The sequence below is a fragment of the Anomaloglossus baeobatrachus genome, chromosome 6 (genome assembly GCF_048569485.1).
Source record: "Anomaloglossus baeobatrachus isolate aAnoBae1 chromosome 6, aAnoBae1.hap1, whole genome shotgun sequence".
Lineage (NCBI taxonomy): Eukaryota > Metazoa > Chordata > Amphibia > Anura > Aromobatidae > Anomaloglossus > Anomaloglossus baeobatrachus.
The window spans coordinates 103,640,565-103,712,653 of record NC_134358.1 but is presented as its reverse complement, the minus strand read 5'-3'; positions in this window follow the sequence as shown (position 1 = coordinate 103,712,653).

Here is a 72,089-nt window from a genome sequence, read left to right as displayed (position 1 = left end):
TCGCCGACAGGTTGAAAGAACCTGTATAGGGACGCTAGGGAACTCAGGAGTCTGCCTGAGGTGAGTTCAGGAGGTGCCGCCTCACCCCTCTCCCCTCCATTGTATTGTGTTCCCAGTGTTCCCCCGTTTGTGGTGTTGTTTTGGTCTTTTTTATTGTGCGTCAGACTCCTTTTTGGTCTGAACGCTCTTGCCACGCTCACAGTGTGACAGTTATAAACATAATTTTGGCATCAATAAATATAAAGATGGAGTTAATTGTCATGGAGCTTCAGCTTGATTTCCTATGTCAATTCAACATTTCCCAGACATAGAGATTAGCAGACCTGGCAAAGTTTGAATTTCCCAAATTCCACAGATGTCCCATAATATCTAATTTATTCACTGGTTCTCTCCAGACCCTAACATATAAACAACAAAAATAAACTTATACTCACCTCATCACTCACTGCTCTGATGCATCTAATACTCATTGCCCTCCATGTGTTGCTCAGAGTCCCCTCTTCTTTTTCTTATTGCAAGGCACATTGGCAGATCTCCTGGCCTGTTCATTCTAGACTGGACTTTCAACTATGACCAGGCCTCAAAAGTCACTGCACATTGAATGTTCATGATGTGTGACCCCTGAGTCCTAGTCGCTGTCAGAAGTGCTGGTCTAGATTAAACAAACCAGGAGATGTGCCCTCTGACATGGGAAAGAAGAGGCAACGTTCAGGACCAGACTGCAGGCAGTGAGCAGTGGAGGAGCCATAAACGAGAGCTGTGAGGTGAGTATAAGTTTTGATTTTTTTAAACTTTTGTCAGCCATCTAAGGTTCAGCAAAATGGCTCCAGGTTGGCCATCATTTTACCAAACCCAACTGAAGCACCTTTACTAACATCTGTATTTTTATAAATGCAGATTTGTTTTGTGTGTTCGGATAAACTTCAATTCAACTGTAAGAAATCTGCTCATCTCTACCAACCAGAAGGATTGACATATTTCTCAAACTTTTGGCAAAGTTTATACACTTGTTTTCTTCATTATTTTAACCAATAGGGTCTACATTGGGCTTTGTTAGCATATGGTACAGATTGACCCATCACTCCAAATGTCTTCAGCTCTGCGTGAAGTTTTTTGGATAATGTATGCAATTTCCTTGTCACATTTCAAACCAAGAAGGGATCTTTCATCAAATTTCCATTTTCTAACACATCCAGGTACATTGACTGTTCAGTAAATAGCAAACTTCTTGATATCATATCAAACTGGTGAAGTCAAGTTGCCAAGATCTTTGCCAATATTTTTATATGCTATAGACTACTTGTGTTTAGTGATAAAAGCATTTCTATTCTTCTCAGACAGCTGGATTTTTGTTGCCTTTGCAAACAAGGAACTGGATAAATAATTAGCCTGTAAAGCATTAGAGCCAACAGTAATAGGTCAATTAAAGTCATATAAACACCGACAAGCTCATGATAAGTTGGTCTAATTTTTTATCAAACAAGGGTTAGTCTGATTTTGACTTTTGTTTTGAACTGAACAGCGGGTGCCATTAATGGTGTCCTGTAGAGATAAGCAGATCCATTCTAGAAGGATGAAGTTCAAGTTGAATGTCCTGAAATTCATGGTTGAATGCGAATTTGAACACTTTAAGATTCGATTATTTAGGGCAAAATAAAAGTTGCCCAGCCCCATTTCCCACACTGGTGAAGCATCAGTGCACAAGCTAATATTGGTTTGCTTGGTCTAGCAGGCTTCCAAAAAAATGAAAAGCAGCTATGATGATAAAACATCCCAGTTTATAAATTATATTTTCATACTTTGCACAGTAATGGTAAGTACAGCATTCGGTCATCAGAGTTGAATGGCTCTCGGTGGAGTACAGTCATGTGCAGCACTGGAATTTTGTACAATAGAGATATATCCCATCTCCAGATTCACTGGATAAGTAAAGTCGACAGATCAGGTTGAAATGTCTCCCTCTATCCTCTTTTGAATCTCCAACCTCTCTTATCTCCCCACTTCCTGTTCAGGACGTAAATCCAGAGAATTTATTCGCTGCCGAAAAAATTTTGGGGGAAAAGTCAGTTGGAGAATTCGATATTAAGAGTTGCTAATCTTTGGTATCTTGCTTTGCTTTTAATTTTGGATCCTTCTATTTTGCTATTTTTGTGTCTTGTGTAGTGATGAGCCACCCGCCTAGTGTTCGAGTTCGGTTCGGTTTGTCAAACGGCGGGTCTGTTCGGCGAACGTTCGATGAACGTTCAACAACACTTTCGAATCCCATTGAAAACAATGGTAGGCAAACAAAAACACATACAAATACATTATACATATATACATACAGTTAATAAACATTGCCATTATACTTACAGGTACACGTGATGCGTCCTGCAGACTCTGTCTCCCACCGGTTCTCCTTCCGATCATCGCTGCATCCTCTCGGTAACCAGCACTGATGATAGGACCTTCCATGACGTCATAGGATGTGACCAGTCACGTGTGTATTATCTCATTGGCTACAGACTGGTCACATGGCTAGACGTCATGCTAGGTCAAGTCAGTGTATCTCTCCGGTACGCAGTGCTCGTTTGAGCATCTCCGTGTACCGGTGAGATGCTTGGGAACATGCTTGGCTCCCCGTTCCTGCATGTCGGCGCTCTTTACAGAGTCAGCCCACATGCAGGTGTGTCGCCCTGGGCAAGCCAGGGGACACAGATAACAACACACATGCACCCCACATTCCCTGTAGGTACACCAGCTAACCCACAAATCCTTGTTGCCTTCCTCCAGAGGCTGATGATTCACACCAGGGGGTGGAGCCAGGCGGTTGGTGTCCGCCCACCAAGGAGGTCACAGCTCTGGAGGCAGGAAGTTACAGGCAGATTAGCCCAGGCAGGGCAAGAGTGAACAACAGAGTCTAGTTAGGGGAGTGAAGGAGGAAACAACAAAAGAAAGCTCAGGAGGGAGCTAGAGTGAAACAGCAGTGGAAGTGACAGAAAGCCTGAAGTTGGTCTGTGGCTGTGTGCCCAGACGGAGTCAGCAAGGTCAGCAGACAGTGGTGAAGGTCTGCAGTGGGACTGTCTGGTGGTTGCTGGAAGGGCCACGGAGGCTGTGTGTATCCGGGGGTCTGGAGCAATATACAAAGGGCAGTCAGCACCAGAGCAGGGGCTTTTCGGATCCCAGCAAGGCTTGGAGTCGCTATACATTGCTAAATCCGTTAGTGAAGGGGACACAGATCTCCCAACAAGCAAGTCCTGATAGACCACAACGGGGAAACACCGCCACCGCCAAGGCACCAGTTTCCCAAGGCCGGCGCCTGCGGGCAAAGTGTGGAGCTCCTCCGGCACAGATTGCAGTCGGGGAGCGGGTAACCGGTGGGAATCCACCGCTACCAAACAGACTTTTCAAAGGTGCAGGGAAGAGACCGTCACCGCTAACTGCAGGGAACCGCAGCACCGTGAACCGTCCGAGGGACCCGTCCAACCAGCCGTTTGTTTACCGAGAACTGTGTCGTGTTTACTGGCTGAGTGAGTACCTCAGTGCCGTAAGGCACAGCGCTGCCCCTGCGCCCCTGCACCCCACTGGGCCCCGGGATCACCAACCCCTACCCACGGAGGGGCAACACAACAACTGGCTGCTCCGCATCACCATCCCCGGGATCCCCATATAGAGCAGCGGTGGTGAAATCACCACAACCGTGGGTGGCGTCACGAACTATAACAATCCCCACACCCAACCACAAAACCCCCCTTTCACTCACGGGCGAGGAGTGTCGCTCGAGAAACCCCGGGATCCGGCCCACAGCTCGAGCCACCACTGAGCAGCTGCCAGACCCGAGCAGAAGGGGTGAGCGTAGTGTGCTGACACCCTCCTCCCCGCCCGCGACAACTTGGCGTCACGAACAGGATCCTACCGCTCTGCCGTCAGGTAGAGGTGTGCCTTGTTACCGCCGGAGGCATCCGGCAGAAAAGGTTCAGAAGCCACCATCTTTGGCGCGAAAAGTTCCCGCTCGAGCGTCTTCTCGAGCAGTAGAGGCGCGAAGGCCAAAACTCCGCCCCGAGAGAGGAGGGGCCGGAAAGAGCTAAGGGGGACGGAAACAAGATGTCTGCGCCCGACGGAGCCGCTGGAGGAGCGGTGGTCGCAGCCGCAGCGGCACCCGCGGATGGGAATGGGCCTGCCCAGGTCCCGGCCGTACCGGCGGGAGGTGCCGCGGCCCCCGCGCTTGCTCAGGTCATGCCGTTTTCCTTGCCCTATGCGCCCGGAGCTGCCTGGCTACCGCAGTATGACGGGAAACCGGATGCCCTACAGGCCTTCCGGAAAAAGCTTAACCCGTTGCTAGAGCTGTACCCCCTGACTGATAAGCAACGTGCAGCGATAGTGCTAGGCCAGCTAACCGGTGCGGCGGAGCAGGAAGCGGAGACCTGGGCCGAGGGGGACCGGCTCTCTGTAGCCACCATCTTCGAGAAGCTACAGACTGCCTTCGAGACCCGGACTGAAGCTGAGCTGAGGATGCAGTTTTACCAGTGCCGGCAACGGGCTGTGGATAGCATTCGGGACTATGCTCTACGTCTGCAGACCGCCCTCCGCACGCTGAAGCGGGTGAACTCTATTAATGAGGCGGATAGCAACAAGATGTTAGTGGAGCAATTTGCGCAGGGGATGAGGTCCCCTGAGGATCGTAATCAACTCCGGCTGTGGGCCCTGGAACACCCTGATGTGGACTTTGCTGTGTTAAAGGAGCGGGCTATCAAAGCACTACAGCCCCCAGTTGCTGAAGTTCTGGAACCCGTCCCGTGGCCCGTCGAGACGGGCCCCGTTGTGGCGGCCTCAGCCAAACCAACCTCCCTAATATCTGCAGCCCCGAGCAGCACAGTAGAAGAGCTGGCAGCCCAGGTCCGTCGCATGGATGGAGACCTTGCCAAAATCCTAGCTGCACTACAACCTCTGACCAGATCTCAGCCTCCAGCACAGATACAGCTTGCTGACAGTCCCGAAGATGTTCCCTGGATGCAGCGGAGAAGCGCTAACAACCCGCGGAGCAGACCTCCAATCTGCTACAAGTGCCGTAAGCCGGGCCATTACTACCGACAGTGCCCGTTAAACGAGCAACCCCTGGGGCCCCGGGCCAATCCTCAGGAGTAGAACACCGTGGCCCCCCGGACTGGCGAGACCGATATATCGGGGCCCGCCCTATCATCCCCGTGGCTGTGGACGGCATACCAGTGATGGCTCTCTTGGACACTGGATCACAGGTAACTACCATACCGTACACGTTGTATCAGCGGTATTGGGCTACAGACGAACTGGCGCCTCCAGACAATAGTATAAATTTGATTGCCGCTAATGGACTTCCATTGACCCAGGTGGGGTATAAACAAGTGGCTATGACAGTGGGGCAAGCTGAATTGCAACACCAGGGTATGATTGTGATCATGAATGAACCCAGTGATCATAACCCGAAAATAGTGCTGGGAACCAATGTGATGGAACACTGCATGGCTGATGTGTTGAACTTATTGCAACAGCTAGCCGCCACAGCGGCGGGGAGCCGGCAGAGGGCTGTGCAGCGTGAGATCCGCGCCCTGATGTACCGCCAGCATGTAAGCTCAACAGGAGGGGAGATTGGTGGAGTGAGAGTGATGGATGTTGCTCAATTGACTGTGCCCCCTAGGAGTGAGATGATGATCTGGTGTAGGGCAGCAGTAGGGCCTCAGGGGCGTGACTACCCTGCGATGATGGAGCCCATGCCTTCCGAGCACTGGCCCACTGTAGTGGCCGCCCGCGGGGTGGTAGATGTGAAGAAAGGGAGAGTGCCCGTAAGAGTGTTGAACTGTGGGGAGGAAGAAGTCAGGCTCCCCCGGTATGCCACCATTGCCAAGCTGCTCACCCTGGACCCTCACACTATCCATGAAGCCAGTCCATCCACACCCCCACCTACCACCAGCACTTCCCCACCCCAGGGGGACACAAAGGAGTGGCACCAACAGCTACATATAGGCACTGATGATACCCCTACACATCACAGGGCAGGGGTACACAGGGTGGTGCAGGAGTACGAACAGGTTTTCAGTAAGCACCCCCTAGACTTTGGGCAGATCAAGGGGGTCCAACACCACATTCCCACGGGTGAACATCCCCCTATCAAAGAAAGGTATAGACCTATTCCCCCTGCACATTACCAGTGTGCCAAGGATATGTTGAGGAATATGAAGGAGGCAGGGGTTATTCGGGACAGCTGTAGTCCCTGGGCTGCTCCGTTGGTACTGGTCAAGAAGAAGGGTGGTACCATGCGGATGTGTGTGGACTACCGGAAGATCAACCAGATAACCCATAAAGATGCCTATCCATTACCTCGTATTGAAGAGTCTTTGGCTGCACTGAGAACTGCAAACTACTTCTCGACCCTTGACCTCACCAGCGGATACTGGCAAGTGGCCGTGGCCCCAGAGGACCGGGAGAAGACCGCCTTCACCACCCCGATGGGGCTCTGCGAATTCAATAGCATGCCGTTTGGGCTGTGCAATACCCCCGGGACCTTCCAACGGTTGATGGAGTGCTGTCTGGGACATTTAAACTTCGAGACCGTCCTGCTGTATTTGGATGATGTGATTGTTTATTCCCAGACGTATGAAGCCCATCTGGAGCACCTGGCCGAGGTGTTCGCGTCCCTTGCCAAGTACGGGATGAAGTTGAAGCCCTCAAAATGCCACCTGCTGAAACCCAGGGTGCAGTATCTAGGGCATGTGGTGAGTGCGGATGGTGTCGCCCCCGACCCTGAGAAGATTACTGCCATCCAGAGCTGGCCGAGACCAACTACAGTGAGGGAAGTAAGGCAGTTCCTGGGTCTGGTGGGGTACTATCGGCGCTTTATAAAGGGGTACACGAAGATGGCTGCCCCCATGCAAGATCTCCTCGTGGGACAGACCAAAGGTGGTAGACCCATTGGAGCCCCACTTTCGTGGGAGGACAAGCATGAGGAGTCCTTTTGCCAGTTGAAGGCGGCCTTGACCGGAGAAGAGGTCCTGGCGTACCCTGACTATGGGCGCCCGTTCATCCTTCACACGGACGCCAGTAACGTGGGGCTAGGAGCGGTCCTATCCCAGGTCCAGGATGGAAAGGAGAAGGTGATTGCCTACGCTAGCCGAAAACTCCGGCCGACCGAAAGGAACCCCGAGAATTATAGCTCCTTCAAGCTTGAGCTATTGGCGTTGGTATGGGCTATCACGGAGCGGTTCCGCCACTACTTGGCGGCAGCAACCTTCACCGCGTTTACGGACAACAATCCGCTGACTCACCTGAAAACGGCCAAGTTGGGCGCACTGGAGCAGCGGTGGGTAGCCCGGCTAGCCAACTATGATTTCACCATAAAGTACCGAGCTGGTCGTGTCAACATAAATGCTGATGCACTCTCCCGGATGCCCCATTTGTCAGAAGAGGGGTGCGAGGATGACGACCTCGAGGAGATCGAGTTGCCTGCGTTTCACCAGCCGCCTACTGAGAGGGTACAAGTATGCCAGCAAAGGGTAGATCTGGACCGCGGCCTAGTCAAGAGTGGCAGGACGCCCAGGACCAAGCGCCGGCTGTCCGCCTTGTCAAGACTCTGGTGGAACAAGGTGCTATGGGAATGGACCCTGGCGCTCCAGCTGAAGCCCAACGCTTGTGGAAAGAACGAAAACGACTTTACCTACACCAAGGGAGGCTGTACCGTGAGCTGATCAACCCGAAGACCCATGAGAAAATATGCCAGTTGATCGTTCCTCAAGCTGAGGTCGCTACTGTCCTGCGGGCATACCATGATGGTGCTGGCCACTTCGGGTGGAAGAAGCTGGAGATGCTGTTGAGGGAGCGGTTCTATTGGAGTGGGATGCGTGAATCGGTGGAAGCCTGGTGCCGAGAGTGCGGTCCTTGTACACTGAGGAGAAAGGACGAGACTAGCCAGAGGGCACCGTTACATCCCATAGTCACCCATCAGCCGCTGGAGCTGGTCGCCCTGGACCATGTCAAGCTCACCCCTAGCCGAAGTGGGTACACCTACGCATTGACCATGGTAGACCACTACTCAAGATTTATGGTAGTAGTCCCCGTTAAGGACCTGACTGGTCGAACCGCTGCTCGAGCGTTCCAGGCTTATTTCTGCCGACCCCATGGGTACCCCGAGAAGGTGCTGACTGACCAAGGCCCGGCTTTTGAAGCAGAGGTGTTTCACGAATTCTGCCAGTTGTACGGCTGCAAGAAGATCCGGACCACTCCGTACCACGCCCAAACCAACGGCATGTGCGAGAAAATGAACCACTTGGTCCTGGGGCTCCTCAAGACACTACCGCTGGAAGAACGGAACATGTGGCCGGAAAAGCTACCTGACTTGGTCGACATGTACAATAATATCCCGTCTAGCTCGACGAAGTGCACCCCAGCGTATCTGATGAGGGCTCGGCCTGGCCGCCTGCCGGTGGATCTGGAGATGGGATTGGAAGCCCCGGAAGCACTCCCTTCAACGGCGGAGTGGGAAAGTCGGAGGAGGGCACAATACCGGCAAATCCAGGAGTATGTGGAGAAAAACCTCAGTCGAAGTCGAGAGCAGCAAGAGCACCGGTTCAATCAGAAGGCGCCCGCAGGTCCTTTCCAGCCAGGAGATGTGGTGCTGAAACGGAAGAGAAAAGCCCACAAGCTGGATGATCAGTGGGAGCAAGTCCCTTACGTCATACAACCCACAGAATGGGGAGATGGGAAGACCTACCAGATCAGTCGTGACCAAGGGGGCACCCTAGCCACAGTTTCTCGGGACCATCTAAAAAAATGCCCCCCAGCGTTGAAGGCAGAGGCTGAAGTACCGGTTCCTCCACCAGTGGAAAAGGCAGCAGAGGTAATCCACACTGTAATGGGTGACTTCCCAGCAAACTGGCCTACACAGAACGGCGCGGTGATTCTTCCAGTGATACTGTTCCCACAACCCGTGGATGAAGAAGTAGTGGAAGCGGTTAACCGTGAGCCAGAACCAGTGCCAGTGCCCAGGGATGAACCTGTACCCAGCTCCCCTGCACCTCCGTCTGCTCCACACTATAGCAGGGAGGAGGAACCGATTGTTCCCTCTACCCCACTGTCTAGCACCACTGACACCGGGCCCCGAAGGTCCACCCGTTCCAACCTAGGTAGACCCCCACTTAGGTACAGGGAGACCGTTCTATGAGTAAAAGGGGTCCGCAAATGTAAAAGAGTGTTTGTAAGTTTGTTGAAAAGTTTTGAAAAGTTGCAGATGATAAAAATGAAAATTACCGAGTTCTTCACCTGATTTGCTTTTGTGATTGCAACCGGCTGGAGCCGGCACCGTTGTCCCCGTGGGGACCGTTTAAGTTTTGCATGGGAACTATCCATGGACAAGCCCGTGAACTTGCAGGGCACCACAAACGTTAAGTGGCTTGTAAATATGTTGGTTACCGTTACCGTTTCCGCAATGCCGCCTCCGGAGAGGCAGGTTGGAGGGAGGGCCCTGAGCAGAGCAGGCTAGGGCCCAGCCACCAAAGGAACCGGTGGCCACCCTCTGGAGGGCAAGGACAGATCCCGCTCGGGTGACTTGTGCTGGACTGTGGGTCAAGGGGTGCTGCCTGGGTTTTAGGGGCAGCATCAGGGCCAGGTTGCTTGGGTGGGAGAGAGCGGAAACCGTGACCGTATACCGTTGTAACGTTAAAAGTAAATGTGCCTCCCGTCTTGGGAAGAGTTATTATTAAAAATGTACATAATTTACCGTTTATGATGTTATACCTTTAACCTTACAGAAAACAAAAGGAAAATAAAACCGGTGTTGGACGGGCAGTCCGAGGACGGTCTGCGTTTTGCTAAGGGGGAATGTGTCGCCCTGGGCGAGCCAGGGGACACAGATAACAACACACACGCACCCCACATTCCCTGTAGGTACACCAGCTAACCCACAAATCCTTGTTGCCTTCCTCCAGAGGCTGATGATTCACACCAGGGGGTGGAGCCAGGCGGTTGGTGTCCGCCCACCAAGGAGGTCACAGCTCTGGAGGCAGGAAGTTACAGGCAGATTAGCCCAGGCAGGGCAAGAGTGAACAACAGAGTCTAGTTAGGGGAGTGAAGGAGGAAACAACAAAAGAAAGCTCAGGAGGGAGCTAGAGTGAAACAGCAGTGGAAGTGACAGAAAGCCTGAAGTTGGTCTGTGGCTGTGTGCCCAGACGGAGTCAGCAAGGTCAGCAGACAGTGGTGAAGGTCTGCAGTGGGACTGTCTGGAGGTTGCTGGAAGGGCCACGGAGGCTGTGTGTATCCGGGGGTCTGGAGCAGTATACAAAGGGCAGTCAGCACCAGAGCAGGGGCTTTTCGGATCCCAGCAAGGCTTGGAGTCGCTATACATTGCTAAATCCGTTAGTGAAGGCGACGCAGATCTCCCAACAAGCAAGTCCTGATAGACGGCAAAGGTCCAACCACAACGGGGAAACACCGCCACCGCCAAGGCACCAGTTTCCCAGGGCCGGCGCCTGCGGGCAAAGTGTGGAGCTCCTCCGGCACAGATTGCAGTCGGGGAGCGGGTAACCGGTGGGAATCCACCGCTACCAAACAGACTTTTCAAAGGTGCAGGGAAGAGACCGTCACCGCTAACTGCAGTGAACCGCAGCACCGTGAACCGTCCGAGGGACCCGTCCAACCAGCCGTTTGTTTACCGAGAACTGTGTCGTGTTTACTGGCTGAGTGAGTACCTCAGTGCCGCAAGGCACAGTGCTGCCCCTGCACCCCACTGGGCCCCGGGATCACCAACCCCTACCCACGGAGGGGCAACACAACAACTGGCTGCTCCGCATCACCATCCCCGGGATCCCCATATAGAGCAGCGGTGGTGAAATCACCACAACCGTGGGTGGCGTCACGAACTATAACAATCCCCACACCCAACCACAAAACCCCCCTTTCACTCACGGGCGAGGAGTGTCGCTCGAGAAACCCCGGGATCCGGCCCACAGCTCGAGCCACCACTGAGCAGCTGCCGGACCCGAGCAGAAGGGGTGAGCGTAGTGTGCTGACACCCTCCTCCCCGCCCGCGACACAGGGACTGGATGCCACAGCCAGTGAATAGCGGCACCGGGAATCAGGTGATCGGACATCACAGTTGCTATAGTAACCCACCAGTCAGATTACTATTGCAACAGTGGCAGCAGTGACGTCACCACTTACAACCCGCAGCCTCTGCTCACTCACTGAGTGATTAGACTGCACGGGAGCAGCAGCGTCTTCCTCCCATGCAGAGCTGTCTGATGTAGCAGAGCTGCATGGGTTGAAGGAGAAAGAAGACAGAAGACCAGGATTGTGGAGGGGTGAGAGTGAGTAATAAACATGGAGTCTCTAAGTGTGTCTGTGTATTTATTTTAATTAAAGTATTTTTTCTCTGTGTGTTTTTTTTTTCTAACCCTTTATTGGAGATTCTTAATGGCCGGGTCAACTTGCCTGACATTAAGAATCTCTGGCTTAATAATAGCTTGTAAAACAAAGCTAGTATTAACCCTTTATTACCCAGCAAGCCACCCGGCATCAGGACTGCTGGAAGAGTTGGATACAGCGCCATTTTCTGGGGCGGCTGCGGACTGCAATTCGCACCAGAGGGGCCCAGAAAGCTCGGGCCAACCTATGCTGCGTATTCCAATCCCCAGCTGCCTAGTTGTGTCTGGCTGGACACAAAAATATGGCGAAGCCCATGACGTTTTTTTTTTAATTATTTCATGAAATTCATGAAATAATTAAAAAAAGGGCTTCCCTATATTTTTAGTTCCCAGCCGGCTACAAATAGGCAGCTGGGGGTTGGGGGCAGCCGTACCTGCCTGCTGTACCTGGCTAGTATACAAAAATATGGCGAAGCCCACGTCATTTTTTTGGTGGGCAAAAAACTGCTGCATACAGTCCTGGATGGAGTATGCTGAGCCTTGTAGTTCTGCAGCTGCTGTCTGCTCTCCTGCATACACTAGTGAATGGAGCATGCGGAGCCTTGTAGTTCTGCTCCCCCTGTCTCTCCCTCCAGCATACAGTCTTGGATGCAGCATGCTGAGCCTTGTAGTTCTGCAGCTGCTGTCTGCTCTCCTGCATACACTAGTGGATGAAGTATGCTGAGGTTTTCAGTTCTGCTCCCCCCGCTTCTCCCTCCAGCATAAAGTCCTGGATGGAGGATGCTGAGCCTTGTATTTCTGCAGCTGCTGTCAGCTCTCCTCCATACAGACCGACAGCAGCTGCAGAACTACAAGGCTCAGCATACTCCATCCAGGAGTTTTTTGCCCCCCCCCAAAAACATTACGTGGGCTTCGCCATATTTTTTATGCTAGTCAGGTACAGCAGGCAGCTATGGGCTGCCCCCAACCCCCAGCTGCCTATTTGTACCCAACTGGGAACCAAAAATATAGGGAAGCCCTTTTTTTTTACTTATTTCACGAATTTCATGAAATAATTTAGAAAAAAAATTACGTGGGCTTCGCCCCTATTTTTGTGTCCAGCCAGGTACAACTAGGCAGCTGGGGATTGGAACCCGCAGCGCAGGGTGCCCAAGCTATCTGGGCACCCCTGCTGCGAGTTGTAGTCCGCAGCCACCCCAGAAAATGGCGCTTTCACAGAAGCGCCATATTCTGCCGCTGAATCCAACTCTTCCAGCTGCCCTGATGACGGGTGGCTCGCGCCGTCCAATCCGGATCCAATATCATCTGATCGGTTTGCTGGAAGGCAAAGTGATCAGATGATGTGTCAGGTTCTAGGGCCTGAATCACATGACACAGCAGCTGATTGTATAAACGGCTTTTATACAATCAGCTGATGCATCAGTTTAAAAAAAAAAAAACTACACACTTCTGCGCAGACTCCTATCCGACAGCATCAGCTGATAGTTTAGCCAGCAGCAATAAAAAGCCGGCCTCACCGCTCGACTAAGGGGTACCTCTCACATAGCGAGATCCCTAGCAAGATCGCTGCTGAGTCACGGTTTTTGTGACGCAGCAGTGACCTCATTAGCGATCTCGCTGTGTGTGACACTGAGCAGGCATCTGGCCCCTGCTGTGAGATCGCTGCTCGATGCACACACTGCTGGTTCATTTTTTTATTGTTGCTCTCCCGCTGTTAAGCACACATCGCTGTGTGTGACAGCGAGAGAGCAACGATCTGAATGTGCAGGGAGCAGGGAGCCGGTGTCTGGCAGCCTGCGGTAAGCTGTAACCAAGGTAAGCATCGGGTAACCAAGGTGGTTACCCGATATTTACCTTAGTTACTAGCGTCCGCCGCTCTCACGCTGCCAGTGTCGGCTCACTACTCCCTGCACACGTAGCTGGATTACACATCAGGTAAATAAGCAAAGGTTTGCTTATTAACCCGATGTGTGCTGTGGCTACGAGTGCAGGGAGCCAGCACTAAGCGGTGTGTACTGGTAACCAAGGTAAATATCGGGTAACCATACCCGATGTTTACCGTGGTTACCAGTGTCCGCAGCTTCCCAGACGCTGGCTCTCTGAAAGCGCAGCATCGCTTCCACGTCGCTGCTGGCTGGGGGCTGGTCACTGGTCGCTGGTGAGATCTGCCTGTTTGACAGCTCACCAGCGACCATGTAGCGACGCACCAGCGATCCTGACCAGGTCAGATCAATGGTGGGATCGCTGGTGCGTCGCTAAAGTGTGACGGTACTCTTATAGTAATAACGAATAACGTTTGGAACACCATTCTAAGTCTGAACTGGGTGCAAAAAACCTAAAAAAACATCACTATGGGGTGATAAGGTATGCACACCAGTGACTATGTAAGGGGAATACATGGAATAGCAGAAACTGCTGTGTGAATACTGACTTGAAAAATCCAATAGCTATATGAAGAGTGAAAATGTGAAAAATGGAATCTGCATTACTGCCATGAACATATGAATCAAGAGAAATTTAGCTACTGAATTGATCAATGCAATAGAGCCCCAACACTACGCCAAAGTATTTCTCTACGTTGGGGTCCCTAGCTTGTGTGTGTCCTCTCATGCAGTTAAAAAACTTACCGTGTATGGGAAGCTGAGACCCTGGCTATTTATGCGTATTATATGGATTGGCAATAGGTGTGGTGGGGAGGGTTCACAAACGAAAAACTACTAACAATAACGAATAACGTTTGGAACACCATTCTAAGTCTGAACTGGGTGCAAAAAACCTAAAAAAACATCACTATGGGGAGATAAGGTATGCACACCAGTGACTATGTAAGGGGAATACATGGAATAGCAGAAACTGCTGTGTGAATACTGACTTGAAAAATCCAATAGCTATATGAAGAGTGAAAATGTGAAAAATGGAATCTGCATTACTGCCATGAACATATGAATCAAGAGAAATTTAGCTACTGAATTGATCAATGCAATAGAGCCCCAACACTACGCCAAAGTATTTCTCTACGTTGGGGTCCCTAGCTTGTGTGTGTCCTCTCATGCAGTTAAAAAACTTACCGTGTATGGGAAGCTGAGACCCAGGCTATTTATGCGTATTATATGGATTGGCAATAGGTGTGGTGGGGAGGGTTCACAAACGAAAAACTACTAACAATAACGAATAACGTTTGGAACACCATTCTAAGTCTGAACTGGGTGCAAAAAACCTAAAAAAACATCACTATGGGGAGATAAGGTATGCACACCAGTGACTATGTAAGGGGAATACATGGAATAGCAGAAACTGCTGTGTGAATACTGACTTGAAAAATCCAATAGCTATATGAAGAGTGAAAATGTGAAAAATGGAATCTGCATTACTGCCATGATTTTTCAAGTCAGTATTCACACAGCAGTTTCTGAGAGAGAGAGAGAAGAGAGAGAGAAGAGAGATAGGAGAGATAGAAGAGAGAGAAAAGAGAGAAAAGAGAGATAGGAGAGAGAGAGGAGAGAGAGGAGAGAGAGAGAAGAGAGAGAAAAGAGAGAGAGGAGAGAGAGAAGAGAGAGAAGAGATAGAGGAGAGAGAGAAGAGAGAGAAGAGTGAGAGGAGAGAGAGAGAGAAGAGATAGAGAGGCGAGAGAGAAGAGAGAAAGAGAGAGAAGAAAGAGATAAGAGAGAGGGAAAAGAGAGAAGAGAGAAAGACACACGTAGGCACTACCGCCCCATCATCATCCCCGCACACACCCCGACACTACAGCACTCACCATCCCCGGACCCACCCCGGCACTACCACACTCATCATCATCACTGCACACACCCCGTCAGTACCGTCCCCATTATCATCCCCGCACACACCCCGACACTACCGCACACATCATCATCCCCGCACACACCCCGGCACTACCGCACTCATTATCATCCCCGCACACACCCCGGCACTACCGCACTCATCATCATCACCACACACACACAAGCACTACTGCACTCATCATTATCTCCACACACACCCCGACACTACTGCACTCATCATCATCATTACCGCACACACCCCGGCACTACCGCACTTATCACCATCACCGTACACACAAGCACTACCGCCCCATCATCATCCTCGCACACACGCAGGCTCTACCTGAGTGAAGTCTCCGGTGACAGTGCGGCTCACTTCAGTTGCTGCGTGGAGCTGACACAGAACGGTCATGTTCTACAGCGCTCCCTGTCAGCTTGATGTAGCAGGGCTGAAAGCGTCTTGTGGATTACTTCAGACCTGGAGGTCTTTAGGGATTAATAAAATGGTAAAAGAGGGGGGGTTGTCTTTTATTTCAAATAAAGGATTTTTCATCATTGTGTGTTTATTTACTTTCACTTACAGGTTAATCATGGAAGGTATGTTGGGGAGACGCATGTCATGATTAACCTAACCTTATTACCTCGATTTCCCCCGTACCAGGGCAATTCGGGATGAGCCGGGTACAGTCCTGGGACTGTTGCATCTAATGGATGCGGCAACTCCGGTCGGCTGCTGGCTGATATTGTTAGGATGGTGGGCTCCCCATAACGTGGCGCTCCCCATCCTGAGAATACCAGCCTGTAGCCGTGTGGCTTTATCTTGGCTGGTATCAAAATTAAAGGGAACCGCAGGGTTTTTTTTTTAATTATTTATTTATTTTACTGCACGACACAGACCCGCCCGCTGGCGGCTGTGATTTGTGGCAGTAAGACAGCTGTCACTCAGCGTGGGGGTGTGTTTGACTGCAACCAATCACGGGTGCCGGTGGGCGGGGAAAGCAGAGAATACCAGATTGAATAATGAGCGGCAGCCATTTTCAAAAGAGGAACAGCCGCCGGAGCTTTGTGACAGCCGTGCAGCCGATCGGTAGGTAAGAAAGAGAGAGGGATTGTGCTGGGGACACCGGATGCATGCAAGTACACAATGTGCACACATAGCCTTACTATGCAAAGCCACGCTTTTGGTGATCGAACCGTTATCGAACGTTAACTTGAACTGTCGAAAGTGAAGCAAATCGTTCGAGTTCGACGAACGACTCGAACACCGCCCAAATCAACTCGAATTTGAAATTGGCGAACGGTTTGATTCGAACATCGCTCATCTCTAGTCTTGTGTAGTGATGAGCCAGTATGCTAGGCACTGCTTGATACTCAATTGAGCATTGGGGTGCTTGGTGACACTTGTTAATGGATTGATTATCGTGGGTGCTTGAGCGAAACCTCAAGTCCCTGTCCCACATGTTTATCAGCTGTTAGATAGCTAACAAGCATGCAAGGATTGCCTGCCATACAAGTTAATGCCTTAGCCATGTTGGCTACTGGCATTACTGTGATTTACCAGCTACATACCATCATTGAGTCTTCTATGAGAACCAGGGTAGTGATGCTCGATACATTTTCCTCTGGAAATATTTCAGGGAAAGTTTATATAGAAGGGATAGCTTAAATTAGAGCAGGTATATAGTGCTCAACACTTGCACCCTTTAAAGGGAACCTGTTAGGTCCCCAGTGTACCTAGAACCATTAGCAGTTCTGGGTTCATATTTAGAATCCCTGCATAACTGTCCCAGCTTTTACTAGCATATGTAAACAGATCTTTTGAAAAAAGTATCTCTAAAGATCATTTATGAGATTCTAATGACTGCTGTGACTAGTCGCAGAGGCATTAGTTCCCTGGCTAGTTGGCCCAATTAGCTTGTTATCATGCCCCTGTGGGTGTCATAACATGCTTTAAAATACCCAGCGTCATGACAATGCGATGCAAAGTCCCACATGCACACAGCTTTGTACCCGTTAGCATTGAGATTAGAGATGAGCGAGCCTCTAGAACGCCGCGTTCGAGTTTGGTTCAGCGAGCTGTTCGACGAACCTCTCAAACCCCATTGAAAATAATGGGAGGCAATTACAAACACATAAAAACACATTATAAATGTACACATACAGTTAATAAACATTGCCATAACACCTACTGGTCCCCGTGATGCGTCCTGCACTCTGTCTCCTGCCGCTTTTCCTTCCGATGATCGCTGTGTCCTCCCGGTAACCAGCACTGATGATAGGACCTATCGTAACGTCAAAATAGCATGTGACCAGTCACGTGTCTGTTATCTCATTGGCTACAGACTGGTCACATGGCTTTGACGCCAGGCTAGGACCTGTCAGTGCATCTCTCCAGTACGCGGTGATAGTTTGTGTATCTCCGTGTACCGGCGACATGCTCTGGCACACGGTTGGGTTCCTGGTCTGCTTCCCCGTTCCGTTATTCATCGGCTGCCACAGTCGGTCAATAACGGAGATCACCGTTGCTATAGCAACGCACCTGTCAGTGGTGACGTCACCGCTAACAGCACGCAGCCTCTGATCACTCACGGAGTGAAATGACTGCACGGGAAGCAGCACCGTCTTCTTCTAATACAGCGCTGCTGATGTAGCAGAGCTTCATGTGTTGAAGGAGAAAGAAGACAGAAGAGCAGGATCGTGGAGGGATAAGAGGGAGTAATAAACATGGAGTCTCTAAGTGTGTCTGTGTATTTATTTCTATTAAAGTATTTTTTCTCTGTGTGGTGTCTTTTTTTTTAACCCTTTATTGGAGATTCCTAATGGCCGGGTCAAACTTGCCTAACATTAAGAATCTCTGGCTTAATACTAGCTAGTAAAACAAAGCTAGTATTAACTCATGATTACCCAGCAAGCCACCCGGCTCCAGAGCTGTTGGAAGAGTTGGATACAGCGCCAGAGGATGGCGCTTCTATGAAAGCGCCATTTTCTGGGGTGGCTGCGGATTGCAATTCGCAGCAGAGGCACCCAGAAACCTCGGGCTAACCTGTGCTGCGGATTCCAATCCCCAGCTGCCTAGTTGTACCTGGCTGGGCACAAAAATATGGCGAAGCCCACATCATTTGTTTTTTAATTATTTCATGAAATAAGTGAAATAATTAAAAAAAATGGGTTTCCCTATATTTTTGGTTCTCAGCCGGGTACAAATAGGCAGCTGGGAGTTGGGGTCAGCCCGTAGCTGCCTGCTGTACCTGGCTAGCATACAAAAACATGGTGAAGCCCACGTCATTTTTTTGGCGGGCAAAAAACTCCTGCATACAGTCCTGGATGGAGTATGCTGAGCCTTGTAGTTCTGCAGCTGCTGTCTGCTCTCCTGCATACACTAGTGAATGGAGCATGCTGAGCCTTGTCGTTCTGCAGCTGCTGTCTGCTCTCCTCCATACAGACAGACAGCAGCTGCAGAACTACAAGGCTCAGCATACTCCATCCAGGACTATATTCAGGAGTTTTTTGCCCCCCAAAAAAATTATGTGGGCTTCGCCATATTTTTGTATGCTAGCCAGGTACAGCAGGCAGCTACGGGCTGCCCCCAACCACCAGCTGCCTATTTGTACCTGGCTGGGAACCCAAAATATAGGGAAGCCCTTTTTTTATTATTTCTTGAATTTCATGAAATAATTAAAAAACAAATGACATGAGCTTTGCCATATTTTTGTGTCCAGCCATGTACAACTAGGCAGCTGGGGATTTGAATCCACAGCACAGGTTTGCCTGATCTTTCTGGGCCCCTCTGCTGCGAATTGCAGTCCGCAGCCACCACAGAAAATAGCGCTTTCAAAGAAGCGCCATCTTCTGGCGCTGTATCCAACTCTTCCAGCTGCCCTGGTGATGGGTGGCTTGCTGGGTAATAATGGGGTTAGGGCTAGCTGTATATTATCAACTGGCCCTAAGCCCGAAATTCATGGTGTCACGCCAATATTAGACATGGCCACCATGAATTTCTAGTACCGATAAAAAGAACCACAGAAAAATATTTTTATTATAAATAAAACACAACACAATTAGTGACTCCATCTTTATTGAAATAAAGAAACCCCCTCCACAGTAATCCTTGGTCAAGGGTCCCGCGCCGTCCAATCCGGATCCAATATCATCTGATCGGTTTGCTGGAAGGCAAAGCGATCAGATGATGTGTCAGGTTCAAGGTCCTGAATCACATCACACAGCAGCTGATTGTATAAACGGCTTTTATACAATCAGCTGATGCATCAGTGTGAAAAAAACAAAACAAACTACACACTACAGTGCAGTCTCTTGTCCGACAACATCAGCTGATAGTTTAGCCGGCCGGGCGGTAAAAAGTCGGCCTCACCACTCGACTTATAGTGTCAGCTGATGCTGTCAGGTGACCACATCAGCTGATCATCACCAGGTCTGAGAAAGAAAGAGAGAGAGAGAGGAGAGAGAGAGAAAGAGAGAAAGAAGAGAGAGAGAAAGAAGAGAGAGAGAAAGAGATAAAGAAGAGAGAGAGAGAAAGAGAGAAAGAAGAGAGAGAGAAATAAGAGAGAGAAAGAGAAAGAAGAGAGAGAAAGAAGCGAAAGAGGAGAAGAGAAAGAGAAGGAAGAGAGAGAGAGAAAGAAGAGAGAGAAAGAAGAGCGAGAGAGAGAAGAGAAAGAGGAGAAATAAGAGAAAGAAGAGAAAGAAGAGAAAGAAAGGAGAGAGAGAAAGGAGAGAGACAGAAAGGAGAGAAAGAAAGGAGAGAGAGAAAGGAGAGAGAGAGAGAGAAAGGAGAGAAAGAGAGAGTGAGAAAGAGAGAGAAAGAAAGGAGAGAGAGAAAGGAGAGAAATAAAGGAGAGAGAGAAAGGAGAGAGAGAAAGGAGAGAAAGAAAGGAGAGAGAGAAAGGAGAGAGAGAAAGGAGAGAAAAAAAGGAGAGAAAGGAGAGAAAGAAAGGAGAGAGAGAAAGGAAAGAGAGAAAGGAGAGAAAAAGAGAGAGATAAAGAGAGAGTGAGAAAGAAAGGAGAGTGAGAAAGAGAGAGAAAGAAAGGAGAGAGAGAAAGGAGAGAAAGAAAGGAGAGAGCAAAAGGAGAGAGAGAAAGGAGAGAAAGAAAGGAGAGAAAGAAAGGAGAGAGAGAAAGGAGAGAGAGAAAGGAGAGAAAGGAGAGAAAGAAAGGAGAGAAAGGAAAGAGAGAAAGGAGAGAAAAAGAGAGAGATAAAGAGAGAGTGAGAAAGAAAGGAGAGAGAGAAAGGAGAGAGAGAGAAAGGAGAGAGAGAGAAAGAAAGGAGAGAGAGAAAGACAGGAGAGAGAGAGAAAGGAGAGAGAGATAGAGAGAGAGAGCTCCCAGCTGATGTCTGGCTCCTCCCCTCAGTGCATAATTAAATTATAATTATAAATATATTATAAATATAATTTAAAATTAAAAAAAAAAAAATTCTTTACTGGGTCTAGAACTCACAACCTTATGCTCCTTAGGTGAGCGCTCTATCCACTCAGCTATTGCCTCTAATGTCAAAAATAGGCAGATTTGGTAATCTTGAAGTCTGGATTGAAGTCTCTTCTGACCACGTGATTCACTTGATTGCTACAAGGAGCTCATACAGAGCACTCGTGTTCTGTAGTAGAGATGACAGTGTCGTGTGGATTACGTTAGACCTGGAGGGGTATTGGAGGATTTTAATAAAATGGTGAAACTGTGTTTTTTTGTCTTTTATTCCAACTAAAGGATTTTTTGCGGTGTGTGTTTATTTACTTTCACTTTATAAATAGATAATAATTATAATTTAAAATTAAAAAAAAAAATAATAATTCTTTACCAGGACCAGAATTCCCAACATTATGCTTCTTAGGCGGGCGCTTTATCCACTAGTCTAGTGCCTCTAATTATACAGATAGGTGATCTTGAAGTCTGCACTGCTGACTGAAGTCTCTGCTAACCGCGTGAGTCACTTCATTGCTACGATGCCACTACATCTTCAGGGAGCAGAGCTGACAGTGTCGTGTGGATTACTTTGGACCTGGAGGGGTATTTTTGGGATTAATAAAGAGGTGAACCAGGGTGTTTTTTGTCTTTTCTTCCAAATAAAGGATTTTTCGCAGTGTGTGTTTCTTTACTTTAACTTTCAGTTTAATCGTGAAAGGTATCTCGGGGAAACGCCTGACATGATTAAACTCATTATTACCCCAATTGCCACCGCACCAGGGCAATTCGGGATGAGCTAGGTGGAGTCCCCCGGGACTGTCGAACCTAATGGATGCAGCTATTCCGGGCGGCTGCTGGGTGATATTGTTAGGGTAGTGGGCTCCCGATAATTGTGTTGGATTGTCAATGCAACCCTCTTCTCCCACTCTTGACACACTGATATCAACACTGCAGAAGAAATGCTAGCACAGGCTTCCAGTAGCTGATGTTTCAGATGCTGCACATCTTGTATCTTCACAGTATAGACAATTGCCTTCAGATAACCCCAAAGATAAAAGTCTAAAGGGGTCAGATCGGGAGACGTTGGTGGCCATTCAACTGGCCCACGAAGATCAATCTACTTTCCAGAACACTGTTCATGTAGGAATGCTCGGACCTGACACCCCTAATGTGGATCAGTCAGGCAGCAGAGTTAAGAATGGATTGGAGTTAAAAATAATACATATGCAATGACTGGACTCTCATTAATTTCAAGGGAGGAGAAAGCGGGTTGAATACCGTGCCAAAATCACAGGAATATGGAGAGTATAAGTGAATCCCTTTTATTTCCACAGGTCTAGGCGTTTCAGGGACATATCCGTCCCCTTCATCAGGACAATATACAGGGAATAATAATAATACTCTTCGTATTCCTGTGGTTTTGGCGCAGTATTTAACCCGCTTTCTCCTACCTTGAAATTATTTCACCGCTGCGGGACTGCTGCCTTCCACGCTACTTCCATGTTTGCTAAGGAGTTGGGACTGGCACAACCTGATAAGCTGAGTGTCCTTCCAACATTCACCCCATACCTTTATACCGGGTAAGACCCTATTTGCGCCTATTCTTTCCACAGTTTGTCTCTCTTTCCTCTGGACTTTCCTTGACACTGCTGAAATTAACTTTATAGTGATCTAACTTTCATTATTTGTATTATTATCCCAGGACAACATTTGTTTTCCCTTTTTTTGCTTGGGTTTCCTTCGTATCTTCCGTTTTCCCCCCATAGTCCAAAGACAGACTAATATGGAAGTTACATTTTGAGCCCGTGAGGACAGTAACGATGATTTTTGTAAAGTGCTTTGGAAATGAATGACACTATATAAGTGAGTAAATAAATAATTATTATTTTGAACTGTAAAAATTTTACTTTCTTGAAATTAATGGGTTTGAAATAGTAAAAAAATGTTGTTTATAAAAAAATGAAAAGAAAGAGTATGAAAAAAGAAGGTATATATTTAGAAGGAAATAAGAAGAGTAGATACATTTCAATAAAAAATCATTATTTTAACTTTGAAGACAAGACTTCATTCCAATAGCCAATATTAAAGAGAATATTTTTTTGAATGTTGTAAAATTTTGTATACTGTACACATTTTACCTGAAATAATAATAACGATAATGAATAGACTCAGGACACATAGCCCAAGCCTGATGGGAAAATATTTCTACATTTGTGACTTATCTTGAATCTACCGTACATCATCACTTTTGGCATAATTACCACACTCCTGGATTTCGCACAAAGCAATCAGCTTGCCTGTGAGATATCCGACAAAATGTTATTGTTTGGCGCACATGATGTTCGACTGATTTATTAAAAAGAAACCATCTTTATTAGGAAAAAACATGGATTATACATAACTGGGGTATTCAATACACCAGATCCTACATGTCAAAGTTCATCAATGGCAATGCAATTGGAAATAATAATTGTGATCAAACATTATGCGAGATACTTAGATGTATATTTATGCGATGGATTTTTTTTTTTCCCTCTAGAAGGAGGCCTTCATGTTCTCATCCCTATGAATACTCTGAGACATACCCATCAACCAGTTTGGAAATATTGAAATAAAAATTCATTCCATACACAGTAAATGTTTGCAGAATCCACGTTTGATACCTGAACTGCCCGGCCTCATTATATCCATTCTTGAGGTTGCAAAGTTTTAATGGTGAAAGGTAATCTTTGAGATTCATTTGCCTAGCATATCTTTTTTTTTTTTTTTTTTTGATCAAATGAATACTTTTTTCCCTCAGTTTTCAAAATACGGGCTTCTCTAAGAGCCAATGTAGGCTCTTAATCATGGCTCGATTCCTTTTATCCATGTCCTTTTTCTTGCGCTAGAAGCAAGACGGAGGTTTAGAATCAGACCGAGAAGATCTGAGCTCCAGTCCATATTTTAATGTCATGATTCCACAGACGTTACCTCATTTGATTCGAGTTCACAGGTGGCCTATTTAAAATGTCTCTTCATGTATTCTAAATTCCTAGATAAAATGTTATTTCAACTTATAATAATAATAGGCTCAAAGGAAAAAAAATACATGGAACATTTGTACTTAATAAGGCAAGAAGGAGGCGTCCATTTTATTCCTTACCATCCTCATAAAAAAACTGTGTGGAGGTGTCTCTATTTTTATATACCAGTTTCATATTCATTACGCTTTGATAGATAAGATGCCTTTCTTACCCCAACAAACCTTAACAGTCACCCCCATGAATAACAATGAAAACTTTCAGAGCGGAATGACATATATATTCAACACATTTTTTGTATTTTAGTGTACATGACTCAAAAGGTGGCCTTTTGTCCCAATGAAGTATTAACCAAATTATGGTGAAATTGTGTTGTGTGGAAGATATGTTCTTAAAAACGAATGTTATCTTTTCATCAAGCTCTGGCTGCTGGTACAGCCGCCATCGCTCAAAGAGTCCCGTTCCTTAAATCTTTCGACAACTTGAAGGTGTCTTCAGCTGTCAGTTTTCAAACTTCTTTTTAAGAAGGATTTGAGGTATAAAGTTTTAGTGCCGATAACAATGTAAAGTAGAGACTTTCTTAAGAGCGTCAGTTCAGTATAGGAAAGGACTAGTAATTCTCTGCCATGGCAATGAGCTTTACCATATCGTGTAGAATTATTTTATGTAAATGTTACTGTGCTTTTTTTGGCATAGTATACATGTTTTTGTTATCTATATAACAAAACGGTGAGAAAAGACTACAATTGGTTATGCTCATAGGATAAATGTAGGCCAGATGATCATCAATCAAGCATGCATGTTATTTTTATTGGACTGAGTGAGATAGTCATCTGCCAGACACATTACCGGCTGCTTATCTCCCCAAAAAGTCAAAGTTCCAACTGCCTCATCCGATGTTACATTGCTTAAATATGCAAAGTAACTGTTCAGCTTGGAATTCATGTACAATCTATGAGCTGCTAGTTATAGAGCAAGAAAAACTGTACAGAAAAGATTAGGTATGAATTTGTAATCATTGAAGTCTCTAATCATTTTGAATGTAGCAGTGTATACATAGAGAGCTGTCAATCACTGATTAGTGCCACCCTTTGATTATTAAATCTGGGAATTCAATGAATATAGAAGCAATTAATTAGGGCAAAGCAAAGAAGAAAGATTTGGCACTATAAGAACTTCTTAGGAACAACTCGTAGGACACACACTGCCGCTGGTAGAAATCATGGTGCTCAACTTTGCAAAAATAAAAATGTTAATAAATTCTTAAAAATAAGTGGCACTCACCATCCATAAAAATATATCTTTATTTCCAGGCCATTAAACACTGGAAAGGGAGGAAGCAGGATGCTTTGTGGACAACATCTGTTTTGAAATTAACGAGTCCCAATACTAAATAAATTATTGGGCTTTATAGAAGCATTGTATTATGCAAAAATGCCATCATCCACAATCAATCCCTTCCTCTCCTGTTTTCTCATGTCATGAAAATAAAGGGATATTTTTATGGATGGTGAGTGCCACTTATTTTTTCTTCAAGAGTTTGTAAAAAGAATTAACATTGAGCCGTTTTACATAAACCTATATGTTAATCTGCCTATTCTCTCCTGCTCGATAACATACTGGCAAAAGAGTACTCAACATTCCCTTTATAAAGGTACCCTCATAAAATACACTGATAAGTAATCTAATGCTTCTGTACAAAAATATTTAGAGCTTTGTTATGTAATGTAATATTTATATGTATTATTATTATTACTATTATTATTACTATTATATAATACATGCATATTTTATATTAATTATATATATATTTATTAATATATACAATGCTAGACTATGCGTCGCCAAAACATAAATAGGTTACACAAATTTTGCAAATTACCATTTAAAACATAATTTTAAAGGAATAATATATAACTTTTTTTTGTTGCTGTATTTTCCTTTGAAATATTAGCTCACACAAATAGACTATTGATTATCTATCCATTTGTAGGAAATTAGATCATGTGTGATTAAATAAATTAAGACTTTTAATTATGAGTTCTTCCCTACATTCTGACCTTCTAAAATAACTAGCCTGCTAATCGAGCTTCTGCAAAATTTCCACAAGTCAAATATAGTGGAAAGTAAAATGCTGTCTGTGTAAGTGGAGAATGACATTGAGAAATTATGGTATTAATATTTTGGCAGACACAGCAAAGACTGTTTAGATTAAAATTAAGGGCAAAGAGTCAGAATGGTAACAAAACGCTTGGCTCTTTCAAGGAGTGTTCCAATGATATGCTCAAATACTGATGATGGGACAATTTAATCAGTGAAGCATTATTGTTGAGGATTGAAATAAGGGAATTAAAGAAACCTTCTTCCCATAGAGGTGCACTTGAAGCTAGACCGCAGACATATGATCCTGCCACTAACTAGTCTCTTTAGCTATTTTAGATTATTGTACAGTTGTACAGTTGTTACATTATATAAATAATATCAATACATTTCTTGACCCCTGAGGAAGCAGCAAACAGGAACAGTGATCTGTTTCCTCCCTTATCTTACATCTGCTGTTTGTACTTGGTTGATATCACTTTGCTTATTTCATATTGTATATTCTTTGTTGTTTTTTTGTACTTGGGGCTTTTGTACTTTTTGCCAGTTTTTTTATTATATACAGCATGTGAAATAACTATTCAACACGTCACCAATTATTTAAGTAAATATATTTTTAGATCTGCTATTGACATGAATTCAGATGTAACAACCCATCCAATCCACATAAAGAAATCAAACCACAGATGTTCATAAATTTAGTGATGTACAATAGTGAGGTATAATAATTTGAAATGGCACAGGGAAAAAGTATTAAATATGGTTACTGAAATTTGCATAATATTTTGAACAAAAGCCATTGTTGGTGATGACAGCTTCAAGATGCCTCCCGTACAGAGAAAATAGTCTTATGCATTGCTCAGGTGTGATTTTGGCCCATTCTTTTACATAAACACTCTTCAAATCCTGTAAAACCTGTGTGCTCCTTCTATGAACTCTGAGCTTTACTTCCCTCCATAAATTTTCTATTGGATTCAGGTCATGTGATTGGCTTGGTTATTCTAGCAACTTTATTTTGTTCTCTAAAACCAATTGAGAGTTTCCTTGACTTTGTGTTTGGGATAATTGTCTTGCTGAAATGTCCACCCTTGTTTCATCTTCATTCTGCTAGATGGCAGTAGATTTTTATCAAGACTGTCTCAATACATTTGTCCAGTCATCCTTCCATCAATTACATGAAGTTTGCCAGTTCCGCTTGCTGAAAAACAGCCCCACACCATGACGTTCTCACCTTCATACTTCACTGTTGGTATGATGTTATAGGCCTCCAAACATGGCGTGTATTACGGCATCTAAAGAGTTCAATTTCTGCAAGATTTCTCGCTCTCAGAGACCTGTAACTTCTTATTTAAGAGACTCCTCAGTCCTGCACTCATTACCTGTAGTAATGGCACCTGTTTGAACTTGTTATCAGTATAAAAGACACCTGTCCACAACCTCAAACAATAACACTCCAAACTCCACTATGGTGAAGACCAAAGAGCTGTCGAAATGTCAAAATTGTAGCTCAGGCTGAAAGGAGTGAATCTGCAATAGACAAGCAGCTTGAAATCAACTGTGAGAGCAATAATAAGAAAATGAAAGACATACAAGACTACTGATAATCTCCCTCAATCTGAGGCTCCATGCAAGATCTCACCCCATGGGGTCAAAATGATCACAAGAACGGTAAGCAAAAATCCCAGAACCACATGGGGGACCTAGTGAATGACCTGTATAGAGCTGGGACTACCGTAACAAAGGATACCATCAGTAACACACTACACTGCCAGGGACTCAGATCCTATAGTGCCAGACGTGTCCCCATGCTTAAGCCAGTACATGTCCGGAAGTTTGCTAGAGAGCATTTGGATTATCCAGAAGAGTAGAGGAGACAGAGGAGACAGAATGCTGAGTTGCATCCAAAGAACACCATACCTACTGTGAAGCATGGGGATGGCAACATCATGCTTTGAGGCTGTTTCTCTACAAAGGGACAAGGACGACTGATCCGTGTACTTGAATGAAAGAATGGGGCCATGTATCAGGAGATTTTGAGTGCAAACCTTTTTTCATCAGCAAGGGCATTGAAGATGAAACATGGCTGGGTCTTTCAGCATGATTATGATCCCAAGCACACCGCTTGTGCAATGAAGGAGTGGCTTTGTAAGACGCATATGAAGGTCCTGGAGTGGCCTAGCCAGTCTCCAGATCTCAACCCCATAGAAAACCTTTGGAGGGAGTTGAAAGTCTGTGTTTTCCAGTGACAAGCCCAAAACATCACTGCTCTAAAGGAGATCTGCATGGAGAAATAGGCCAACATACCACCAACAGTGTGTGCCAACCTTGTGAAGAAAACAGAAAACATTTAACCTCTGTCATTGCCAACAAAGGATATATAGCAAAATATTGAAATTAACTTTTGTTATTGACCAAATATTTATTTTCCACAATAATTGGCAAATAACATCTTGCCAAATCAGACAAGGTGATTTTCTGGATTTGTTTTCTCATTTTGTCTCTCATAGTTGTGGTCTACTTATGATGTCAAATACCGGCCTCTCTCATCTTTGTAAGTGGGAGAACTTTCACAATTGGGGGTTGACTAAATACTTTTTCCCCACTGTAGCCCTCCAGTTATTACAATGCAACCCCCACAGTCCTCTATGTATTATAATTCACCCCATAGTTCTCCACTCCATATATTATAATACACCTGTTACGTCCGGGTGGTGGAAACACTGGACCGTACACCGGGTTCCCTTGGGGAGGCAGCCAGGCCCGTCACCCCGCCAGAGGGTCTTGATGCACGGCAGCCGAAGCACTATTGGTATCAAGACAGTCCGTAGGGGAGCTGGAAGGCAGATGTCGCTGAGAACACGGAGTTCTAGACGGTAGCCCGGGTGACGAGGCTCAGGGTCCGAGGCCGGGTGGTAGGGTCTGGCGGAATCCGGAACCTGCTGAGCGATGGGATGGGTCACCAAACGGAGCCAGGGACTGGAGACTGGCGGATCTGCAGAGGTGGTGGAACATCCGCCTAAGTCACCTTCAGGGTACTGGAACGGACGTGGTCCGGAGCGGCTGGCGTGGCAGGGCAGGCTCTGCGAGACAGACAGGGATTAATACAGGACACAGCAATATGGGGACCTGAACTCCTAGCTTGCTAAACACGTAGAACAGGCCCCGCCCACCAGGAAAGAGAATCCTAATATACCCTGTACCTGTCTATGCAATTTCCTGTTTCTAGGTGCTGGCCCTTTAAGAAAGGGTCAATGACAGCGTGCGCGCCCTAATGCGCATGCGCGAGGCCCGTGTACCAGAAGCCAGTCCAGGGAGCGGTGCAGAGGAAGCAGGAGTGCCCGGCTTGGTGTCCCACGTCGCAGAGGAGCACCGGGAGCGGGGAGCTGGACGCATGGAGGGCGCAGGCGGGGAAGAGGAGGCCGGGACCAGCGTGGTGAGCAGGGGACGCCACCGGGGAGTGGGCCACGGGGACCGGAGAGCGGGGCACGGGGACCGGGAAGCGTGACAGTACCTCCTCCCCCACGCCCCCCTCCCCGCAACCGGGACAGGAAAGCACGAATCAGAGGAGTGCCAACATTCTCCCGGGGCTCTCAGGACCTATCTTCGGGACCATAACCCGCCCAGTCCACCAGGAAGTATTGCCGACCTCGCACGGTCTTCATGGCCACGATATCCCTTACCGCATAGATGTCATCGTCAGCAATAGGAGGAGGAGCAGTACCGGCATCAGTGGAGAAGGGACCAATGACGACAGGCTTGAGCAAGGAGACATGGAAGGAATTGGGTATCCGCAATCGTGGCCAGGAGCTGCAGCTTGTAGGAGACTGCATTAATCTTGCTGATGACTTTAAACGGCCCGATGTAACGAAGACCCAACTTGTATGATGGTAACTTCAATTGGACATATTTGGATGCAAGCCAGACCAGATCACCTGGGGAGAAACACGGGGGATCCAGGCGCCTCTTGTCCGCATGTCTCTTCATCCGCAAAGAAGCACGTTCTAGGGAAGTCTTGACAGAGTTCCATATAGCTGAGAAGTCCTGGACTAGAGCATCTGCCGCGGGGACATCGGAAGCCGAGGATACTGGCAACGGGACAGAAGGCTGAAATTCCGTAAATGACCTGGAAGGGAGAGCTGGAGGTGGACTGTTGGTTGTGGGAGAATTCAGCCCAAGGTAGGAGTGTGGACCAATCGTCATGATGGATGTTGACGTAGTGGCGCAGGAAGGAGGTCAGGATCTGATTGACCCGTTCCACTTGGCCATTTGACTGAGGGTGGTAGGCCGAAGAAAAGTCCAAGGATACTCCCAGATGTTTGCAGAGAGCCCTCCAGAAGCGCGAGGTAAACTGAGTTCCTCTGTCGGACACAATGTGTGCGGGAAAGCCATGCAATCGGAATATGTGTTGTATGAAGGAGTCAGCTAGCTCCTGGGCAGAGGGCAGCCCGGCCATGGGAACGAAGTGAGCCATCTTTGAGAAACGGTCCACCACAACCCATATGACCATGTGTCCGGAGGACAAGGGTAAGTCCGTAATGAAGTCCATTGCAATATGATGCCACGGAACGGAAGGAATGGGCAGAGGCAGAAGACGTCCATATGGTAGGTGCTTGGGTGTCTTGTTCCGGGCACAGGATGGACAGGCTGAGACGAAGGTTGCGACGTCTTTACGAAGGGACGGCCACCAATAGTGACAGACAATCGTACTCCAAGTCTTCTTTTGACCAGCATGGCCGGCGATCTTCGAGGCATGGCCCCATTGCAGGACTCTCTGTCTATCAGTATCTGAGACATAGGTTTTCCCAGGGGGTATCTGAGTCAGAGCGACAGGAGCCACCGGAATGACTTTACTGGGGCTGATGATGGGCTGGAACGTCTCCTCCTCCAGCTCTACGGGCATGAAGGACCTAAACAAGGCGTCTGCCCGCACGTTCTTATCCACGGGCCGAAAATGGAGTTGGAAATCAAATCGAGCAAAAAACAAGGACCAGCGGGCTTGTCGCGGGTTCAGTCTTTGGGCTGACCGCAGATACTCCAGATTCTTGTGATCCGTGTAGATGATCACAGGGTATATTGCTCCCTCCAGGAGGTAGCGCCATTCCTCCAAGGCCAGCTTGATGGCCAGTAGTTCCCGATCACCAATGGTGTAGTTGCGTTCGGGTGCCGAGAAGCTCTTGGAGAAGAATCCGCAAGTGACCATCTTCCCGGAGGAGGATTTCTACATCAACACTGCCCCGGCCCCTGAGGAGGAGGCATCCACCTCTAAGGTGAACTGTCGGTTCAATTCAGGGCGATGGAGAACCGGGGAAGAAGCAAACGCCTTTTTCAAGGAGCAGAACGCGGCATCGGCCGCCGGTGGCCAGTCCTTAGGATTAGCTCCCTTCTTAGTCAAGGCAGAGAGAGGCGCAGTCAGGGCAGAGAAGTGCGGGATGAATTGACGATAATAGTTTGCAAAGCCAAGGAAGCGTTGGATGGCCTTTAGTCCGGAAGGAGAAGGCCAGTTGAGGATGGAAGACACTTTCTCTGGGTCCATCTGCAGGCCAGTGTCCGAGATTACATAACCCAGGAAGGGAAGGGACAACTTGTCAAAGACGCACTTCTCGTACTTGGCGTACAGACGGTTCTCTCTAAGTCTTTGGAGTACTAGCTGCACGTTCTCTCTGTGGGTCTGTAGGTCCGGAGAGAAGACCAGGATGTCATCCAGATATACAGTTAGGTCCAGAAATATTTGGACAGTGACACAAGTTTTGTTACTTTAGCTGTTTACAAAAACATGTTCAGAAATACAATTATATATATAATATGGGCTGAAAGTGCACACTCCCAGCTGCAATATGAGAGTTTTCACATCCAACTCGGAGAAAGGGTTTAGGAATCATAGCTCTGTAATGCATAGCCTCCTCTTTTTCAAGGGACCAAAAGTAATTGGACAAGGGACTCTAAGGGCTGCAATTAACTCTGAAGGCGTCTCCCTCGTTAACCTGTAATCAATGAAGTAGTTAAAAGGTCTGGGGTTGATTATAGGTGTGTGGTTTTGCATTTGGAAGCTGTTGCTGTGACCAGACAACATGCGGTCTAAGGAACTCTCAATTGAGGTGAAGCAGAACATCCTGAGGCTGAAAAAAAAGAAAAAATCCATCAGAGAGATAGCAGACATGCTTGGAGTAGCAAAATCAACAGTCGGGTACATTCTGAGAAAAAAGGAATTGACTGGTGAGCTTGGGAACTCAAAAAGGCCTGGGCGTCCACGGATGACAACAGTGGTGGATGATCGCCGCATACTTTCTTTGGTGAAGAAGAACCCATTCACAACATCAACTGAAGTCCAGAACACTCTCAGTGAAGTAGGTGTATCTGTCTCTAAGTCAACAGTAAAGAGAAGACTCTATGAAAGTAAATACAAAGGGTTCACATCTAGATGCAAACCATTCATCAATTCCAAAAATAGACAGGCCAGAGTTAAATTTGCTGAAAAACACCTCATGAAGCCAGCTCAGTTCTGGAAAAGTATTCTATGGACAGATGAGACAAAGATCAACCTGTACCAGAATGATGGGAAGAAAAAAGTTTGGAGAAGAAAGGGAACGGCACATGATCCAAGGCACACCACATCCTCTGTAAAACATGGTGGAGGCAACGTGATGGCATGGGCATGCATGGCTTTCAATGGCACTGGGTCACTTGTGTTTATTTATGACATAACAGCAGACAAGAGTAGCCGGATGAATTCTGAAATGTACCGGGATATACTTTCAGCCCAGATTCAGCCAAATGGCGCAAAGTTGATTGGACGGCGCTTCATAGTACAGATGGACAATGACCCCAAGCATACAGCCAAAGCTACCCAGGAGTTCATGAGTGCAAAAAAATGGAACATTCTGCAATGGCCAAGTCAATCACCATATCTTAACCCAATTGAGCATGCATTTCACTTGCTCAAATCCAGACTTAAGACGGAAAGACCCACAAACAAGCAAGACCTGAAGGCTGCGGCTGTAAAGGCCTGGCAAAGCATTAAGAAGGAGAAAACCCAGCGTTTGGTGATGTCCATGGGTTCCAGACTTAAGGCAGTGATTGCCTCCAAAGGATTCGCTACAAAATATTGAAAATAAAAATTTTTTTTTTGGTTTGGTTTATTTGTCCAATTACTTTTGACCTCCTAAAATGTGGAGTGTTTGTAAAGAAATGTGTACAATTCCTACAATTTCTATCAGATATTTTTGTTCAAACCTTCAAATTAAACGTTACAATCTGCACTTGAATTCTGTTGTAGAGGTTTCATTTCAAATCCAATGTGGTGGCATGCAGAGCCCAACTCGCGAAAATTGTGTCACTGTCCAAATATTTCTGGACCTAACTGTACAACGACACAGACATAGAGGAGATCTCTGAACACGTCGTTCACCAGTTCTTGGAAGATTGCCGGAGCAGTACACAGACCAAAGGGCATGACACAATACTCGTAGTGCCCATCCCGAGTGTTGAATGCGGTCTTCCATTCATCTCCAGAGCGAATGCGAACCAGGTTATAGGCCCCACGGAGGTCCAACTTGGTGAATACACGAGCTCCTCGGAGCCGATCGAATAGTTCGGGGATGAGTGGCAGAGGGAATTTGTTTTTTACAGTGATCTGGTTTAATCCCCAGTAGTCAATGCAAGGGCGCAGATCACCTTCCTTCTTCTTGACGAAGAAAAAACCTGCTCCGGCAGGGGACGAGGATCTCCGAATGAACCCCTTTGCCAGGCTCTCGGTGATATAGGCAGACATGGCCCGTGTTTCAGCAGGGGACAAGGGGTATATCCTTCCTCTAGGAGGCGTAGTTCCCGGCAGTAGGTCGATGGCACAGTCGTAGGGACGATGAGGCGGTAGTACCTCTGACTCCTTTTTATCAAACACGTCCGTGAAGGACCAGTAGGCAGAAGGCAGTCCTGGTAGAGACTCTGGAACCGGAGGTCGTCGGATGGGCTGTATGGATTTCAGGCATCTCTCGTGACACGAGGAGCCCCATTGGGTAATTTCACCTGTACTCCAGCTGACCGACGGTTCGTGTGCCCATAACCATGGGAGTCCCAGCAGGATCTGATGAGATATGCGTGGGAGGACGTTGAAGGTGATGTTTTCGGTGTGCAGGGCACCGATCCGTAATTTCACAGGCTTGGTGATCAACGAGACGGTGTCAGAGAGGGGTCTCCCATCTACAGAGGCGATCACCAGCGGTTTCTCTAGTGGGAGAACAGGCACCTGGTACTTATCCACCGTGGCCTGCTGGATGAAGTTGCCTGATGCTCCGGAATCGAGATATGCCTCTGCTGTGAACCGGGTCTCTTCTGTAGTCACTTGAACAGTCCATGTAACGGAGTCTGAGAGAGTCCCAGCACCTAGGGTGGCCTCTCCTACCAGGACTAGGCTTTGGAGTTTCCCGGCTTCTCGGGACAAGAGCGTAGCAGGTGTGTGCCATCACCGCAGTAGAAGCAGAGACCCTTTGCCAGTCGTTCTGCTCTGCGTTGCTTAGACTGCCTCAGGCGGTCAATCTGCATGGGCTCGTAGGTAGACGCGCCAGGTGACGCCCACTGAGGAGCGATGGACTTCAGTGGTGGGGAGGAGTGCTTTATCGGACGCCTCTCGCGGGACACCTCTTTGGATCGTTCCTGAAAGCGAAGATCCACTCAAGTCGCTAGGGCAATCAGGTCATCCAGGGTGGAAGGCACGTCACGACCAGCCAGCTCATCTTTAATACGACCCGAGAGTCCCTCCCAGAAGGCGGCGGTTAGGGCCTCATTGTTCCACCCTAATTCCGAGGCCAAGGTGCGGAAGCGGATAGCATATTGGCCCACCGTCAGAGTCCCCTGACGTAGCCTGAGGAGCAATGAGGCGGATGCGGAGGCGCGTTCGGGCTCGTCAAAGGTACTACGAAAAGCCTGCAGGAATTCCTGGATGTTGGTGGTTATCGGATCTTCCTTTTCCCATAATGGGTTCATCCAGGCCAGTGCTTCTCCCTCTAGATGGGACATCACGAATGCAACCTTGGCTTGGTCAGAGGCAAAAAGGTGCGGCAGCAGCTTGAAATGGAGGGAGCACTGATTTATGAATCCCCTGCAGGTCTTGGGATCACCGATGTACCGGGGTGGTGGGGCCAAACGAAGTTTGGAAGTATCCGAGGAGGCTGCCACGGGAACTGCGGCCGTGGACTGTGCTGTAGAAGCCTGAGATGCCAAGGACGTGGCAGTTGCTTGTAGGCTTAGCGTGTTCAGGCGGGTATCCACCGAGGACATGAAGGCCAGCATGCGGGACTGGGTCTCGCGCTGTCGTACGAGTTCCTGCTGCAAGTTGCCCATCTGGGCCGCTAGTGCTTCGGCGGGATCCATGGCCTGTTCTAGCTGTTACGTCCGGGTGGTGGAAACACTGGACCGTACACCGGGTTCCCTTGGGGAGGCAGCCAGGCCAGTCACCCCGCCAGAGGGTCTTGATGCACGGCAGCCGAAGCACTATTGGTAGCAAGACAGTCCGTAGGGGAGCTGGAAGGCAGATGTCGCTGAGAACACGGAGTTCTAGACGGTAGCCCGGGTGACGAGGCTCAGGGTCCGAGGCCGGGTGGTAGGGTCTGGCGGAATCCGGAACCTGCTGAGCGATGGGACGGGTCACCAAACGGAGCCAGGGACTGGAGACTGGCGGATCTGCAGAGGTGGTGGAACATCCGCCTAAGTCACCGTCAGGGTACTGGAACGGACGTGGTCCGGAGCGGCTGGCGTGGCAGGGCAGGCTCTGCGAGACAGACAGGGATTATTATTATACAGGACTCAGCAATATGGGGACCTGAACTCCTAGCTTGTTAAACACGTAGAACAGGCCCCGCCCACCAGGAAAGAGAATCCTAATATACCCTGTACCTGTCTATGCAATTTCCTGTTTCTAGGTGCTGGCCCTTTAAGAAAGGGTCAATGACCGCGCGCGCGCCCTAATGCGCATGCGCGAGGCCCGTGTACCAGAAGCCAGTCCAGGGAGCGGTGCAGAGGAAGCAGGAGTGCTCGGCTGGGTGTCCCACGTCGCAGAGGAGCGCCGGGAGCAGGGAGCTGGACGCATGGAGGGCGCAGGCGGGGAAGAGGAGGCCGGGACCGGCGTGGTGAGCAGGGGCCGCCGCCGGGGAGCGGGGAGCGGGCCACGGGGACCGGAGAGCGGGGCACGGGGACCGGGAAGCGTGACAACACCCCATAATACTCTATATATTATACTGCACCACATAGTTCTCCATATATTACATATATTATAATCCAGCCCCCATAGTCTTATATGTATTATAATGCAGCCCCATAGACCTTCATGTTGTATTATGCAGCCCCATAGTCCTCTATCTATAATGCACCTCTATAGTCCATGTATAAGGTGTCCTTCATATTGTGTTATACAGCCCCATAGACCTCCATGTATAATGGACCCCTATAGTCCATGTATAATGCACCCACTAGAGCAGGGGTGGGCAATTAATTTTCCCATGGGGCCGCATGAGAAGTTGGGATGGTTTTAGAGGGCCGGATTAATCTAATTAACTCGGTTCTACATATATACACACACACACACAATCCCATATACTACATCACTACACCCGCCACATACTACACCTGTAATATACATCCCTATACACTACACCTGTAATAAACTACACCTCTATATACTATACCACTGTATACTACATCACTACACCCCTATATACACCTGTATTATATTACACCCCTATATACACCTGTATTATACTACACCACTATATACTACACTTGTATTATACTACAGCACTACACCCCTATATACACCTGTATTATACTACAGCACTACACCCTTATATACACCTGTATTATACTACACCCCTATATACACCTGTATTATACTACACCACTACACCCATATATACACCTGTATTATACTACACCACTACACCCCTATATACACCTGTATTATACTACACCCCTATATACACCTGTATTACACTACACCACTACACCCCTATATACACCTGTATTATACTACACCAGTACACCCCTATATACACCTGTATTATATTATACCCCTATATACACCTGTATTATACTACACCACTATATACTACACTTGTATTATACTACAGCACTACACCCCTATATACACCTGTATTATACTACAGCACTTTGATCAGCTTCTATGAAGAGGTAAGTTCAAGCCTGGACCAGGGAAATGCAGTGGATGTTGTGTATATGGACTTTTCAAAAGCTTTTGATACGGTGCCACACAAAAGGTTGGTACATAAAATGAGAATAATGGGGATAGGGGAAAATATGTGTAACTGGGTTAAAAACTGGCTCAGTGATAGGAAACAAAGGGTGGTTATTAATGGTACGTACTCGGACTGGGTCTCAGTTCATAGTGGGGTACCACAGGGGTCAGTATTGGGCCCGCTTCTTTTCAACATATTTATAAATGACCTTGTTGGGGGCATGCGGAGTAGAATTTCAATATTTGCAGATGATACTAAACTCTGCAGGGTAATCAATACAGAGGAGGATAATTTTATATTACAGGGAGATTTATGTAAATTGGAGGATTGGGCTGAGAAGTGGCAATTGAAGTTTAATGTAGATAAATGTAAGGTCATGCACTTGGGTAGAGGAAATAACATTTATGATTATGTACTTAATTGTAGAACACTGGGTAAAACAGACACAGAAAAAGACTTGGGTGTATGGGTGGATAGTAAACTTCACTTTAGTGGACAGTGTCAGGCAGCTGCTGCCAGGGCTAATAAAATAATGGGATGTATTAAAAGAGGTATAAGTGTTCATGAAAAAAATATAGTTCTACCTCTTTACAAGTCACTAGTGCGACCGCACTTAGAATACTGTGTACAATTCTGGTCACGATATATAAGAAGGACATAGCTGAACTGGAGAGGGTGCAGAGAAGAGCCACCAAGATTATTAGAGGAATGGGGGGGGCTGCAATACCAAGACAGGTTATTAAACTTGGGGTTATTTAGTTTGGAAAAACGAAGGCTTAGGGGGGATCTAATCACAATGTATAAATATATGAGGGGACAGTACAGAGACCTTTCCAAAGATCTTTTTACACCTAGGCCTGCGACTGGAACACGGGGGCATCCGCTACGTCTTGAGGAAAGAAGGTTTAATCATAATCACAGACAAGGATTCTTTACTGTACGAGCAGTGAGACTATGGAACTCTCTGCCGCATGATGTTGTAATGAGTGATTCACTACTAACATTTAAGCAGAGCCTGGATGCCTTTCTTGAAAAATTTAATATTACCAGTTATGTATATTAGATTTTATGACAGGGTATTGATCCAGGGAACTAGTCTGATTGCCGGATGTGGAGTCAGGAAGGAATTTTTTCCCCATTGGAACTTGTTTGCCACATTGGGTTTTTTTTTGCCTTCCTCTGGATCAACATGTTAGGCTACGGGTTGAACTAGATGGACTTAGAGTCTCCGTTCAACCTTAAAAACTATGATACTATGATACTATGATACTACACTCCTATATACACCTGTACTATACTACAGCACTACACCCCTATATACACCTGTATTATACTACACCCCTATATACACCAGCTACACCCCTATATACACCTGTATTATACTACACCCCTATATACACCTGTATTATACTACACCCCTATATACACCAACCAAACCCCTATATACACCTGTATTATACTACACCCCTATATGCATCTGTATTATACTACACCCCTATATACACCACTATATACTACACCACTACACCCCTATATACACCACTATATACTACACCACTACACCCCTATATACACCACTATATACTACACCCCAAATATTTGTCAACAGTTACCCCCCGCCCGCCCCCCATTGTCCCGCAGGTTACTAGTAACCACTCACCTCTCTTCTTATTTTCCCCTCCTCAGGGCCCTCCGTACGAGCCCCCCACTGAGCTGCTTCTTTCACATGCCCAGGCTGCGCGCGCCGACGCTGTATTCCTAGGAGCTGCTGCTTCTCTCCATGCGGCCCCGGCTGCTGCAGCGTCTTCTGCTGCCGGGCGGGAACTTTTCAAATGACACAAGCGCGCCGTACTGACGATATAAGGGCACGCGTGTGTCACAGAAAAAGGTGCCGGACAGGGAACAGAGGAGAGATTCCTGCATTCCGCTGCCTGCACTGACTGTGCGGCGCTGCAGGATCTGTCCTCTGTTTCCTACCCGGCACGTAGCGTGTGATGAGGGCAATCTGACCACGCGCCTCCTGGAGCCTGGAGCTCCGGACAACAGGTCAGATTACCCTCATCAGTGACCGGCCAGCAAGGACGCCCTGAACCAGGCGGGCCGGTCACCGAGAGTAGGCGGGCCGGATGTGACCCGCGGGCCGCCCCTTTCCCAGGTCTGCACTAGAGTCATGTATAAGGTGTCCTTCATATTGCATTATGCAGCTCTATACCATACTCCTCCATGTATAATGCACCCCTATAGTCCATGTATAAGTTGTCCTTAAAGTTGTATTATGCAGCCCCATAGACCTCCATGTATAATGCAACCCCATGGACCTCCATGTATAATGCAGCCCCATAGACCTCCATGTATAATGTAGCCCCATAGACCCCATGTATAATGCAGCCCTATAGGCCTCTGGCCAGCCTTACTCAATGATTAAAAAAACAAACAACAAGTACTTACCTCTCCTCGTTTCCCCGCTGCTCCGGTCAGTGTCCTTCCGTTCTGTGTTCTGCAGAGTGGTGACATCACCGCACTTGGCTGCACTGAGACATCGAGGGCAGGCACAGGTAGAGAATGATGATGCATGGCGTGAAGCGTGACGCTCGATGCTTCATTATTGCTGTGTGCGATGACGGGCGAGGGGGCCCGGTGTCATCGCAGCTGACACCGGGCCCCCCTGACTCACGGACCATACAGCAGCCGCGTGGTCTGCCACAGAGAGGAGCCAGCTGCTGATCTGCAGGGCTTGGGTCGGCCCTCTAACCCTGCCGAATCACATCGCATTTGAAGCGACTTTGAGGGTTCTATATGACAGAAAATACCCCCAAGTGATACTATTTTATAAACTGCACTGTTCAAGTTGCTCAAAACCACCTTCAAGAAGTTTATTAACACTTTAAGTGCATCACAGGAACTAAAGCCTGGCAGGAAAAATTAAAATTTTACTTTTTCCCACAAAAATATTGCTTTAGCCCCAAATATTTAATTTTTACAATGGTAACAAGAGAAAATGAACCACACAATTTGTTATGAAGTTACTCTTGAGTCCACGGATTCCCCATAGGTGGAGCAAAACTACTGTTTTGCATGGCTCGGAAGGGAAAAAGTGCTATTTGAATTTTGGAGCGCAAAATTGGCTGGAATAATTGGCAGATGCCATGTTGCGTTTGCAGAGCCTCTGATGTGCCTAAACAGTAAACCCACACCAGGTCCATTTTCATCACATGTCCAGCTCTGGATTTTTAAGATCTATTTTCCCCACAGAGGTCTTTGGTCTCTGTCCAGCCTGCCTTGTCTAGACGGCTCTTTGTCATTTGGGCTGAGGAGTATTTTAGTATTTAGAATTTGTTGCATGCATAGATTTTTTAGCGTCTATTTCAAACCAGCTATGGATATGTCAGCTTTACTCGCAATAAGCACCAGCACTATCAGGTGATGGTAATGTGTTTTCTTTTGTGCCTATTGTTTATCTAAACTGGCTGTCCATTGTGTATTCAAAGCATTGGTTTATCCTCATGCTTTTCTGCTTTAGGCATTTATTCATTCCTCTGTGGGTATATTCAATACACATTCAATTCATTTTTGTTAGTCAGGCCTTTAGGGTCATTTTGGACATGTGTATGTGATTTTTCCAGCATATGGAACTGGTATATTTCATCCCAAGCATTTGTTTGTGTGTGGGTTACTTTGTTTGTACCAAGTTTCTGGTTTTTATATGTTTTTAGAAGTTGTCATTGTATATCACTAGCTGTTTTTGTATTTTTTGCATTCTTTGTATTAAATTCATGTGTGTTTTTTCTACTTTCATCAATAAATAAAGTATGTTTTTTTATATACACTTGTGTGGTGATCCCATATATCAGATACTCTCTTTTTTCTTTTTTTACTCCAGCATAAACACACACACACACACACACACACACACACACACACACACACACACACACGTCACCCCATTGTTAAAACTAGACCCCCTCAAGGAATTTGAAGAGAAGTGTGATGAACACCTTAAGCCCACAGATGATTTACAGATTTTTAGAACTTTGAGTTGTGAAAATGAAAAAAAAAATCATTTTTACCGCAAAATTGTTGCTTTAACCCCTAATTTTTCATTTTCACAAGGGTTGTAGGAGAAAATGGACCATAAAGTTAGTTGTTCAATTTTTTTGAGAATACAGATACTTCATATGTAAAAACAAAAACAAAAAAACAAAAAAGTGAGCCGGAGTATGAGATGGTATACATGGAACTTGTGAGACCATGTTCACACTGGCCATGAGACAAAGAGAAACCAAGGAAAAAATTGTGAAAACATACCCTGCTGTAACTAAATAAAAGCATAGTTCATATAAACATAGGGTACTTAGTAAACACTGTTTTTGATCAAAAAAAGCATAAAGCTATCCCACCAAACGTCAAGGTGTACCCAGTTGGGATAGTACCTACACTCTCTAATATTAAAACCTTACCATGGGTTAAAATAGGCCTCAATGTGGCTAAGGGCTGAGAGCGACCGGGTCCCAACAGGACACACACAGTCAGGGGGATTCACAGAATGAAATGTCCAGCTCGCTAAGAAGGGGGCCACTCCCTGTTTGTACTGAATACAAAAAAAACTACATAAAAACAAAAAAGTGAGCCGGAGTATGAGATGGTATACATGGAACTTGTGAGACCATGTTCACACTGGCCATGAGACAAAGAGAAACCAAGGAAAAAATTATGAATGTGTCCCATGACCAGTGTGAACATGGTCTCACAAGTTCCATGTATACCATCTCATACTCCGGCTCACTTTTTTGTTTTTGTTTTTATGTGTTTTTTTTTATTCAGTACAAACAGGGAGTGGCCCCCTTCTCAGTGAGCTGGACATTTCATTCTGTGAATCCCCCTGACTGTGTGTGTCCTGTTGGGACCCGGTCGTTCTCAGCCCTTAGCCACATTGAGGCCTATTTTAGACCCATGGTAAGGTTTTAATATTAGAGAGTGTAGGTACTATCCCAACTGGGTACACCTTGACGTTTGGTGGGATAGCTTTATGCTTTTTTTGATCAAAAACAGTGTTTACTAAGTACCCTATGTTTATAGGCACTATGCTTTTATTTAGTTACAGCAGGGTATGTTTTCACAATTTTTTCCTTGGTTTCTCTTTGTCTCATGGCCAGTGTGAACATGGTCTCACAAGTTCCATGTATACCATCTGATACTCCGGCTCACTTTTCTGTTTTTATGTAATTTTTTTGTATTCAGTACAAACAGGGAGTGGCCCCCTTCTCAGCGAGCTGGACATTTCATTCTGTGAATCCCCCTCACTGTGTGTGTCCTGTTGGGACCCGTTCGCTCTCAGCCCTTAGCCACATTGAGGCCTATTTTAGACCCATGGTAAGGTTTTAATGTTAGAGAGTGTAGGTACTATCCTAACTGGGTACACCTTGACGTTTGGTGGGATAGCTTTATGCTTTTTTTGATCAAAAACAGTGTTTACTAAGTACCCTATGTTTATAGGCACTATGCTTTTATTTAGTTACAGCAGGGTATGTTTTCACAATTTTTTCCTAGATACCTCATATGTGGTGGAAAATTACTGTTTGGGCACACAGCAGAGCTCAGAATGGAAAGAGCACTATTTGAATTTTCGAGCATCTTTTCGCTTGAATAGATTGTGAATGCCAGGTCCCATTTGAAGATCCTGTGACATGTCAAAACATCAGAAAATCCCCACAAGTGAATTTATTCTGGAACAAATACTTTTTCAATGAATTCATCTAGGGGTACAGTGAGCATATTGACACCACTAGTGTGTCACAGAATTTTACACCAATGGGCGTTGAAGAAAGAATAATTATCCTTTTTTCACTAAAATGTTGTTTTAGGCCCAAGTTTTTAATTTTTATATGGGCTAATAAGAAAAAAATTGAACCACACCATTTGTTGTATTTCTTTTTCCTGAGTCTGCCAATACCCAAATGTAATCGGAAACTACTACTTTGGAGGTACAGTTCAAAGCTGAGAAACAAAAGGAGCGCCATATTGAACTCCAGAATTTGTTGAAATGGTTTAAGGTGCCATGTCACATTGATAAGGCCCCTTAGGTGCCAGAACAGTAAAAATCCCCCACAAGTTACCCCATTTTATAAACTTCACCCCTCAGTGAAAGGAGAGAGAGAAAGGAGAGACAGAGAAAGGAGATAGAGAGAGCTCACAGCTGATGTCCGGCTCCTCCCCTCAGTGCATAATTAAATTATATTTAGAAATATATTATAAATATAATTTAAAATTAAAAATAAAAAATTTTTTTTACAGGGTCTAGAACTCACAACCTCATGCTCCCTAGGTGAGCACGCTATCCACTCAGTTATTGCTTCTAATGTGAATGATAGGCAGATTTGCTAATCTTGAAGTCTGGGTTGCTGAAGTCTCAATTGTCCACCTCATTCACTTCATTGCTACGTGAAGCTCATGCAGAGCACTCGTGTTCTATAACAGAGATGACAGTGTCGTGTGGATTACGTTGGACCTGGAGGGGTATTGGAGGATTTTAATAAAATGGTGAAACTGTGTTTTTTTTGTCTTTTATTCCAAATAAAGGATTTTTTGCGGTGTGTGTTTATTTACTTTCACTTTATAAATAGATAATAATTATAATTTAAAATTATAAATAAAAAAATAAAATAAAAAAAAATTAAATTCTTTACCGGGACTAGAACTCCCAACGTTATGCTTCGTAGGCAGGCACTTCATCCACTAGTCTAGTGCCTCTTACAATACAGATAGGCAGATTTTGTAATCTTGAAGCCTGCTGTACTGACTGAAATCTCTGCTAACCGCGTGAGTCACTTCAGTGCCACTACATCTTGAGGGAGCAGAGCTGACAGTGTCGTGTGGATTACTTAGGACCTGGAGGGGTATTTTTGGGATTAATAAAGGGGTGAACCAGGGTTGTTTTTTTGTCTTTTATTCCAAATAAAGGATTTTTCGGTGTGTGTGTTTCTTTACTTTCACTTTAAATTTAATCATAAAAGGTGTCTCGGGGAGATGCCTGCCATGATTAAACTCATTATTACCCCAATTGCCACCGCAGCAGGGCAATTCGGGATGAGCTGGGTAGAGTCCCGGGACTGTCGCACCTAATGGATGCGGCAATTCTGGGCGGCTGCTGGGTGATATTGTTAGGCTGGAGGGCTCCCCATATTGTGGTGCTCTCCATCCTGACAATACCAGCCTCCAGTCGTGTGGCTTTATCCTGTCCTGGCTGGTATCAAATATGAGGGGACCGCATTTTTTTTTTTTTATTTATTTATTTATTTTAATTCACGATATATACCCGCCCACCGCTGTGATTGGTTGCAGTAAGACAGCTGTCACTCAGCTTGGGTACGTGTCTGACTGCAACCAATCATATTATAAATGGATAATCTTGCTCACTGTCAAGTAGAGGGGTGCTCAGAGAAAAAGAGAAGATACTGAAAAGCGTAGCTCTGGCACACCCAAACGAGAAAGAAACAAATATGGTGGTCCAAAAATTAATTTTATTATTATTATAATTCTTCACTCATTTGCAAAATATCAAGTTGTAACCTTCATTCATTTCATGAACGTTTTCGGCATTAAATAGCCTTTATCAAAAAATTAGGTCTGCATAAACAAAATAACAGAATTAACAATCAGTATATATGTATTTTTTAAGATCCATATATAACATCATTTTAATTTACAATAACAGTCGCCACTGGATCATAATAATATAATAGAACAAGCAAGTATAAGTGTAGCATGAAAAAGAACTGTAAGCGCCCATGTACGTAAGTTTACTGGGCCACAGAGTGTGGGCACCCATAGAGGTCTGTATAACCGGTAAGGCTGTAAAATAAAAGAAAAAAACATGTGACAGGCCGATTGGGAATGTAAAGGAGGAAGGGAAAAAAAAAAAAAAAAGAGAGGAAAATAAGAAGATAAAAGAAACAGAAAGACAGCAATAAATGTTACAAAAGGCTAAGATTGAAAAGAATAGACACAAAAGTAAATCATTGAGAGCAAGAGAAAGAGAGACATGAAGACACAGAAAAAAGCAGGTGTGCAGGAGCCAAATAAAACACTGGTGTAATCTAACAGGTAAAACCATATGAACAAATACCTGGTAAAACTGGAAATCTGCATATAAATAGAGGCAAAACACCTATACAAAGAATAAGTGAGTGAGCACCACGTGTCACAAATAAAAACATAAGATCTAAGGACCTATAAACCATACCTTATGTGATACAAGAAATACAAGCAGGGCCCTGCTCCAGTGTGGTGCAATCAGGACACCATGCAGACATCTTTAAATAGTATAAAGACTGGTCTCCCAACCAACCCAGAGAGACACCAACAGTCACGTGTTATTAGACAAAGCAGCAGGAATGAAAGCTAATAAAGTGAAGGCATATAAGGGGTGCTTCACACACAGCGAGCTCGCTGCCGAGATCGCTGCTGAGGCACGCTTTTTGTGACGCAGCAGTGACCTCATTAGCGATCTCGCTGTGTGTGACAATGAGCAGCGATCTGGCCCCTGCTGCGAGATCGCTGCTCGTTACACACAGCCCTGGTTCGTTTTCTTCAAAGCCGCTCTCCCGCTGTGACACACAGATCGCTGTGTGTGACAGCGAGAGAGCGACAAATGAAGCGAGCAGGGAGCAGGAGCCGGCATCTGACAGCTGAGGTAAGCTGTATCCAAGATAAACATCGGGTAACCAAGGTGGTTACCCGATATTTACCTTAGTTACGAGCCTCTGCAGCTCTCACGCTGCCTGTGCTGCCGGCTCCGGCTCTCTGCACATGTAGCTGCTGTACACATCGGGTTAATTAACCCGATGTGTACTGTAGCTATGGTAGGAGAGCAAGGAGCCAGCGCTAAGCAGTGTGCGTGGCTCCCTGCTCCCTGCACACACAGCTGTGCGCTGGTAACTAATGTAAACATCGGGTAACTGTGGAGCCCCGCTAGTGCAGATGCAGTGTCGGTGCATTACCTTCAGGGACTCCACGGTCAGTCTGGATCTGGTCACAGGTAGGGAATCTTCGATCCTGTTCGTGACGCCAGATGTGAAGCCCCGCAAGTATTGTGTCGGTGCATTACCTTCAGGGACTCCACACAGCTGGATCCTGTCAGAGCTCCACTTCCATGCTCCTCACTCCTCCCCACTCTGCTTCAGACTGCTCTCTTCCTCTTTTTCCCTTTTGTGCCTGCCTACGCCACCTAGCAACCAGGCTCTCTTACCACACCCCTTGAGTGGAGATGGAGGCTTCGCCCCCTCCACTCTTCCAGTGGAGGTGAAGGCCTTGCCCCCTCCTGGGATCCCCAGGGGTCCTCTCAAAGGTACATGTGTGAGACCTGATCACTATGCGCCTGTGTAGTCACACCTCGGTCAGCCTTCTGGATTACCTGTATTGTACTGTCCCCAGCATGGGTGCAGTACTCAGTGGTGCCTGATCAGGTCAGGGGCGCCACATTACCATACCCGATGTTTACCTTAGTTACCAGTCTCCGCAGCTTCCAGACGGCAGCTCCGTGCAAGCGCAGCGTCGCTTGCACGTCGCTGCTGGCTGGGGGCTGTTCACTGGTCGCTGGTGAGATCTGCCTGTTTGACAGCTCACCAGCGACCATGTAGCGATGCAGCAGCGATCCTGACCAGGTCAGATCGCTGGTCGGATCGCTGCTGCATCGCTAAGTGTGAAGGTACCCTAAGTGTGGCTGAAGGAGCTCATTACCATGACAGTAAATGAATGACAGAGGCAGAAAAGAAGAGATAAAGGACAGTTCCTGCACAATTCTTAGTAGGTGAATATGCAGATTTATAGTAAAGCCAGAAAAAGAGATTGAAACATAAAACTACACAAATAGGAACATAGGAAAAAAAAAAAAAATAATCGGCTCACCACTTGACTCATGTAGCCTAAAAAATAAACAAAACCAGAGAATATAAATATGCTGTGATAAACATGGACTCCACAAACTATCACCCAGCCTCAGCACCTACAAGAGAATATCACACTCCCTGTTGAGACCCATCGGCTCCAACGTCTGAAGCGTGTATATCCAAAAGGATTCACGTGTTTTTAAAAGTTTAACCCTATCACCTCCCCTCCGCGGAGCTACCACCTGCTCAATAATCTGGTATCTCAGTTGTGACACGGAGTGCCCCATTTTAATAAAGTGATAAGAGAGCCCCAAATTTGAGGGACAAGTTAGTTAGGGCGGATCTAGGGAGTGACCGACGGACTTTGATACAGAGCACATTAGGGCATCGCAGGAATGGGACATTTCCATGCCTGGGTTGCCTACAGTGCTCCAACATTATTAAAGGTGATACCTTTACACACCCTAGATCTGGTGAAAGGTTTCCCATAAAAGGTTTTTTTACATGTGATACATCGTATGTGGTGTATCTGATCAAGTGTCCTTGCGGTCTCGGATATGTTGGTGAGACCACTCAACATATCCGAGACCGCATTTCCCAGCATAAGTCCACCATTAGGTGCAAGAGACTTCTCTTACCTATTCCCAATCACTTTATTAAAATGGGGCACTCCGTGTCACAACTGAGATACCAGATTATTGAGCAGGTGGTAGCTCCGCGGAGGGGAGGTGATAGGGTTAAACTTTTAAAAACACGTGAATCCTTTTGGATATACACGCTTCAGACGTTGGAGCCGATGGGTCTCAACAGGGAGTGTGATATTCTCTTGTAGGTGCTGAGGCTGGGTGATAGTTTGTGGAGTCCATGTTTATCACAGCATATTTATATTCTCTGGTTTTGTTTATTTTTTAGGCTACATGAGTCAAGTGGTGAGCCGATTATTTTTTTATTTATTTATTTTTTTTTTTTTTTTCCTATGTTCCTATTTGTGTAGTTTTATGTTTCAATCTCTTTTTCTGGCTTTACTATAAATCTGCATATTCACCTACTAAGAATTGTGCAGGAACTGTCCTTGACCACTGAGGAAGGATTCTCCGGTCATGATGGTTAGTATACCCACTTAACCTAATAAATAACACACCGACTGCATGTGACTTGGTTAAACAAATTGGCCACAGCAGCCTTTATTACCTATTATTAACATACTAACACAAGGGGGCGCCGTCCAACGGGCGACCCCAAACAAATAATAGGTAACACATAAATAATAACTGTACATGTAACCCCATGTAGGCCCGGTCCAGAAACCACTTCCTCCACCAATATCCCTGGCCGCAACACTCCGACCCAGAGATGAGGTATTAATCACCCCGTGGATTAATACCCCCCAAACCTTGCAGAACCCCGTGCCTGCAATTTACCGGAACCCGGAGACACCATACCAAGACAGTGCCTCTCAGTCCAGCCACCAATCCCTTACAACCGCCTCTGGACCAGACCTACCCCCGCTGCTGCGACAGAACATACGACTCTTAACCTGTATTCCCCTTTTTTTTTTTTTTTTTTTAAAACCGCATCATTCCATTTTCTCATTTTGTTTTCTTTTTTTTTTTTTTTTTTATAAACCAACATAGCCAAAACGAACTCGCAAAACACAATGGGCGGGTGGGCGGGAATCCTTTACTGTCCGGAGTCACAAGGAAGGTAAGACCCCTCCCCTATAGTTTATATACTAGCCCCCTCCCCACCCTACAGTGACCCTATTCCACCAATCCCCTATAAGGGCCCATAATGCCCTTTAATTCACTTTATTAACCCCTCACTCCCTCCCTTCCCTCTGGTCATGTCGCCCCTCCCCCCTATGGGGTCCATGGCTTTCTTGACCACTGAGGAAGGATTCTCCGGTCGTGATGGTTAGTATACCCACTTAACCTAATAAATAACACACCGACTGCATGTGACTTGGTTAAACAAATTGGCCACAGCAGCCTTTATTACCTATTATTAACATACTAACACAAGGGGGCGCCGTCCAACGGGCGACCCCAAACAAATAATAGGTAACACATAAATAATAACTGTACATGTAACCCCATGTAGGCCCGGTCCAGAAACCACTTCCTCCACCAATATCCCTGGCCGCAACACTCCGACCCAGAGATGAGGTATTAATCACCCCGTGGATTAATACCCCCCAAACCTTGCAGAACCCCGTGCCTGCAATTTACCGGAACCCGGAGACACCATACCAAGACAGTGCCTCTCAGTCCAGCCACCAATCCCTTACAACCGCCTCTGGACCAGACCTACCCCCGCCACAGGACAGGACACGTGACACCTTACGTGGCCTGGACCCGCCACACACCCAAGGCTTGCTCCACCATCACGCAAACCCAAGGCCCATAGATCAGAACCAATCTCAGTAAGGTGAACCCCATCACCCCTTCGAAACTGCCACTTTGGCGACTCCAGATCCGCACGTCACACTACACTACCGCCGTTTCTCCGCACGAAACGCGCAACCACCCTGTTCACATGATCCCGGGCGCGATTCAGCTTCTCAACTGACCGTGCCCCCCTCCACACCAATGTGGCCACAATCCGACCATACCACTATCAAACCCGGATACCTGGTCCATAAACGCAATAGATCCATCTTGATGTCCCAGATCAAATCACGTGATGCCCGCACTCCCAAGTCACTTCCCCCCCCACGTGCAAAAACCAACACGTTCGGAGGTCTATCCACCCTGCAATAGTATTCAAACTCTGTCACGCCCCGCTCCATTCCAAGCCCCGCACACCGAACCACTTGACCAACGCAAGCGATCTGTCCACCCAACTGCCGACCATTCAGGCGAGCATCGGCCCGACGGGCCCCCCAGAACACGAAGGAGAGCCCCAGAATCCATATCAGGCAGATTCCTACAACCACCAAAACTTTTCCAAAACAAACCCCACCAACACCAATTTTTTAGCATGAAACCCCGACAAAGTCACAACCAACTACTCCATAAAGCCCTCACTGGGACAACAACTGTGGGCGCACATAACCCCGAAAAACGATAAGACTCCCACCAACCGATTCGTCCCACCATGTCATCACCCAGGCCACAACGCGAAGCCTCCGCAGCCGCCCCGATCCTGAAGGAATGAGGCCCATAATCTCCCGAGCATTCCCCCGCCCAGCGCAAACAACTCCTCAGTACGGCCACAAACCGGTAACGAGACAAACCAAGACCCATCCACGTGCCATAACAGCAGGCCCGGAGGACCGCCCCCAAGCCGCAAAACTTCCTCACCAACTGCCCCGGGCACCACGCATCCATCACAACCAACCTGCCTTGACCCATCAGGTCTGTTTTTGGACCGCCTAAGCTGACACTCTACTCTCCGTCCCACCAATGCCACAACCTCGGACATCAGACCACCCCCCCTGAACCTGGAAGGGCTTACCAACGCCCCAAACAAGGCTAACACAAAAGCCATTTCAAAAGCACCCTCTCATAAACTGAGACACAAATTTCCCGCAAACCGTCCACCAATTGCCGTAACAAAACCAAAGAAATGGGCCACCTAGTGTCCCGCTCCTTCGCCCTTTTTCCGAAAAAAAAACCCTTCAAGGCCTGCCGCCCCAAAATTCCGCGACACGCCCCACTCACCCCTGACCTTCAACCAAAAAAGGCCACAGCCGCCACCCTAAGTATCACTGCTGATGCTGACTTCCCAGCCCTGAAATCCTCGCTCACTAGTGCCAGTAGCGCCAACAAGTAATTTGCTCGCCCGTCACCAAACATAACTCCCAGCATCTCCTGCCACTCACCGAATTCCTAATGAACCCGCAATCAATGCCTCACCAGGCTCCACAAGTCCTCTGGACACTGCTCCGATCTCGTCTGCCCCCCGGCATGAACTCCCACAACCTGTGGACTGAAAATGAGATAAAGCGTCCGCCACCCCGTTATCAACCCCCACCACGTGTTTCGCAACCACATGAACGTTCCACAGTAAACACTTGAGCACCAAATGCCGCAGATAAGCCACTACCGGTCCGGACTCTGCTGACAAGCTGTTCATCGCATGCACCACCGCCTGATTATCGCAGTGATCGCACACTTACATCCCGAAAATTGCGACCCCCCACAATTCCACCGTCACCACGATCGAAAATAACCACAGCAAGGCCAGATTCCTAACCAGACCAACCTGCCGCCATTCCTCAGGCCACCTCCCAACGTACCAATGTCCCTGAAAAAGTGGTGACGAAACCTGCCGACCCGGCCGCGTCCCTGTACAGTTCTAGCACACCATTGGGCACCACCTTCTTCAACCACAAGGCTCGGCCGTTAAAACATTGCAAGAAAAACATCCCAAACCAGAAAATCCTCCTTGATCTCCCGCGTGACCCGCACAAAATGCACCGGGGACCGTACGCCTACCCTATCTGCCGCCAAAATCTTGGCGAACACCCGCCCCATTGGCATAATCCTGCACGCAAAGTTCAAACTTCCCGAGCAAAGACTGCACCACCTTCAGCCGCCCTTTCCGTGCTGCCAGCATTGCTGCTACCACACACCACAAGGCCACCATCTTCCCCTCCGGCAGCCTGCATTCCATAGCCAAAGAGTCAATCTCAGTCCCCAAAGAAAACAAAAAAAATTACCGCATAACCGTCGCCGGCCCCTCCGACTTATCCTGTGCTAAAGGGAACCCAAAGCTATCCGCCACTCTCTGTAAGGCGAACAACGAGCCAGCGCAAACCATGGATCCCGCCGGACCAACACCAAGAAAATCATCTAGATAGAGGATAATGGAGGACACCCAGACACGTCCCACACCACCCACTCAGCAAAGGAACTAAACGCCTCAAAATACAAACCAGAAATTGAAACAGCCCATAGGCAAACAATGATCAACATAAACTCATCACCCCACCAGCAACCCAGAAGGTGCTGGCTCTCCGGATGCACCGGCAGCAAACGAAACGCCGATTCTACATCCACCTTTGCCATCAATGCACCGCATCCCGCCGCCCGCACCAAGTCCAGCGCTTTATCAAACGAGACGTAGTACACTGCCGACAATTCTAGCGAGATGCCATCATTCCCTGACGACCCCCCCGGAAATGAAAGATGCTGGATGAGCCGAAATTTATCCGGCTCCTTCTTTGGCACCACCCCCAACCGGGACACCACCAGATTACTGCACGGCGGGCTCTCAAATGGACCCCCCCATCCTGCCCAACTGAACCTCTGTCCCCAACTTCCCACCCACAACCATAGGGTGGTCCCTTGCCGACTGTAAAGTACGACAAACCGGAGGCCATGCCTCGACCGCCGACGAAATCAGAAAACCGTATAAAAACCAAACCGCAAAATTGACGCCGCTGCCCCGCCCGGATACCTATTTAAAAGATGGCGCCATTGCCCCCTATTTTCACTGGCGTCCTCCCTTTTACCAAAACCCGTCCCCCCTCAGCCGGAGCACTCATGCTCGAACCTGCATGCTGCCCCAAATTTGCACCGGCCGTCGCCAACTTGCCAGCACAATCCCTTTTTCTGGGTACCCGAGGGCCTGGCTCCCGTTCCCCCCGGCGCCGCCATGAAAAGGGGGGGGGGGGGGGAGGGGTAGGCTCGGGGCCGCCATTCAACGCATCCCTAAGGAAATGTCCTCACGGTCCCACCGAATGCCGGGCCGCAACGCCTTCCGCCGCCTAAACTGCACATCATACCGCAGCCATGGCAAGCCCCTGTCCGTGCGATACGCCTCCCCCATTGCATCCCGATAGTCAAACAGAGCCGAGCAATGCTCCGGCTCCTTTTCCCCTTCACATACTCCCCCTTCCCAATCTTGTCCCTCACCTCCCTCTGGAGGTGAGCCCCTAACGGTCCCTCAAAGCACACGTAAACTGAACCCTATCCGCCAAACGCACCACCTCATCCCCATTTTCCTGTTCTACCGCTGTTTAACCCGCGGGCTCCACTACTCCACCAACCGCACCCGTCCCAACCGGCGCCGCCTCGCTGCTGACCGACGCTGCGCCCTCCACCTTCGACCCGTCCAGGCCGCTGCTGCCGCCGGCGCGCGCGTTAACCCTGCAACAAGCCCAGCAACTGACTAAGCAATGCTGACCCCCCTTGGCGCTGCCGTGCCCGCAGCCACCTCCCCAAAACTAGCACCCCGCGCCGCAAGCAATGCCGAATCCACGGCTAGCTCACCCGACCGTGGCGCAGAAATGGAAATTGGAACCGCGACGTCCTCCGCCATCTGCTCGTCAGATTCGTCCCCCCGACCTGAGGGCTCCCTCTTCTTCCTCGCTGTAGTCGTCCTCCACCATTCCAGCTCCAGGGGACGCAGCCGATGCCTCCCCTCCACCACGGCCGCCCTCCTGGGCCGCCGCGTGGGCACTGGCGGTGGGCATCCGTCTCTTCCTGTGCGGCGACAGCCCGCGAGACCGTCCTGTCCCCCGGGCCGCCGCTGACCGAATCCTCTTCTTGGAGGAGCCTCTCCCTGAGCTCAGGGGGCTCCCCACCGTCGCCTCCAGCCCTCCAGGGGCCCCAACCGTGGCATCCCGCCGGGTCCTCCCCGGGAGGGGGAGACCGCTGCTGCCGGGCGCAGTACTGATGACCTGAGGGACCTGGCAGGAACCGCAGGGCTCCTGCCGTCCCCCCTGCTCCCCGCAGCCTCACGGGTATCCGGGTGCCGCCTGCACACACCGGTCCCCCCGCTGGCTGCCTGCGCCCAGCCCCCCCCGCCACCCACGGGGGGTACTGCTGGCCTCATTCAATTGCAGGGCCCGCTCCCATTTGGAAGCTGCCGCAGGGCCGTGTCCCTCCGCAGGGTGCCTGTCACCAGGAGCAGGCCCCCCAGGCTGGGCACGCCCCCTCTCAAACCTCCGATCACCGCTGGGCACGCCCCCCGGTCCCGGGCTGCCGCTGGCCTGGTAATTGAGCCCGAGGCCTGGGACCGGAAGTAGGCCCCAGGCCGGGCCCGCCTCCGTCCAGGCCGCCGCTGGCCTCAGATCGTCGCCGGGCTCGCTCCCGGCCGGGAGACGCCGCTGGGCTCCTCACTCCAGCCCGAGGCCCGACATCAGGAGAAGGCCCCGGGCTGGCCTCGCCCCCTTTGCGGCCGCCGCGGCCTCGCCGGAGATTCCTCCCTGCGGCCGGGGCAGACGCTGGAAGCAGCCGCTGCCCGCCCCGCCGCGGAGGGTCCCGAGGGGGGCTCTCACTGGGCCTCCTTGCCCCCCCTGCGGCCGGAGAATACCTGATGATGGGGGGGGGGGCCTGGAACGCCGCCCGCGGCCGAGGGGGAGACAAGGGGCAGGTGCCGACGGGGAAACCCAGGCAGCCCTGAAGTGGGACTGCACTGCCTGGGCCCCGTGCACCGCCATCGCTGATCGGATCGTCCTGTCCCATTCCTGGAGGTCCGCCATGCCGTTGGACAGGTCTGAATCCTTTACTGTCCGGAGTCACAAGGAAGGTAAGACCCCTCCCCTATAGTTTATATACTAGCCCCCTCCCCACCCTACAGTGACCCTATTCCACCAATCCCCTATAAGGGCCCATAATGCCCTTTAATTCACTTTATTAACCCCTCACTCCCTCCCTTCCCTCTGGTCATGTCGCCCCTCCCCCCTATGGGGTCCATGGCTTTCTTTATCTCTTCTTTTCTGCCTCTGTCATTCATTTACTGTCATGGTAATGAGCTCCTTCAGCCACACTAAGGGTACCTTCACACTTAGCGATGCAGCAGCGATCCGACCAGCGATCTGACCTGGTCAGGATCGCTGCTGCATCGCTACATGGTCGCTGGTGAGCTGTCAAACAGGCAGATCTCACCAGCGACCAGTGAACAGCCCCCAGCCAGCAGCGACGTGCAAGCGACGCTGCGCTTGCACGGAGCTGCCGTCTGGAAGCTGCGGAGACTGGTAACTAAGGTAAACATCGGGTATGGTTACCCGATGTTTACATTAGTTACCAGCGCACAGCTGTGTGTGCAGGGAGCAGGGAGCCGCGCACACTGAGCGCTGGCTCCTTGCTCTCCTACCATAGCTACAGTACACATCGGGTTAATTAACCCGATGTGTAATGCAGCTACATGTGCAGAGAGCAGGGAGCCGTGCACACTGAGCGCTGGCTCCTTGCTCTCCTAGCTGCTGTACACATCGGGTTAATTAACCCGATGTGTACAGCAGCTACATGTGCAGAGAGCCGGAGCCGGCAGCACAGGCAGCGTGAGAGCTGCGGAGGCTCGTAACTAAGGTAAATATCGGGTAACCACCTTGGTTACCCGATGTTTATCTTGGATACAGCTTACCTCAGCTGTCAGACGCCGGCTCCTGCTCCCTGCTCGCTTCATTTCGTCGCTCTCTTGCTGTCACACACAGCGATCTGTGTGTCACAGCGGGAGAGCGGCTTTGAAGAAAACGAACCAGGGCTGTGTGTAACGAGCAGCGATCTCGCAGCAGGGGCCAGATCGCTGCTCAGTGTCACACACAGCGAGATCGCTAATGAGGTCACTGCTGCGTCACAAAAAGCGTGCCTCAGCAGCGATCTCGGCAGCGAGCTCGCTGTGTGTGAAGCACCCCTTATATGCCTTCACTTTATTAGCTTTCATTCCTGCTGCTTTGTCTAATAACACGTGACTGTTGGTGTCTCTCTGGGTTGGTTGGGAGACCAGTCTTTATACTATTTAAGGCCTGTGCCACACATCCGTGCCTCCGGCACGTGTTTGTCATTTTTTACACGTACCGGCGGCACGGAGACACTTTAACCAATGCTACCCTATTGTAGCAGGCACACACACGTAAAACCACACGGAACGTGTGTCCGTGTGCGTTTGTACGTGTGTGCGATTTTCAAAGCGCTGACATGTCCGGTTTTTCGCCGGCAGCACGGGTGTTACACGGCCCGCACCCGTACCACACGGGTGTAGTGTGGATGCGGTCCCGTGTGACACGCGCCGGAGAAAACACACATGTCAGTGAAAAAAAAAAAAAACATTAACTCACCTTCTCCAGCCCTCCTGTCTCTGCCGCTGCTGCCTCTTGCTGCCGACCGCCGCTCATTATTCTCATTGAATATTCACTTCACAGCCTGGCAGCAGCAGCAGCGGGGAGACGGGAGAGCTGGAGCCGAAGATCAGCACCACGGACAGCAGCGCGGACAGCAGGAAGGACCAGGTGAGTATAATAATTACTGATTCTACGTGTGCTATCGCGGATAGCACACGTAGAACACACGTGTCACGCACGTACCAGAGACACGTACTTACCTGCACACAACACGCAGGGAAAATACGTGTCTCTCGGCACGTGCGTGAAATTCACGTGAGTGTGGCAGAAGCCTAAAGATGTCTGCATGGTGTCCTGATTGCACCACACTGGAGCAGGGCCTTGCTTGTATTTCTTGTATCACATAAGGTATGGTTTATAGGTCCTTAGATCTTATGTTTTTATTTGTGACACGTGGTGCTCACTCACTTATTCTTTGTATAGGTGTTTTGCCTCTATTTATATGCAGATTTCCAGTTTTACCAGGTATTTGTTCATATGGTTTTACCTGTTAGATTACACCAGTGTTTTATTTGGCTCCTGCACACCTGCTTTTTTCTGTGTCTTCATGTCTCTCTTTCTCTTGCTCTCAATGATTTACTTTTGTGTCTATTCTTTTCAATCTTAGCCTTTTGTAACATTTATTGCTGTCTTTCTGTTTCTTTTATCTTCTTATTTTCCTCTCTTTTTTTTTTTTTTTTTTTCCCTTCCTCCTTTACATTCCCAATCGGCCTGTCACATGTTTTTTTCTTTTATTTTACAGCCTTACCGGTTATACAGACCTCTATGGGTGCCCACACTCTGTGGCCCAGTAAACTTAGGTACATGGGCGCTTACAGTTCTTTTTCATGCTACACTTATACTTGCTTGTTCTATTATATTATTATGATCCAGTGGCGACTGTTATTGTAAATTAAAATGATGTTATATATGGATCTTAAAAAATACATATATACTGATTGTTAATTCTGTTATTTTGTTTATGCAGACCTAATTTTTTGATAAAGGCTATTTAATGCCGAAAACGTTCATGAAATGAATGAAGGTTACAACTTGATATTTTGCAAATGAGTGAAGAATTATAATAATAATAAAATTAATTTTTGGACCACCATATTTGTTTCTTTCTCGTTTGGGTGTGCCAGAGCTACGCTTTTCTGCAACCAATCATAAGCGCCGGTGGGTGGGGAAAGCACGGAATAACTAATTGACTAATGAAGCAGCAGCCATTTTCTAAAGAGGAAAAGACGCCGCAGATTTGGGACAGCCGTAGAGCGGGATGCAGGTGATCGGTGAGTAGGAAAGGGAGAGGGATTGTGCTGGGGACGCAGGACACATGCAGATAGCAACTTGTGCACATAGCCTTACTGTGAAAAGCCACGTTTATGGTCACCGAACCGTTCTCGAACGTAACTCGAACTGTCGAGCTTTTAGCAAAAAGCTCGAGTTCAATCACCTCCAAAATCACTCAAAAATGAAATTGGCGAACCTAGAACCTCGAACATCGCTCAACTCTAGTTGACAGTAAGTGGGATCTAAAACTTCATCATCAAGTGTTGTGTTTGCACTCCCCTCGTCCTCAGACCTAGCTTCTTCCTGCCCTGAACGAATATTTAAGTTGTCATCCCAATCTGGTATCGGCGTCTCATCGTCATCAGTATGTTCCTCATTGTCTCCACCAACAGGTTTTACAGTTTGTGAATGAGGGTCTACATTATGCTCAGAAACTTGGTCATCAGTGCCTGAATCTGAGTCACAAAGCTTCTGGGCATCACTGCAGACCATTTCCTTGTCTGTACTCACTGTAGCTTGGGAGCAGATCTCTGATTCCCAGGCTATAGTGTGACTGAACAGCTCTACAGACGCAGCCATCTCTGTTACACCATACTGTGCAGGGTGGGTGGAGACTTGTGAACTGGGAAAAAGCAAGTGTGATTGGGATGACAACTCAGAGGACTGGTGGGTTTTTTTTTTTATGTGGTAGTTGAGGTGGAGGAGAGGGCACTTGTTGGAGCACTTGAGATCCATTCAAGCATGTTCTTTTTTTTGTGCATCATCTACCTTTCTTACAGTTGTTCGGGTCCGTACAAAAGGGAGCACATCGGATTGTCCACGGAAAGTAGTAGACATCTTACTTTTGCTGGAAGATGGCCTATCTTCAGCAGATGTTAATGTAGCTTTGCCACCTTCCCCATGGACACAAATTTTTTTTCATTTTCCAACAAGCCTGTTCCCCTTTCCACCAGCATCTGTCCTTTTGCCACTCATTTTGTTAGCGACAAGATTAGCCACTTAAAATGTGGTAGCAAAAATTGAGAGGTGGTGTAGATTGCAGAGGTGGTATAGCTTTATTGACAGCTGAAGAACCAACACTGACTATCCCCGACAATGCAACTATGGCCCTAAAACTGGCGGCACTGTTTGCTATTAAAATAGCGTAGCAAAATGTGCATGAGGGTAGAATGCAGAGGTGGTAGAACTTGCTTGGCACCAGTGGGACACTTATTTAGTATAGCAGACACTGTTTGGATGCCACTAAGTTTCAGCACTGTTTGCTATAAAAATTGCGTAGCAAAATGTGCAGGAGGGTAGAATGCAGAGGTATTGGAACTTGCTTGGCACCAAATGAACAATAAATTAGTATAGCAAACACTTTGTGGATGCCACTAAGTTTCAGCACTTTTTGCTATAAAAATAGCGTAGCAAAATGTGCATGAGGGTGGAATGCAGAGGTGGTGGGATTTGCTTGGCACAAGTGGGACACTAAATTAGTATAGCAGACACTTTGTGGATGCCACTAAGTTTCAGCACTTTTTGCTATAAATATAGCGTAGCAAACACAGGCATGAGGGTAGAATACAGACGTGCTGGAACTTGCTTGGCACTAGTGGGACACTAATGGAGTATAGGAAACACTTTGTGAATGCCACTAAGTTTCAGCACTGTTTGCTATTAAAATAGCGTAGCAAAATGTGCATGAGGGTAGAATGCAGAGGTGTCTGGGACTTGCTTGGAACAAGTGGGACACTAAATTAGTATAGCAGACATTTTGTGGATGCCACTAAGTTTCAGCACTGTTTGCTATTAAAATAGCGTAGCAAACATGGGCAGGAGGGTAGAATGCAGAGGTGGTGGGACTTGCTTGGCACAAGTGGGACACTAAATTAGTATAGCAGACACTTTGTGGATGCCACTAAGTTTCAGCACTTTTTGCTATAAAATTAACGCAGTAATATGTGCATGAGGGTAGAATGCAGAGGTGGTGGGACTTGCTTGGCACAAGTGGGACACTAGTATAGCAGACACTTTGTGGATGCCACTAAGTTTCAGCACTGTTTGCTATTAAAATAGCTTAGCAAACATGGGCAGGAGGGTAGAATGCAGAGGTGGTAGGACTTGCTTGGCACAAGTGGGACACTAAATTAGTATAGCAGACACTTTGTGGATGCCACTAAGTTTCAGCACTGTTTGCTATTAAAATAGCGTAGCAAAATGTGCATGAGGGTAGAACACAGAGGTGGTGGGACTTGCTTGGCACAAGTGGGACACTAAATTAGTATAGGAGACACTTTGTGGATGCCACTAAGTTTCAGCCCTGTTTGCTATTAAAAAAGCATAGCAAAATGTGCATGAGGGTGGAATGCAGAGGTGGTGGGACTTGCTTGGCACAAGTGGGACACTAAATTAGTATAGCAGACACTTTGTAGATGCCACTAAGTTTCAGCACTGTTTGCTATAAAAATAGCATAGCAAAATGTGCATGAGGGTAGAATGCAGAGGTGGTGGGACTTGCTTGGCACAAGTGGGACACTAAATTATTATAGCAGACACTTTGTGGATGCCACCAAGTTTCAGCACTTTTTGCTATAAAATTAGCGCAGTAATATGTGCATGAGGGTAAAATGCAGAGGTGGTGGGACTTGCTTGGCACAAGTGGGACACTAGTATAGCAGACACTTTGTGGATGCCACTACGTTTCAGCACTGTTTGCTATTAAAATAGCTTAGCAAACATGGGCAGGAGGGTAGAATGCAGAGGATCTGGAACTTGCTTTTACACCAGTGGTACACTAATGGAGTATAGCAGCCACTTTTTGGATGCCACTAAGTTTCAGCACTGTTTGCTATAAAAATAGCGTGGCAAAAGTGGGCAGGTGGGTACAGTGGCCGAGTTCTGTGGGTCAGTGGACAGGAAAGGAAGCCTCACTTTCTATCCCTCCTAATGATGAAATGCAGCAAGGAATTCCCTGAGCTTAGGTACACAGACGCTATCTAAAGCTGTATACAGTGTTTCCACGGACCTGCCTGTCAGCTATGGCTCTGAGCCCCAGGAAATCAGCCCTGAAAAGGGCTGAAATAAACTTTTGTTCTAATCTGTACAGTGCTGATTTTGTAGCATACACAGCAGGAGCGGCGACAGGAGCTACGTGAGCGGTGACTTTCACCCACACGCAGAAGGCAGATAATGGCGCCGTGAGGGAAAATGGCCGTATTTATAATGCAAGGACATGTAACATTCACAGCCTATGACACATGCCCTTGCTTGTCTGGCAAAAAGTCCACTTAGCTGTGTGTGTGTCTGGCATTGGCTGATATGCTGGCCCGCCCCACTGCACGCGCGCTTAGGAAAAAAATAAATAAATGGCGATCGCCATTCTCCCAGCAGCACAGATCTAAACGTGCCCCCCCCCGCACACTATACACTGAAATTTGATAATAGTGTGAATCACAGAGTGACTCACATTATTACAGTGAAAAGCCAGCTAGTAACTAGCTAGGCTTTTTGCTGATCGAACCGTTATCGAACGTAACTCGAGCTGTCGAGCTTTTAGCAAAAAGCTCGCGTTCGAGTTCGAGCAACCCCCAAAATCACTCGAACATGAAATTGGCAAACCTCGAACATCGCTCATCTCTAATTATAAATGGGTGCGATTTAAGTCATTACTAGTCAATCAAACTGTAAAATATATACCTATATGTAATAGTTACAAACGCAAAAATTACTGGCCATTTGCTATTGTCCCACATAGACACCTAATGGGTAAATTAAGATATATAGCTTTAGAAAGTAACAAAATTTGTCTAATTCTGTGTAAATCAGCACTTCTCCTTTGCCGGGATATTGCATCCACCTCACAGATGTGGCATATCAAGATGCTGATTAGACAGTAAGATTATTGCACACATGTGGCCACAATAAAAGGACACTCTAAAATGTGCAGTTTTATAGTATTGGGGAGGTCCAGGGGGGGTCAGAAAACCAGTCAGTATCTGGTGTGACCACTATTTGCCAGTCTGCCATCTGCCCTGTACAGTGAAAACCGGAATTCATCCGTGAAGAAAACACTTCTTCAGTGTGCCAGACGCCATATAATGTAAGCATTTGCCCACTCAAGTCGGTTACGATGTCAAACTGCAATCAGGTGGAGACACCGATGAGGATGACGAGCAACAGATAAGCTTCCCGGAGATGGTTTCTGACAGTTTGAGCAGAAATTCTTTGGGTATGCAAATCAACTGTTGCAGCAGCTGTCCGAGTGGCTGCTGTCAGATGATTTTGGAGGTGAAGATGCTGGACGGTGAGGTCCTCGGCGTGTGGTGTGGTTACATGTGGTCTGTGGTTGTGAGGCCGGTTGGATGTACTGCCAAATTATCTGAAATGCCTTTGGAGATGAATTATTGTAGAGAAATGAATATATAATTCACGGGAAACAGCTCTGGTGGACACTCCTGCAATCAGCATGCCAACTGCATACTCCCTCAAAGCTTTTGACATCTGTGGCATTGAGGGTTTTTATTTTATAAAACTGTAGTTTAGAGTGGACTATAGTTGTGGCCAACAATTGATTTAATAAAGACAAAAAAAACATACATGCACAACATAAATAGGAGTACTTTGTATGTAAGTATCAAATATGCTGAGTGCATGGGTTAGGATTAAGTACAGACCAAGTGAATTATAAGTCAGAACCAAATAAAAGGAAAAAAAAATGCACAACATGTCATAATAAAAACTTTTATTATTAAAACATGTGACAAAAAATGGTTACAGAAAAAAGGTGGCGTCACCAGACATAAAATCGAAACCAAGTGATGTATATATATCAAAGGATCAATTAATTATTAAAAGTAATATAAAGAAGTTAATGAATAAATATATATGTTGAACTATGCAAAAAATACAAATACATAAACTCTGTGTATAGCAAAATTTCTATAAAGTGCATAGTGCCAAATAATTAATCCCTATGGTGAAAAAGTTTAAATCCAGCAAGGAACAATCATGATCACATAAGGCCCTTTTACACACTGAGACTTTCTAGCGATCCCACCGGTGATCCCGACCTGGCCGGGATCACTGGAAAGTCTCTAACAGTCGCAGGTGAGCTGTCAAACAGGCAGATCTGGCCAACGACGCAGCAGCGATACGGACCTGCAGAACGACCTCGCTGGAAAGGGAACACTAGCATGCCTATGGGCTGGGTTGTCAATGATGTCGTTGTTTGGCAACTACAGTGCTGGCCAAAAGTATTGGCACCCCTGCAATTCTGTCAGATAATACTCAGTTTCTTCTTGAAAATGATTGCAATCACAAATTCTTTGGTATTATGATCTTCATTTAATTTTTCTTCAATGAAAAAAAAAAAAAAATTTGTCATAAAGCCAAATTGGATATAATTCCACACCAAACATAGAAAAGGGGGTGGACAAAAGTATTGGCACTGTTTGAAAAATCATGTGATGCTTCTCTAATTTGTGTAATTAACAGCCCCTGTAACTTATCTGTGGCACCTAACAGGTGTTGGCAATAACTAAATCACACTTGCAGCCAGTTGACATGGATTAAAGTTGACTCAACCTCTGTCCTGTGTCCTTGTGTGTACCACATTGAGCATGGAGAAAAGAAAGAAGACCAAAGAACTCTCTGAGGACTTGAGAATCCAAATTGTGAGGAAGCATGAGCAATCTCAAGGCTACAAGTCCATCTGCAAAGACCTGAAAGTTCCTTTGTCTACGGTGCGCAATGTCATCAAGAAGTTTAAAGCCCATGGCACTGTGGCTAACCTCCCTAGATGTGGAAGGAAAAGAAAAATTGACGAGAGATTTCAACGCAAGATTGTGCGGATGGTGGATAAAGAAACTCGACTAACATCCAAACAAGTTCAAGCTGCCCTGCAGTCCGAGGGTCCAACAGTGTCAACCCGTACTATCCGTCAGCGTCTGAATGAAAAGGGACTGTATGGTAGGATACCCAGGAAGACCCCACTTCTTACCCCGAGACATAAAAAATCCAGGCTGGAGTTTGCCAAAACTTACCTGAGAAAACCTAAAACGTTTTGGAAGAATGTTCTCTGGTCAGATGAGACAAAAGTAGAGCTTTTTGGGAAAAGCCATCAACATAGAGTTTACAGGAAAAACAAAGAGGCATTCAAAGAAAAGAACACGGTCCCTACAGTCAAACATGGCGGAGGTTCCCTGATGTTTTGGGGTTGCTTTGCTGCCTCTGGCACTGGACTGCTTGACCGTGTGCATGGCATTATGAAGTCTGAAGACTACCAACAAATTTTGCAGCATAATGTAGGGCCCAGTGTGAGAAAGCTGGGTCTTCCTCAGAGGTCATGGGTCTTCCAGCAGGACAATGACCCAAAACACACTTCAAAAAGCACTAGAAAATGGTTTGAGAGAAAGCACTGGAGACTACTAAAGTGGCCAGCAATGAGTCCAGACGTGAATCCCATAGAACACCTGTGGCGAGATCTCAAAATGGCAGTTTGGAGAAGGCACCCTTCAAATCTCAGGGATCTGGAGCAGTTTGCCAAAGATGAATGGTCTAAAATTCCAGCAGAGCATTGTAAGAAACTCATTGATGGTTACCGGAAGCGATTGTTCGCAGTTATTTTGGCTAAAGGTTGTGCAACCAAGTATTAGGCTAAGGGTGCCAATACTTTTGTCTGGCCCATTTTGGAGTTTTGTGTGAAATAATCAATGATTTGATTTTTGTTTCATTCTCTTTTGTGTTTTTTCATTGCAAACAAAATAAATGAAGATCATAATACCAAAGAATTTGTGATTGCAATCATTTTCAAGAAGAAACTGAGTATTATCTGACAGAATTGCAGGGGTGCCAATACTTTTGGCCAGCACTGTATGTCGTTGTAACGGTGTCAAACATACCAATACATGCTGCGCTGCGGGAGACAAAGGACCAAAGAATGGTCCTGAACGACTTGTAGCGATCAGCGACCTCACAGCGGGGGCCAGGTCGCTGATGCGTGTCACACACTGTAATGTCGCTGGGGAGGTCGCTATTACGTCACAAAACCGGTGACGTTACAGCGATATCGCTAGCGATGTTGCAGTGTGTAAAGGGGCCTATAGATGTAACACCTACACGCCTCCTAAGGTGCATATAGCAACATAGGTAAATCTCCCCAGGGGACAGAGATTCAATAGAACAAATAGTGTCTATCTCAATTACAGTGATGACACAGCATGGGTTAATGATCCAGTCATCAAAAAGTCAGATGAAGAGAATAATGCGTATTTAAATTACAGAGATTGTACAGTGGGTCCAAAGATGTCATAGAGAGGTAATTGCATGAATTATATCAAGCTCAATGGTGGCACAGCATGGCAAGAAAAAAGGAAAAACAGCCAGCACCAAAATTCACAAGAATAATAGACGTTTCTTTATTTCTTTATTTTCAACAGGAGTGTGCAAAAGTGGAATAAAAAACATGGTAGTACCCTTATATGTTTCAGACCTCACAAGGTCCTTAACCCCTTCACGACCATGGACGGATATATGCGTCATGGAGCGTGTCCCGTTAAGTCCCCCCAGGCGGCGGTAGTCGGCACATATATCAGCTGTTTTCAACAGCTGACATGTGTGCCTGCATGTTGCGAGTAGAATCGCTTCCACTCGCAACATTTAACCCCTTAAATCTCGCCGCCAAAGTCTGGCAGCGAGATCTATATGCGCGCGGCCATGATTTTTACTTACCGCCGCCCTCACCGGAAGTCAAGTGCGTGATCACGTGACGTTCGGTGGTTGCCATCGTAGCACAGGGTCATGTGATGACGCGTGTAGCTATGAAGTTTCACTTTCGTTTTCCCTCGGCCGAGAGCAGAGAGAAACAGGAAGTCACTTAATCTGCTGTTTACAGCTGCATAGCTGTGATCAGCAGATAGATAATAGCGATCGGATTGCTGATCGCTATAGCCCCCTAGGGAGACTAGTAAAATAAAAAAAAAAAAAAAAAGTTTTAAAAAATAAAAAAAAACCCTAAAAGTTCAAATCACCCCCCTTTTCCCCCATTGAAAATTAAAGGGTTAAAAAATAAATAAATATACACATATTTGGTATCGCCGCGTTCAGAAATGCCCGATCTATCAAAATATAAAATCAATTTATCTGATTGGTAAACGGCGTAGTGGCAAAAAAATTCAAAACGCCAAAATTACGTTTTTTTGGTCGCCGCAAGTTTTACGCAAAATGCAATAACAGGCGATCAAAACGTAGCATCTGCGCAAAAATGCTACCATTAGAAATGACAGCTCGAGACACAAAAAATAAGCCATCACTGAGCCATAGATCCAGAAAAATGAGAACGCTACGTGTTTCGGAAAATGGCGCAAAACGTGCGCCACTTTTATTGGACAAGCTTGTGAATTTTTTTTTAACCCCTTAGATACAAGTAAACCTATACATGTTTGGTGTCTACAAACTCACACCGACCTCAGGCATCATAATCACACATTAGTTTTACCATATAGTGAACACCGTGAATAAAACATCCCAATAACTATTGTGCCATCACACTTTTTTTGCAGTTTTTCCACACTTGGAATTTTTTTGCTGTTTTCCTGTACACCATATGGTAAAACTTATGGTTTCATTTAAAAGTACAACTTGTCCTGCAAAAAACAAGCCCTCATATGGCAAGATTGACGTAAAAATAAAAAAGTTACGGCTCTCGGAAGAAGGGGAGCAAAAAAACAAAAACGCAAAAACGGAAAGTGCCCCGGGGCTGAAGGGGTTAAGGTGGTGTCACACACAGCGACGGCCACAATGACGTCGCTGCTACGTCACCATTTTCTGTGAGTTAGCAGCGACGTCCTGTCGCTGTCGCTGTGTGTGACATCCAGCAACGAGCTGGCCCCTGCTGTGAGGTCGCCAGTCGTTGCTGAATGTCCTGCCTGCTTCATTTTTTGCTCGGTGCTCTCCCGCTGTGAAGCACACATCGCTGTGTGTGACAGCGAGAGAGCGATGAACTGAAGTGAGCAGGGAGCAGGAGCCGGCATCTGGCAGCCTGCGGTAAGCTGTAACCAAGGTAAACATCGGGTAACCAAGAAGCCCTTTCCTTGGTTACCCGATATTTACATTAGTTACTAGCACCATGCTCTCACGCTGCCAGTGCCGGCTCCCTGCTCCCTGCATACGTAGCTGGAGTACACATCAGGGAGCAGGGAGCAGGGAGGCGGCACTGGCAGCGTGATAGCACACTGCTTAGCACTGGCTCCCTGCACACGTAGCCGGAGCCGGAGTACACATCGGGTAATTAACCCGATGTGTACCCTGGCTAGGAGAGCAGGGAGCCAGCGCTAAGCGTGTGCGCTGGTAACCAAGGTAAATATCGGGTAATGGTTACCCAATATTTACCTTAGTTACCAAGTGCAGCATGGCTTCCACAGCGACGCGTGTCGTTATGATCGCTGCTGCGTCGCTGTGTTTGACAGCTAAGCAGCGATCATAACAGCGACTTACTAGGTCGGTGTTGCATCACAGAAAATGGTGATGTAACAGCGACGTCGTTGTCGCTGTCGCTATGTGTGAACCCAGCTTTAGTCATAGGCACAGCATGGGTTAAATACTCTACAGACAAAGAGTCAGTGGAAAGAATAAAACCTATCTCCAGTACAATGGTCTCACAGCATATCCAAGGCTATAAAACAAGGTTAAAGTACCATGAATTAAATCAAGCTCAATACCTGTGTTCCTGCTGGAATAAATTGTGTGTCTAACGCACACACCCCGATGCATGCGTTTCGGCATCACCTTCATCAGGGGTGACGTTGTAGCCAGCTTAATAGTTGTGGTTAGCCTAAGGCACAGCTCTGCAATAATCATGCTGTCTAATCAGTATTTTCATATGTCATGCTTGTGAAGTGGATGGATAATCTTTGCAACTTCAGTAGTTCTCACGAACACATATTTAGACAAATTTGTGAACAATGTTTGAGAGAAAAAGGCCTTTTGTGGATGTAGAAAAAGTCTTAAGGGGGCTTTACACGCTGCGATATCGCTAAGGAAATATTGTCAGGGTCATGGTGGTTGTGATGCACATCCGGCCTCGTTAGCAAGATCGCAGCTTGTGACTCCTCTTAGCGACCGTAAACGATCGCAAAAGAGGGAAAAATCGATGGTCATGGAGAGGTCGTTTTAAAACAAAATATCGTTTTCTGCTCAGTAGCGATGTGGTTCGTCGCTTCTGCGGCACCACACATTGCTGTGTGTGACACCGCAGGAACAACAACCATCACCTTACCTCCGTCCACCGGAAAAGGAGGAAGTAGGTGGGTGGCATGTTCCGGCCGCTCATCTCCTCCCCTCCTTTTCTATTGGGCGGCGGTTTAGTGACGCTGCTGTGACGTCACTGTGATGCTGAACGAACCGCCCCCTTAGAAAGGAGGCGTTTCGCCGGTCACAGCGACATCGCAGAGCAGGTATGTGCGTGTGACGCTGCCTTAGCGATAATATTACGACGTCCGACGGGGGCGGGTGCTATCGTGCTCGACATCGACAGCAAATGTAAAGTACCCCTTAGACATTTGAATTTAGCTCAGGAAAAATGGAAGCAAAAACAAAAATGTTACGTTTTACGTTTATATTTTTGTTCAGCGTATAAAGTGAAAATGTGGTGGAAAATATGAGTGGGGCTTCAGAAATATTTATTAACACTATATGCTTAAAAAAAAAAATGATTGACATATATCTGGTCTAACATAGTGTCTGATTCCTCAGTATGTTGGCATTTTTCTGGACCTATTACCTAATATAAATGGTTTGTAAATAAGAGTTAAATACAAGTCTTATTGTTTGGTTTGCTGGTCTTGGCAATACACTGATTTGCGGCATTGCTGACACATTCTTTTAACAGACACTTCCATTTAGACACCATTGTTTTATAGGTATCATGAAACATTTTAAATTACAAGTCAGTGCAGATTTTATGAACATATTAAGCAACTTAAACAGAAAAGGTGGAACTTGAAGCAATATTGTTTGGTCTTCTAACATATGAATTCAATTTGCTTTTCCTTTTGAAGTTAACACTTGAACTATTTTTCCTTCGAAATGTTACAGTCACTCACATTTGGTAATTCGTACCAGTTATGTTGCAGCATTATGTTACAAGACAGTAAATGTTTCCAGATAATCAGGGAAGGATGGCTATCTTGTTATAACTCACTGTTAAACTATTTGTACTTAACTTATAATTGACAATTAGGGGCGCTGCTGCAAACGACTTTACTCAACTTTACTTTATTACCTATATTATTACCATCCATTGATTTTACCTCCAATCAGACAAACATTAGGTTTGTCTCTTTTAGCTTGCCAACTCTGAACAATGGTCATTTGGGTTAGGGCTCAGTCACAGGAGCGTATAAATCAGACGAGTGCAAACTTGCACTAAGGCCCCTTTCACACGTCAGTGATTCTGGGACGTTTGTGCTTTTTTTTAAACGTACCAGAATCACTGACATACGCAGACCCATTATAATGAATGGGTCTGCTCACACGTCAGTGATTTTTCACTGCACGTGTCTCCGTGCGGCGTACCCGCGTGTGCGTGATTGCCGCACGGAGACATGTCCATTTTTTTCTGGCATCACTGATGTCCCACGGACCACGCAGTGGTGTGGTCCGTGAAACACGTGCCAGAAAAAAACGTGCTTTTAAAATAAAAATCATTTTTACTCACCCGGCTCCAGCGATGTCCTCTGCAGCCCGTGCAGCTTGCTGCTTCTGAGCCGGCTCATTACTGTCGCGCATATTCATGATGCACGACACAGCCGACCCGGAAGCAGCTGCTGCAGGGGTCAGCGCCGGCCGGATGCTGCACTGCGGGAGCGATCAGCACCATGGAGAGCGGGAGCGGGCACAGGTGAGTTAATCTCTAAGTGCAATCACGGGCCACGGAGAACAGAGCCCGGATTGCGCTTAGACAACCCACGTGTGCCGTGAATCACGGCACACGGAGGGACATGTGCGTATTTTACACGTCAGTGTTTTTCACTGACGTGTGAAATGGGCCTCAGACCAATGTTATTCAAGGAGGCAATACAGATCTGCATTCTTTTTCTCAGCTTTATTCGGCATGAGAAAAAAAATTATAGCATGCTGCAATTTGACTCCTAAATCAGTACAAGGTGAAAAAAAAAATCAACTGCCACTAGGACCATTAGGATATTTTTCCACTTGCGTAGAGCTTCCGATGCAAGAGCATAGGAAGCGATATGGTAATGATCTTCTGCTGCGAGCGTCCGCCAAGGTTCATGCGACTGTGATCCGATCTTGTGATCGGATCACTGATGCGGAGGAGAGGGAGTGATCACCTTCTCCCCATCTCCACCACTGTCTGTGTACATCGCCCTGCACTCATATTACATGCGAGTACAGTGTGATGTTTCACACGCTCCCATAGACTTGTATGGGGGTGCGCGAGCTGAGAGTCGTTGCCAAACGCAGCATGCTGAGATTCATTTCGCATTCCGCTGTGGCATGAGAAATCAATTGCAGATGGACACTGCCCCATAGTTTTGCACTGGTGCGAGTGCAATCCAATGTTTTATCGGATCACACTCGTATATGAAAATCACATGTGGAAACCCTTAATATGTTATTCGATTTTCACAGATACATTACAGTTCTGTAGATGGGAAACTATAAATGGTCCTGTAAAATATGAAAAGCTGCTGAGTAGAAAAACAGACACTGTATATAGGCAACACGTAAGAAAAAAATCATCCCACTTTTTGGATGAGAACGGGACTGATTTTCTATACGCTCGTGTGAATTTAACCTTAGATAAGCTCTACAAATATGTCCTATTATCTGTATAACTAACAAGAGGAAAAGAGGGCACTATAGCAAATGCTTGGGAATCCCTTATATAGGAGCGGATCCGGATTTTTTTTTCAATCCGGCAGGGAGCCGCCGGTTCCGGATTTTGGCGGTTTCAACTCCAGTCAGGATCAATCCAAATAACACAACAGATTATAAACATGAACAAAGAAGAAAAAAGGTGATGTGCAAATAATTTGGGATCACAGATACATTGTCATCAAACAAGAAATAAGTTTATTAATAATAAATAGAGACAGAAAAAAACACCAGAGCACACATTAAAAACATTTAAAAACACACCGTAAAGTGTACACAATATCAGGGGTTGCATATAATGAAGCATAAACACCTTCTTCCTATCCTCCAAAAAGACAAATAAGTGCTGTATAAAGGCCACGTCTCACTAAGCAACATCGCTAGCAACATCGCTGCTGAGGCACGACTTTTGTGACGTAGCAGCGATGGTGCTAGCGATGTTGCTGTGTGTGACATCCAGCAACAACCTGGCCCCTGCTGTGAGGTCGCTGGTTGTTGCTGAATGTCTTGGACTATTTTTTAGTTGCTGCTCTCCCGCTGTGAAGCACACATCACTGTGTGTGACAGCGAGAGAGCAACAACTGAATGTGCAGTGAGCAGGGAGCCGACTTCTGCGGACACTGGTAACCACGGTAAACATCGGGTAACCAAGAAGCCCTTTCCTTGGTTACCCGATATTTACCTTCGTTACCAGCGTGTGCCACTCTCACGCTGTCAGTGCCGGCTCCCTGTTCCCTGCACACATAGCCAGACTACTCATCGGGTAATTAACCCGATGCGTACTCTGGTAGGAGTGTAGGGAGCCAGCGCTAAGCGGTGTGCGCTGGTAACCAAGGTAAATATCGGGTTGGTTACCCGATATTTACCTTAGTTACCAAGTGCAGCATCGCTTCCACGCGTCGCTGCTGGCTGGGGGCTGGTCACTGGTTGCTGGTGAGATCTGCCTGTTTGACAGCTCACCAGCAACCCGTGTAGTGACGCTCCAGCGATCCCTGCCAGGTCAGGTTGCTGGTGGGATCGCTGGAGCATCGCTTAGTGTGACAGTACCTTAAGGGTAGTCTATAAAATGCAGGCCATAAGTAAAGACAGAAATACTGTAAAAAGCACAGGGGGTAAGCATAGAACAATAAGGCAATACAATGAGCAAGTACTGATAACAAGATAACATGCAAAAGCACACTAATACATACCAAACCTGTATATAAAACAGTGTAGTTATAGCCTAAGGCCAGTGTCACACTTGCGATTGCCTCACGTGTATCTCGCACGAGTCACGCGTTGCATCACCTGGCCCAGACTCACACTCTCCTCACCGGAGGGGGTCGGTTGCATAGAGATGCATGCAACCGACCCGCTCCTGTGAGGACAGTGTGAGTCCCGGCCGGGTGATACAACGCGAGACTTGTGCGAGGTACACGCGAGGCACTCGCAAGTGTGACACCTGCCTAAGACAAAGCCCGAAAAAATATGGCAAAGCTGTCATGTAAGAGGAGGGAAGGGAGAAAAACCTCCACATACGTATCTCCACACCTATGGTGGCTTCCACAGAGAAATGGGGTGTACACAAGTAAGTGAACTGGTGCTTTTTATACTACACAAATGAGCATTGATTATACTATACCATAATAGACATCGTCTGTTTGGTAAGCTTGTGGATACTATTGGAGAGCGGCATCCGAACGCCGTGCCATGTAAACCCATCCTGCTGCGCAGCTAGGAAGTGTGCACCCTGTACAAAGGACCGACGTGCACAGGATAGACCCACGTCACTAACTGAATCTGCGCGTGCGCTCAGTCAAAACTCCACCTGCGCGACCCCTGAATGCTGTATGACTCAGAAGCGCACGTCCTAAAGCAGCAGTATGCGCATACTTAGAGCTGTGATCAAGTATATAGCCCATATGAGAGGCACACAGTACATTTGCCCACCAATGAGCAAAATAGTGGATTGTTCATAGAATACAACAAGCGACCACAAAAACTCCAGTGGGTCCCATACCAAATGTAAGCACTTAGACACATAATATAAAATTACCATTATGGATAAATCGTGTTGGTGGT